The sequence below is a fragment of the Liolophura sinensis genome, chromosome 4, assembly GCF_032854445.1.
Source record: "Liolophura sinensis isolate JHLJ2023 chromosome 4, CUHK_Ljap_v2, whole genome shotgun sequence".
Taxonomy (NCBI): Eukaryota; Metazoa; Mollusca; class Polyplacophora; order Chitonida; family Chitonidae; genus Liolophura; species Liolophura sinensis.
The window spans coordinates 19,777,541-19,849,629 of NC_088298.1; the positions used below are offsets into that span (position 1 = coordinate 19,777,541).

At 37.4% G+C, this 72,089-nt stretch overlaps 1 protein-coding gene across 1 annotated transcript; it reads right to left on the reverse strand.

Annotated features, from left to right (window-relative positions):
* Positions 1 to 3,109: 3,109 nt before the first annotated feature.
* On the reverse strand, positions 3,110 to 44,839 carry LOC135464503 (advillin-like). Its single transcript, XM_064741928.1, has 27 exons — positions 44,800 to 44,839; positions 43,541 to 43,738; positions 42,187 to 42,275; positions 40,711 to 40,785; positions 36,646 to 36,711; positions 36,217 to 36,353; positions 34,572 to 34,674; positions 30,102 to 30,212; positions 29,356 to 29,457; positions 28,485 to 28,594; positions 27,804 to 27,882; positions 27,184 to 27,282; positions 26,075 to 26,219; positions 22,509 to 22,609; positions 21,570 to 21,707; positions 21,109 to 21,195; positions 20,406 to 20,477; positions 18,711 to 18,815; positions 17,489 to 17,572; positions 14,751 to 14,806; positions 13,733 to 13,826; positions 13,126 to 13,215; positions 11,363 to 11,476; positions 10,119 to 10,241; positions 9,596 to 9,667; positions 8,238 to 8,354; positions 3,110 to 7,381 (listed from the first exon to the last, which is right to left on the reverse strand). Exons 1-27 carry the CDS (start codon positions 44,837 to 44,839, stop codon positions 7,268 to 7,270), a joined length of 2,721 nt encoding a protein of 906 aa, XP_064597998.1. The 3' UTR covers positions 3,110 to 7,267.
* Positions 44,840 to 72,089: the final 27,250 nt, after the last annotated feature.

A 72,089-nucleotide genomic window follows, 5' to 3' on the forward strand; every position in this document is an offset into this window, starting at 1 on the left:
CTTACAGACAAAGGCCTGTAGTAATGTGTACAGTTTATGGGATTCCCCTTACAGACAAAGGCCTGTAGTAATATGTACAGTTTATGGGGTTTCCCTTACAGACAAAGGCCTGTAGTAATGTGTACAGTTTATTGGATTCCCCTTACAGACAAAGGCCTGTAGTAATATGTACAGTTTATGGGGTTTCCCTTACAGACAAAGGCCTGTAGTAATGTGTACAGTTTATGGGGTTTCCCTTACAGACAAAGGCCTGTAGTAATGTGTACAGTTTATGGGATTTCCCTTAAAGTGAACATAAAGTCAGTCACTAAAGCTAAATTAATTAAACAAGTAGTATTCCAGTGGTAAAAAGTTCTACAATGCTTATCAACAAAATAAATAGCAAACAATTGTTAGTACCTTGCCACTCATTTTATTGGTGCCCTTTTACCGAAGACAGAACCTTCCCATTGATAACAGGCTACGAAAGATATTTTTGTAATAAATCTGACCTTGATAAGGAAAAATAGTCACAATACTTTTCTTCAAGCAACGACTCTCCCGAGGCAGTTTTCTTGCCAGCTCACCCTCCATGTCCTGTCATGTTACTGCTGCCTCCTGCCTCCTGCCCAGCATGTAGGCGTTGTGACATGGGTAACTGTTCTGAGTTCCCTCCTCATAAATGTGTGGTCCCAAATGCATCAGTTTAACACTTAAACTAACCACAAAATCTAACTGATTTCATCAATATCTGTATATCCACTTTGAACAAACACACTGACAATCGAGAGCAAATAGGTTTTTTGACGTGACAGCTAATTATCATGTGACCTTTTCAGTGCTAGTGATTGGTCAAGTTCACAAGGGCTTCTACAACATGGCTACTCAGAGTGAATTGTCCAACAGTGCCATACCCCCAATGTCGAACTTCGTCTTCTCCGCTTTAAAAACTTAATAGAATTTTTTTTACATATTTTTCTGTGATAACTGTGTTCTGTAACTGTTTTCTATGTATATATAGTCGCAGACTTGATGTTCACTTTAAAAGTAATATAAGGGCCTGTATTAAAAATAACATAAGGGTCTGTATATAATAATGTGCCAAGTTCACATGGCTCCCTTTTATAAAGATAAGGCGTTGTGTATAGTTTCCACTGTGCAAAAACAAGTAACATGTTGTTGTTGCACCATCAAGTACAGCACAAATATGTCTAAAATGGCTGCAAGGGTGAAAATACCTGTATGTACATGTGACATGGAAATTTACATATTTAAACAAATGTGGCGCCAAACAATGTTTTGCAAACTACTGAGAAAAAAACAAAAAAAAACCCACCAGAAATGGAACAATTCAGATAAATATTTCACAACCTAGAACCACTTTCACAAAATATCATAAATCAAATTTCTCACATCATTTTTTCTTCTTTTTTTGTCGTTGTCGTAAATGATGTCTATATTATTGTCCTAATTAAAGGGACGTGCATTACAAGTGGAGATACGACAAATATTTACACCAAACTGTCCACAACGTAGAGCATATCTTATTCATAATGTAAATTCATAACATGTATGTATACTGAGCTATATAATACTTTTCTTTGATTAGGTCACATTGTTGTTAATCACCACTGTATCTTGTTCATTTTCCAACACAAAAAAACGGGCCCTCACAATTTGTGTCTACCATATCGGCATATTTTGTGAAAAAGTCCTGAACAGTTTTAAAACAAAGAATGAATTCTACAGACTCACTACAAGCCCGCCACTGGCAGGCTATAGGCATGCTACTTGATAGCCAATCTAAAGTAGGCTTTTTAACCTACCCTAAATAATCAACAAATTTTACCACATACATGCTGCATGTTTTGGCATATTACAAGAATGTTTCAATTGCATTTGAACTATACATTTTTAGTTTTTAAAATCGAAAGTTATACTTTACTGGTCGAATTTGCAGAGAATTTAGGGTAGTTTGTATACTTATCTTGTCTGCCATGAAAACTGAACACTACTCATATACACAATTTGTGGCTGAAGTGCAGTTCTTTTCAGAAAAAGCACAAGAAAACAAATTCTCAGAACAGCTCATTCTCAACAAATATTATAATGACGAATGATTATTAACAAAACCAGGCCAGATATGCCAGATATGAATGATTGATATGTAATATACATAGAAAGAGATAAATACAGGTCTCTGTAAACCTTTATAAAACATAAACACTTGATATACATGTATATTTTACATATACCAATATATGTATAAAGCATATATCTATCTACCTATATATATATATATATATGACGTTCACTTTAAATGATTTTCACACACACTTTAAATGATGTTCACACACACACACTGCATGTATAGTGACTTGAAGCAGAATGAATACCAAGGTCGCTGTGGAATGCAAGACTGCATACAGAATGGTTATGACATGCAGTCAGAATAAAGATAAAATATGCCAAGCTGTTTGAAAGGACAACTGGAGAAAAAAAACTACATGTATACTTGATCTATAACACAGAACTTGGACGAAAATGGTTTTGAAATATTTTTTTTCTCTTATTTATAATCCTATCGTAATACACAGAACAGACTTGGAATGTCAGAGGAACGTCAAGTTCATTCACAAGAATAAATTGTTGATCTTAAAACAAGAAATGAAATCTTAAAACACGAAATGAAGTCTTAAAAAAGAAACACCATGAAGAAAAGAAACACTTTTGTCTTCAACCTGCAGACGAAAGTTGTAAAATACATACCTTATTACCTAACAAAAATTGAAAAAAAAAAACAACAACTTTGTGAATGTCAACCTCTACATGTACCTTATAAAAGGTTTAACAGATTATTCTCATGATTAGACACTTTAGCATGCTCGTGAAGAGTTGGCTGGCATTGGAAATTTATAATATTTAATTTCTAAAATACTGTATTTCACCCAAAACTTAGCATTAGCAGAAATACTGTATTTCACCTAAAGCTTATCATTAGCTGAAATAGGGCTACTGTATTTCACCTACAGCTCGGCGTTAGCAGAAATACTGTATTTCACCTAAAGCTTATCATTAGCTGAAATAGGGCTACTGTATTTCACCTACAGCTTAGCGTTAGCAGAAATACTGTATTTCACTTAAAGCTTAGCATTAGCAGAAATAGGCGTACTGTACTTCACCTAATGCTAAGTATTAGCAGAAATACTGTATTTCCCCTAAAGCTTAGCGTTAGCACATTTTGCTTGATTATGATTGAATAATCCCCTTTGTGGGTCTACATGTGAGCTTTTTTTCTCGTGAAGCTTGATAAATTTTTTATCAAAGACACTCAAGTGTTCACATCAAAACTGTCATTTTAAGGCCCTTGTGTGCTTACGAAAATGCATTTTACATGCACACCTTTAGGTGAAATGTTAAATACATAAAGAAAGCAGGTTGACCAAAATTCTGAACACACTTGACATACCCAGCAACAGTTAACATACTCACACAAAATTGAATGGTTTTCCACACCTTAAGTTAGAAAGTCAAAAAATTGATATGTAACAGTGAAAACTGTCTTCTTAATCAACTCTATGAAAGAAAGGGGTTGGTGGCCAGTTTGTAAGTAGAATCATCTTTTCATATGAGAGTTCTTCCCCCTGAATGGATGACTTACTGATCAATCAATTACAACTAAACATATACATATGTTTCTTTTTACATATCTTTCTTTTCAAATTTAAATGACTCATCAATCCAACCTCAAGAGAAAGGAAACTGCTTCAGATGCATCAGAGAGTTTGAAAATAAAAACTTGTTCCCAAGAAAAATGTTCCATACAAAACTTTATTTCTGTAATACAACATTAATATCTACATCCAAATAAAATAACACAGAAAACCTTTATGCTATCTTTGAAATTAAGTAGAAGATATAATTATTTAACATCAATGACAGCAGATGCAAGTGGAAACGTGAGTACAGTACAGGAAGTATCTGAAAAGTACACCTAAAAGAAAACACAGTACACTTAAAAAACAAACAAAAAAGTACATTCAAAATTGTGACAAGGTAATTCAGACCACACGGTTGACTGGTAACAAGAAAGTGAAAGTACATTTACAACCCCTTGCAGGAAACGGACACTTGTAACAGTGTACAATTAAATTAAATTGATTACACTTCAAATTTTGACATACATGTACAGTGATGAAGTGTAACAAAGCATACAAGTACACTTACAATTTGAAAACACAGGAATGAAGTGTAGGTAACAAACATGACAAAGAAGTACAAGTACACTTAACAACTGGAAAACACATGGATGAAGTGTAACAAAGTACAAGTACACTTACAACTTGAAAACACATGGGTGAAGTGTAACAACATACAAGTACATTTACAACTTGAAAACACATGGGTGAAGTGTAACAAAGTACAAGTACACTTACACCCTGAAAACACATGGATGAAGTGTAACAAAGTACAAGTATACTTACAACCTGAATACACATGGATGAAGTGTAACAAAGTACAAGTACACTTACAACCTGAAAACACATGGATGAAGTGTAACAAAGTACAAGTACACTTACAACTTGAAAACGCATGGTTGACATCAAACAAAGAAGTACATATACACTTAAAATTTGGAAACAAATGACTTAATGTAACAAGTAAGTACAAGTACAGTTGCTAATTAAAAAAACAAAGCACGTACGTCACAAAGAACGAACATTGCAAACAAGCCACATTTACAAATCCAACTAGAAGTTGACAAAGACCAGTATGGAAGCCACGCATCCGCTGGAAGGGGAGTACACTGTTACATGTATGTATTAAATGCATGCTCTGGTGAAGGAAGGTTTCTGAATTGCACTATAATATTTTAATACATTGTAACAATCATAATAATTCAACAATACAATTAAAACGCCCATCTCCTACCGGTGATAAATGAACAGTGACAGACAGATCATCAATTTACAAAAACTTCGGTTTGTAATAAGCTTGGAATATGTTCAGCTCGGAAATAATGAGCAGTGCAAAATATATACATGTGTACAATCAGCTTATTATCATTTATCCTATTTCATGTTACATTACTTTTTTTTTTTTTTTTTTTTTGTTTGACAGGATTTACTGAGGATACTTCTACTGTGTTATGGCCCGATTAGGAACAAGATCAGCAAAATGCAACTGAATGTTGTCTACGGGAAGATAACTAACTTCCTTTGTTATTTTTTCTTTTAAATAAGTATCTTTTGGCTGTTTTCTTGACTGAATACAAAAAAGAAAAACTATATAAAAGTTTTTTTGTGACAGAAAGCCTTTTTGACAACTGTGAAAATGGCTTTAAAACCAAAGAGAAGAAACCCTGCTGTACTCAGCAACAGGATACGATGCACACAAATGAACATGCCAACTGCTTAAATATTGCCTCAATTATGCAAAATGAACTAACACAAGTGTAAACCAATCAAATTCTAATCATGTATTTACAGATAGTGCCAAAATATAGGAATAGACTCCTCATTTGACTCATGTTTTTGTCTTTGGAAATTCTTTGACTTGCATTAGTTCTGTCCATAACAGCCAACAGAATCTGGATGTAGAAATCAATTTGTATTAGACGTAAAAAGTCACTTGCTTTTAAACCGAAAGTCATAAAATATTACTTTTGGCATTGAAACTTCCATCCATATTTCCAATAAAGATTTCATCCTACTTTCCAAAGAAACATCAAAACATCTTTGTAAGATCATTAGAATTTTAAAAATAATGAGTAAAGCTTAGTCATGGATGGCATTTTATTGATTTATTTATTGATTTGATTGGTGTTTTGTGCCGTATTCAAGAATATTTCACTTATACCTGGGCGGCCACGACCATCCGCAGACAGTTGGCAGAGAGATGACACTTTAGTTTAGGTCAAATACAGTATTAAAACCTTACAACTGAATGTAACCCTTAAAGGAAAAGACCTCTAAAACTGACGTAGACATCACTAAATAGACCACTTAAAACTATGCATAAGTACACTTTCATTTACTTCTTCAGATTTTTGTGAAGAGAGTTAAAGGTGTTCAAACATTTGAATTCTAAGGTAGGCTTTATGGAGCATACTACCAGAGTTTAGGAACTCTGATGTCAGAGGAAGTTTTCCCAACTCTAATGATGACAATGAATGTTGGAATAACTCTTTTTACCCATGAGTAAAAGATTACTGAAATAATGTTCCCAAAAATTCCTTCCTCTGGTCAGCATTAGAAGAAAAAGGTGACATGACGTCAGAGTACCTAGATAGTATCAGTATGGCCCATAAAGCCCATTGGTGAATTCAAATATTTGAATGCCTTTCAACACTCTTAATCAAATCTGAAAAAAAAAAATCAAAATATTTTTACGCATAGTTTTCAGTTGTCTGTATGAAGCGTCTTACTTCACATTTTAGCTTGTTTTTACTTTATCTCTGATTTCCACTTTTGACATTTTCATAAACAAAGCAAAAACCAAAAAAAAGAACACACACAACCACAAATGCTGATATGCAGTCAGACCTGTCGTATGTGGCCAGTGAAAGGAAACACAAAATAACTGGCTGCTTAAAACAGGTGGTCACTTAAAACACGTTGGGTAGAAGCTCAACCCAACACCTTACTTATTCCCAACGGTTATTAAGCCTATGCAGTATTCTCGTATTGATTATTAACCCAAAGAACAAACAATAGTTAAATAAACAACCATTTGGGTGACTTTTTTTAAAGGAAAAAAAATTTGCTGACAATGATTATCACTTTTGGCCTATACTTTTGACCAAAAACATTATTTCAAAGACTAAAACAAGACCTTTCTGGTATGCAAATTTTTGGTGTCAGGTCTTGTGTAAATATAAGATAAATATTTCACTAAAATAACTTTTTTTTTCTTTCCTTTTTTTCAGGTTTTTTGTGGAATGTTTTATAATATCATAACAAAACAGACATGACATGGCTACAATGAACAAGTCAGACTAGTACATTGTTCACGTTTGATGCAGTCAGATCTTATTAACATGTAACACTGTTACTATGGTTACACAACACAAGGTTCATGTGGGGATTTTGCATCAAAATGATAATGATAAAACAGTTTGGACAGATTTTTGCCACTTTCAAACAAAAAGTTGTTGGTTTCCTGACAATTTTCATAGTCTTTGGCCTTCTCACTCCTCATTACCACAGTTCTGACTGACTGGACGTCAGGTAACCACATCTGTCTGAAGAGCTTTCCCATTCTCTAAACCTCACGCAGAAGTTCATCTTTAAAAGAGTCCAGTGTTTTTCTTCATCTGTACTTGTTTCCAAACAGGCTTTCCAAGGAACTCGGAATGCTTCATTTTGAAAACTTTCTCAAAGTCTTCTTCTGTCAAGTGAATCTAAAACATAACAGAAGCAAAAGTTGGAAATGATATACATGTGGGCGAGGCCAATACCTTAAATTTTAAATAAATACTTAACATTATGTAAGCCATAATGTAGAAAGCTGAAACTGAAACAAGTATGGCAGGGAAAATGGATATCTTCAATTTTGAACAATCAAATGAATACAGTATCTATGGTTGCAAAACTATGTTTACAGTTTCCTGGGCATATTTCTTTCATTATTTTTTTATTTATTTATTCTACTTATTTTACTTATATAATCAGCATTTAATACCACACTGAACATAAAAATATTTCACTGATATACGGCAGTAGTCAATTTTACAGGTGAATGAAGGTCAGCAGAGCCTCAACAGAAAGTCAGCAGAACCTCAACAGAAAGTCAGCACAACTTCAATAGAAAGTGAGCAGACCCTCAATAGAAAGTCAGCACAGCCTCAATAGAAAGTCAGCAGAGTCTCAATAGAAAGTCAGCACAGCCTCAATAGAAAGTCAGCAGAGTCTCATTAGAAAGTCAGCAGAGCCTCAACAGAAAGTCAGCACAGCCTCAATAGAAAGTCAGCACAGCCTCAATAGAAAGTCAGCACAGCCTCAATAGAAAGTCAGCAGAGTCTCACAGCCCATCACTATATACCTAACAAAAAGCTCCTGACTTAAAGATACAGCCAAACCATCCACAACTCTATTGAAAACTGTTCAAGATGTCTTGTTAATAATGACAAGTGTGACAGGCAGACGAACAGACTGAAGGCCGGACGCACACAGAACATTCCCACAACTTTTATAACACGAACACGACATATTAAATCCTGGGGCTGTTTAAGAAAAGATGCCTTGTGAATTTCTCACCTCTTTACAAGAAGGGTTGACCCCTGCAGGAAGTTCCTCCGTGGGTTTGTGGGCCAGTTCTTCATATGGGTATTTTGCGACTTCGCTAAATCCCAGGGTTCCGGCAGCCTCTACTGTCTGTACAACAGCAGGAACAAAACAGTGCAAAGTTAAATACGCTAATAAAAATGGTCACAAGATGTACACAAAATCACAGGTCAAGATACAGGCATATTTTTTTTTTAAACGAAATAGGCAAAAAAAAAATGGTTAAAAGATGTGCAGAAAATGAGAGCATGACACTGTCGGTGCACAGTCCAACTCTGGACTCTATTCATGACGGTGCAACGTTAATCAAATCAGTGCACCAATTCAGCAATGCACCAGTGCACTCTTTGCTGTTTTTATCAACCTATCCACACAGTATAACTCAAGACACTATCCCCGGGTTCTGCTCGCGTCTTCCTTCCACAATATTGTAGCCTGATAAGTGAAATATTCTTGAGTATAGCGTAAAACATCAATCACATAAATAAACAAGAAAAAAAAAAAACGATGCACTGCACTCACATATGTGAGAGTAACAAAAATGGATACCAGAATGAACATAATGTCACACTTTCATTTCACTGGCTTTGAGTGATACAGAATGTGGTTTGAAGAACAAAGCTATTAACCAACAGAAACCTGTACCACAGTTACTGCTTTTTGAGGGCCTGACACAAAGCAACCAACCATTGGTAAGTTACTGACAAACTTTTGCACGTGTAACATTCTGACAAGCACATCATATTGTATGGAAGACATGTGGTTTTCAGTGAACGTAAGGTTGGACAAGCAGCACATGGCAATGAGTGAGTGAGTGAGTGAGTACTTGGGGTTTAACGTCATACTTAACAATTTTTCAGTCATATGACAACGAAGGAACCTTTAGAGTGGAATGTAATGTGCCTCCTTGTTGCAGGACAGATTTCCAGTGCTCTTCCATCTAGTGCTGCTTCACTGTCATGCCTTACCAAAGGTAAGTAAACTGCCCTGCCCGAGCCATTATATTGATATGGGTCAACCAGTTGTTGCACTATCCCCTTCATGCTGAACGCCAAGCGAGGAAGTTACAACTTCCTCTTTTAAGGTCTTAGGTGTGACTAAGCCCTGGATTGACCCTGGATCTACCGCTCCTGAAGTGGACACTCTACCAACTGTGCTATCGGGGCCAGTCACATGGCAATGGGACCTTGAAAATGGTGAGAGAGGTTCACTGAACACACACCTCCAAGGAAAGCTGAAATGTACTTTACACAATTCAGCATTCACCAGACAAGGTGCTTGACAGGAGAAAAGATACAGGCTGCACCACAAATAAAAATTAAAAAACCCACCTCTTTAACAATCTGAATTCCCTGGTTGCCTTCTGCTAAGTCCTTCTCCATCTCTTCAATGGACATTCCTTTCTGGAAGTAAATAAAAATATAAATAAAGATAAAGTACATGTGTCGATTTCAAATGATATTTCAGTAAAGTACAAATTTAAACAAAAACAAAATCAAAATTAGGTTCTCAATGTCAGAACTGAGCAAACTGATTTTCGCATCACATTTGAAAAAGTTGGTTTTAGTTGACATATATAACAAACAGCAATCCTTCACATTTTTTTCAATAAACTTGGGTATTTCTTTTTTCTCAAAGTAAGGATTCCAAAAGTATTAAGGACTCAGAAAGCCTTGGTTCAATGGTTCATGAGAAGGTTCTGAAAAAATTTCAACATGGCTGCCAAAGCAATTGTGACCTAGAATAAAGAATTTTGCTACATTTACAACAGTATCTCAAGATCCGTGGTATTATCTAGCCCTTAGCTACAATACTATGGGGTTTAAAATAATCTGTGAATCAGACAAAACTCACGTTCCAAAGCTCTCGGTCCCAAACTCCAAAAAATCCTGTGAAGTTGGGAGGTTCATAGCCCTGTCGTATTTTCATGACGGGCGTGTCAGGATCTCTGTGGGCTGGGTCTGTTTCCAAGTATTCCTGCAATTCATGGAACAACAAATGTCATTGAAAATGGTTGGCAACTGTCTGAAGTCACAAAAAATATATGATCACTTGCTTGTATAAGAAAAAAAGCATTGCCTCAGAAGGGATTTGAACTGAGGATCAATAAATAGCAAATGCAATCAAAAGTGCCAAAATAAAATAAAATAACCAGTAAAAGTAGCGCAGTGATTTTGAAATGAACAATTCTGTGTAAACTGACCAAGGCTTGAAGCATCCTTTGCTAAAATAAGATATTTAGTCATTCTTATAACTGCATGTATGTATGCCTGGGGTTTAACATTGTGCTTAATAAGTTTTCAGTCATATGATGAGGAGGAGTCATTAGGTGTGTGTACACAGACTGTGTCAGGACAAAGTCCACACCGCCAAAGTGCTGTAATAGGGTGAGTCTATGCCACTGAAGTGCTGCTGCACTGATGTATCATGCCAAAGACACCAGACATGACATCACACCCAGTCACGTTATACTGAGACCGGGACAACCAGTCCTGTCTCTGATTTCGAGGCAGACGGCCTAACCATTAGGCAACCGAAGTGGTTTCTCTTACAAATTTCAATTTTGAGAGAATTTCATCATCACACAGGTAGGAATGAACAATAGACCAAAGAGACTAGGTGCAAATAACTGAAACAGGCCAAGATCCAGGTGCAAATAACTGAACCTGGCCAAGGTTCAGGTGCAAAGTACTGAACCAGGCCAAGGTTCAGGTGCAAAGTACTGAACCAGGCCAAGGTCCAGGTGCAAAGTACTGAACCGGGCCAAGGTTCAGGTGCAAAGTACTGAACCAGGCCAAGGTCCAGGTGCAAATAACTGAACCAGGCCAAGGTTCAGGTGCAAATTACTGAACCAGGCCAAGGTCCAGGTGCAAATTACTGAACCAGGCCAAGGTCCAGGTGCAAATAACTGAACCAGGCCAAGGTCCAGGTGCAAATAACTGAACCAGGCCAAGGTCCAGGTCCAAAGTACTGAACCAGGCCAAAGTCCAGGTGCAAATTACTGAACCAGGCCAAGGTCCAGGTGCAAATTACTGAACCAGGCCAAGGTTCCCTATTTTATATTTGACATTTCAATGTTTACAGACCACAATACTTACAAATGCCACAGTTTGAGCAAGGCGTTTTTCTTCTTCGTTGGCACCGTCCCCTACCCAGACAAAGATGGCGTGACATGCGTCTAGCAACATCACATCGTCAGATACCAAGTCAGACTGAAGAGCAGAAGAAAGCAGCAGAAAATCAGCCACACTCTGAGTGTTACAAAGTTGGCAATTTCATTGAAGATAAACAATTTGTGGTATTAATCAGCTACAGTTTTCGTCAATAAATAGCAACCAGGCTAGTAGCATGCCGAGAGCAAATCATCAGAATATCACCTATGGCAAGATCCTGATAAACTTTCCTCCGTGACTTCACAAACTGTGTAACTGACTGCTTATTTTCACCAAGGTTCACCACAAACAGTGAGAGCAGGCACATAATCATTGGATTGGTGTTTTACTCAAGAATATTTCAATTACAGGATGGTGGCCAGCATTATGGTGGGAAGAAATCGGGCAGGGCCCGGGGGAAACCCACGACGATCTAATTCCTGATGGACATTTCCACTTACGGCCGGACTGGAAGCCAGCATGAGCTTGACTTGAACTCATAGTTACCGCACTGGTGAAAGGCTCCTGGTTCTTTGCGCCATGCTGGTGTGCTAACCCTCTCAACCACAGAGGCCCCTGAGTAGGGAATTGTACCAATCCACTACAGCCGAAACTAAATTGGTTTGTGACTAGCCAAATGTAACCTTCCACAACACAACCATTCTATAAGTGTAATACAAGCAAAGCTCTGGCAAACTTCAGGCATTCTAGTAGCTTGTTCTGTAGACATGTAGTAAGTTTTGTTCAAGAAATGTAGTCATTAAACGTTTACTGAAAAGCAAATATTCAAAAAACTCTGAGAGGTTAAACTGAAATGGCTACATTTGTTAAAGCCTGCAGAAACTCCTCACTTGGTGACAGCACCGATATTACATTTATGAGGGAAGATTGATAAGATCTTGGCCTGGGGTACTGTAATTCTTCTCATTTTTGGGACAGATATTAGTAGTGTTGAAAGTAGAATATTACATTTCTTTACAAGCCTTTTGGAAAAGTATAGAGACATGAGTATGTTGTTCATTAGATGGTCTAACCATGTGAGAAGAAAGAAACTCAATATTCCTGCCAGAATTACATGTATATTGGCTCAACAGAGCAGACCAGGTGTCCCAAAATTTAGAAGAAATAGGGCATAAAACAGAGAATTATTGGACATTGTCATTTTTACGTTTAATTACTCAGAGCAGACTGATTTTAATAACTCCCTTTACAAATTGATAAGGAATGAATGAATGAATGCTTGGGGTTTTACGTGGTACTTAACAATTTTTCAGTCATATGATGTCGAAGGTTCATTAGGTATGTGTACATACATGTATATTGTGTCTTCGTGTGGCAGTGTGAGTTCTTGATGCCAAAGGGCACCTGCCACTGAAGTTTCATGCCAAAGACACCAGGCATAACATCCCATCCAGCCACATTATACCGACACTGGGCCAACCAGTCCTGTTCCCTTCCTCTAACCTCTCAGTGCTAAGCAACAATCAAGGCAGCAACAAGTACTATTTTTAAAGTATTTAAAGTATGACCCAACCCCGGTCTGATCCCGGGTCTCCCAACTTCAAGGCAGACGCTCTAACCATCAGGCCACCAAAGCCGTCCCAAACAAACTGATAAGAAGGTGCTCATAAAAATAACCCACATAGGGAGCAAACTGAACGAACTTCTCACTCCTCTTCTACATGTATACTGGTGTAACAGTGTCATACCTGTGTGAAATCTGGTATTTCATCCACGGTGAACACACCACTGGCATTTGAACATTGAAACAGTCGAGCCGGCTGGGCGGTTTCTTCTTCCTGTGAAGAAACAAAAAACATGATTCATGTAAGACACAAAATCAAGGAGAATTACAATTAAAGTCAATTGCTCTTAAATTAAAGGCAACGCTTTTTTTTTCTTGTACAAGCAATTGATCACATAGTTTTTCTGGCTTCAGAGATTCATCACTAAGCAAGAAACACAAGCCTTGAATAAGCTAAGTCATTATGATTCTGTACATAAATTCAAAACACAGCCAGGGCAGTTCTGACCAAAACAGCTTTCACCTTGTCATCTTTGATCTATTTATCTTTGGCCAACTCTGTCCAAGACATCAGCTTTATTCTGAAACATCACCTTCTCTCTTAGAACCCAATCAGCCTCTTCGGCTTTCACTATGGGTAACATAAATGCCACAAGTGGACCAAAGAGCAAAAAAGACAGCATTTAAAAATTCAAATCTCCTTTTCCCCAATGTGGTCTAATCAGTGATGATATTACATGACAACATCAAAGATGGATACATGAAAGGTAAAACCAAGTGCTCTCCCTTACCTGAAGTCTCTTGTCACTGGCATAATCTTCTTTTCCACCGAGTACATTCCAGAAATCTTTCTTTTCCTGACCCTCAAATACCATTGTTTGTTCCCTGATTGAAAACGTGGGTAGAAAAATCAATTCTGTCATTATTAAATGGGACAACTATACGTAACCATTTATTTTCTTTTTAGATTTCTGTTAAAACTTAGAAATACTTAAACACTATTCTATTTATTTATTTATTTATTTATTTGACTGGTGTTTTACGCCATACTCAAGAATATTCAAACACTTATGATTTTATTTATTTATTTGATTGGTGTTTTACGTCATACTCAAGAATATTCAAACACTATGATTTTATTTATTTGTGGGTGTTTTATGCTGTATTCACGAATATTCAAACACTATTTTATTTATTTATTTATTTGATTGGTGTTTTACGCCGTACTAAAGACTATCCAAACACTATGATTTTATTTATCTGTGGGTGTTTTATGCTGTATTCAAGAATATTCAAGCACTATGATTTTATTTATTTATTTGAATGGTGTTTTACGCCGTACTCAAGAATACTCAAACACTATAAATTTAAGTAATCAGCACCCTGAATCTTCAGGTACATGTATGTTTCTGATAATAATACATGCCAAACGAGTCCTTCAAACGCCATTAAAGTCCTTCAATGTCACAAATAAATGTCGCAATCTTTTCGCATGTTTGCAAGGTGTTTATTTAACCAAATTCTGAGGGTTTTGGTTTATGTAGGCTTACAAACTTACACTTTCTGTGAAGCCCAGAAACTGACCAACCCAACCAATGTAGTTTTGTCTCTAACATCAAATGACAAAGGTGCATAAATTGCACTGAAAGTTGCTCTGCCATATGCGAAAAGGTTGAAAAATTAGGGTACGCATAAATTCTTCTTTGATTCTTTAAGACTATGGGCACGAAGTCCATATGCAATAACTTCAGTTGAATTGGGGATGGTCAGACCTATACTGCCAAGATAAGAAAAATCCAGATAACCTACCTGTTGGATAGGTGAGCCACTCTCTTCGCCATTTCACGTTCATCTCCTGTGCTACCCTGACGTACACAGGAAAAACAACTATCAGTATAATCATTGTTATTGTTCAAACCAAACAGTGGGTTGTGAATGAGGTCTCCCACTCACTTGGTTTGTGCTTCACATGTACATGTGTGTAGGGGGTTCCAGCCAGTAGGCAGGGCAGGAAGGGGTTGGTACTAGGCTGTCTCCCACTACCCTCTCCCACTTCCTGGTTGGTACAGCCACAGGGTCAGAAGTCAGATTTGTCCTTAGTCACTGTTTCTGTGTATCATTTTTATTGTACAAAATGACTGAGATGCAGTACATAACCTAAAATTTTGCACGAGAGTTAATGTTGTTTATTTTTTTTGCACGATCTGTCTTAGCGGCAAGATGTCAGAAGAGAGTGATTAGCCCCGTGCCCGTTTCATTACCCAGCATGGCACTTGGCAGTTCTGCCTGCTAATCCTTGCCCATGTGGGGTCACATCACTGACAGAAAGGTGTGCAGGTCTCCTGACTAGTAGGTCTACGTGTACATCTCTAAATACACCCATGAAAGAAATCGAAGAAAGTATCAAGACAGGCGATATGTACTGCAAACCTCTGAATTCCAAACACTGTCTCAAAACATGACCACACCAAAAAAGGAATGTACACTGTAGACGAACTGATTACTCGGGTTAGGCCTACATGGAAGTCACCTCACACTGTTATCTGGTGAACGGTTGTCTGCTGAGAGCCCTTATTATGCAACGAACTGTGTTCAAATGTATTTCAGCTAAAAGCGAATTTCTTTTTTCTTTGTAATCCGAACTATCCTCCTATTGCAAAAGAATTCCTTTTCCCGCATTTTTATATCGGGAACCTCTGATTAAACACAGAAAACATACTCCAAGAGAGGTTTCCAAAAACTGCCATGGTTTACTTTCAACCCTTCTCAGTAGCACTGTGTGCAAGTCCAGCATATTGGGAGACGAGATTTGTTTATGTTGTCATCACATTAGGCATGTTAGAAGTTTGCACAACACCTTCACTGGCTTTATATCAAAATAAAATGCATGCTTTATGAGTTTCTGAATACAGTTTTGAACAGACATGATCTACGTGTCACCAGCGACTGGTACCATTATTATTTTGCATGTTGCCAGCAAAAATCATGTGATCGATGGGTAGACAGGTGGAGTCCTGTGATTGTAAGTGACTTGTGTCTACATGTAGATAAAACCAATCTGTATGACTAAAATTTCATCTGAGGGGACTTGATTAAATATTAAGTAAATTAAGTATCCATGTTTACGAAATATGGATGGAAGTGGACAGTTTTTCAAATTATGCCAGAATGAACAAGAAATGTTCAGCTGCAACGGCGCAAACAAATGTGTGTAGGTGTCGTTTTAATCGCAGTTTGACATGACACTCCAAATGCGTAAACGTACTCGGTTGTCACGCTTAATCTCCATAGAATTTTTTGCCCAAATTCCCATTTATCACAAAATAACAATAATAAAACAATCAACCTGTTGCAAAGTGCATGTATTAATATCACTATGATTAAAACTGAGGAAAACATGAACTGTTAGTGGTGGGAGAAGAAATGACTGCTCAGTGAAGTGTGTGAGCTTGTATATTACATTCTTGTACTGTCAGTATAATCCCCTGACCGCCCTTGATGCTCTCCTGCGGCACTCAGTCAGTAACAACCACAACCAACGCAATGAATCCTGGGATACACTTTCAGAGTCCCAGGGCGAAACTTCAGGTCATTTACCATACCTCCCTGTGGCTTTGAACATTACTGCTACAAGGTCACCTTGAACTTTTTCCATCTATCTATCAGTAGTTAACAACTTAAGCCATAAATGATGAGTTATAGTCTATGCAATTTGTAAATAATATACAGTACTCACTACATATAGTGACAAAAAAAAAAGATGATCAAAAAGATGAAAAGTTTCCAATCTTAATCCACGGGATCAAGATGCATTTCAGTCATAGTAACTGTGTCACCAATTAAACAACTGCTACACGAAAATGTAAAACCAGAACTCAAAAGCTGCATATTCTCTAAACAAAGGTTGTTGCCATGGAAACCATGAATCCAATGACATTCTGAATCTGAAAGACAGTTAACAAGGCAATTAACTTAAAGGTGGAGAAAACATAAAAATGACAAACAGTTCAGATGAAAGTGTGTAAAAAGTTAATCCTAAATGTTGTCTTCAATATTTTTTCCGATTTTGCCTTAAGAAGAAAAAGACACTTGAAAATAATTTTTGTATGGTAGGTATTTGTGACTTTGGTATTTATAGTCTTTCTTTAATAAATATTTTTGCACTTGAATTTGTTCTTTTCAACTAACAAATGTATTAAACCTCAATTTGGACCACATTTATATTTTAATATGTTCATAAATATTATCATAATTTAGGTTCAATGCATATGTTTCGATATAAACAACAAATTTACATTCAAATAAATTTTTAGACAAGCATCACATCCTTATTTAGAACATTATTATGCAACAACGAGAAATACCAACAGTTGGTCCCAAATACCCACCATACAAAAATATTTTCAAACACCCTTATCTTCTTAAAAAAAAAAAAATCCAATAAAATATCGAAGACCATATTTGCAAATAAGTTTTGATGCTCTTTCATCTGATTTTGGCATCATTTTTATGTTTTCTTCTCTTTTAAATAAGAGAATGTTACTTACCTTTCCACACCATATATACAGAAATCTTGCTCCAAATATCACAAATACATCATTAGAGTTAAGAGATGAAGCTCTCATGGGAACCTACAAATAATGGTCACAACTGTCATGATTACAAATTACAAATAATGGTCACAAATGTCATGATTACAAATTACAAATAATGGTCACAAATGCCATGATTGCAAATTACAAATAATGGTCACAAATGTCATGATTACAAATTACAAATAATGGTCACAAATGTTGTGATTACAAATTATAAATAATGGTCACAAATGCCATGATTACAAATTACAAATAACGGTCATGAATGTCATGATTACAAATTACAAATAATGGTCACAAATGTCATGATTACAAATTACAAATAATGGTCACAAATGCCATGATTGCAAATTACAAATAATGGTCACAAATGTCATGATTACAAACTACAAATAATGGTCACAAATGTCATGATTACAAATTACAAATAATGGTCACAAATGTCATGATTGCAAATTACAAATAATGGTCACAAATGTCATGATTACAAATTACAAATAATGGTCACAAATGTCATGATTACAAATTAAAAATAATGGTCATGAAAGTCAAGATTACAAATTACAAATAATGGTCACAACTGTCATGATTACAAATTACAAATAATGGTCACAAATGTCATGATTACAAATTACAAATAATGGTAATGAATGTCATGATTGCAAATTACAAATAATGGTCACAAATGCCATGATTACAAATTACAAATAATGGTCACAAATGCCATGATTACAAATTACAAATAAAAATGGTCACGAATGTCATGATCATCCGCAGGTTGCTGGAAGGCCTTCTCACGTATGTACAATAATGGTCACAAATGTCATGATTATCTGCAAGTTGCTGCCAGACCTTTCCACATATGTACAATACTGGTCACAAATGTCATGGTTACAATTATTTCTACATGTACATGTGCTTTATTTTAGGGACAAGCATTTATCAAGGATTTCTTTAGCTGGAGGATTAAAAATCTTATGAGAACATTTAAAGTTTTAATACTGAGTTTCACAAGAAAAATTAGTTGTATTACATTCTCAACCCTGCTAATCAAAAGTACTATAAAGAGGAAATACGCAGAATTATGCTTCTTAGTTTATAGTTCTTTCACTTGTATCACTCAATGTTAGCAAATTTATTTTCACACCTGTAATTAAACATGTTAATGACTCACCTGTACAGCTTTGGTGTTGAGCATGGAGGTTCCGCGTACCTGTAACATGTACCTGTCCCCTGGGCCATCATCTCTCTCCTCCTTATTCCAGCCAGCCTTACCCCCCTGAGCACAAGAGGCAACAGGTTAACCTTTCTCACAAAACAGTATGTATGTATGCATGTTTTTATTTTTTTATTTATTTGATTGGTCCGTACTCAAGAATATTTCACTTATTTGATGGTGGCTAGCATTATGGTGGCATGAAACTGGGGAAACCCACAACCATCGGCAGGCTGCTGGCAGACCTCCCCACAAACATATGGAGAGAAAGCCAGTATGAGCTAGACTTAAACTCACAGCGATTGCCCTGGCTTACTAACCCCCCTCAGCCACGGAGGACCCCCACTTGTTTGTTTAAGTGGTACTCAACAATATTTCAGTCATATGACTAAGAAGAGTCATTAGGTGTGTATACAAAAACCATGCCTTCTTCTGACAGGGTGAATCCATGCTGCCACAAAAGTGCTGCCATCACTGAAGTATCACATCAAAGACACCAGACATAACACCCCACACAGCCAGATTATACTGACACCCAGCCAACCAGTCATGTTTCCTTGCTGTAACTTATCAATACTGAGCTCCAAGCAAGGCAGTCGTAAGTCCCATTTGCATATGACCTGACCCATGTTTGAACCAAAGTCTCACTACTCTGAAGCCCACACTCTAACCAATAGACCACTGAAGTAGTTCAAGAAGTGGAAATATTACTATAACTTTGTACATACATGCAGATGTGCAATACATCTTTCTTGAGGCATAAAACAATGCATACAAATTTGGACAGGTACACAATGCATACAAATTTGGACAGACTCACAATGCATACAAATTTGGACAGACTCACAATGCATACAAATCTGGACAGATTCACAATGCATACAAATTTGGACAGATACACAACGCATACAAATCTGGACAGATTCACAATGCATACAAATTTGGACAGACACACAACGCATACAAATCTGGACAGATTCACAACGCATACAAATCTGGACAGATTCACAATGCATACAAATCTGGACAGATACACAATGCATACAAATCTGGACAAATTCACAATGCATACAAATTTGGACAGATACACAACGCATACAAATCTGGACAGATTCACAATGCATACAAATTTGGACAGACACAACGCATACAAATCTGGACAGATTCACAATGCATACAAATTTGGACAGATACACAACGCATACAAATTTGGACAGATACACAATGCATACAAATTTGGACAATGCATACAATTTTGGACAGATTCACAATGCATACAAATTTGGACAGATACACAATGCATACAAATTTGGACAGGTAAACAATGTGTATACAACTTTGTACAAAGATACACAATACACAAAATACAGATATCCAATGCATCCAATTTTCTTTTACAGAGACATGCTGGGTTTATTATTACACATAGCAAACTAGTCATCTCATGCTGGCTTCCTCTCCAGTCGTACGTGGGAAGGTCTGTCAGCAACCTGTGGATGGTTGTGAGTTTCCTCCCGGGATCTGCCTGGTTTATTTCCACCATAATGCTGGCCGCCATCGTACTAGTTAAATATTCTTGGGTACTGCGTATAACACCAATCAAATAAATAAAGAAAGTAGTCTACCAACTGTATCTATACAAGAAATACAAACCTCAAAGATAATCATCCTGCCCCTGAAGATGGCCATGAAATGTGGAGGTTCTTTGTACTGTACCACACGCACCTACACAAACAAGGACACATTTGCTTAGACAGTTTTCTTAAAGGAGAAGAAAAGATAAAAATGATGCCAAAATCACATGTAAAAGTTTTTTTGGATTTTTTTTTCTTTTTTTAAGAGATAAAGGGTATTTAAAGATATTTTTGTATTTGGGACCACCTTTTGGTATTGGTCATCATAGCATAATCACTTTGCTTTTGTTCATGCCACGTGTTTTTCTTTCTCTCTATTGAGCAGCAAACGTTTGAGAAATGGCTGACACATGATGGATTTCAAACACGGTTGTGTTGAAATTGACTTAAAAAAAATTACGACAACTGAAAGTTTGGTAAAAAGACAACAATGTCTTTCACAGTAATTGTTTTATAGTTGCTTGGAAATATAAAAATAGTCAATGGGTTTTTAACTGCATAGCAACAATAATCAGTGAAATCATAGTTTTTAAATACAGAGTTTCGGTGTCAACGTGAGGCCAGTTCTCGTAGCAGCCGTTCACAAATAGATTTCTCATGATCCAGTTCACAATTTCCGCCCACAAAGCTGTGAAGACTACCTAAAGGCAAATTGCATGCTTCTAGGTAATGGACTTCTGATAGAACTCACGGCTAGATGTCCATTAAGGGAGGTAACTCACCTGGACTGCACGTCCTCCCATTTTATCATCTAATTCCACAGCTTTTAAAGCCGAGGTTCCACGTTCGTCAGCTGTTGATTTTAAACCCTGGTAATGTAAACATTTAATGCATGGGTCAACAAGACTTAAAACAATCAAAATACTCGCAAACGCAGATGAAAATATATCAAAAATGGAACTAATGGTAATCTGCAGTTAAAGATAGCACAATCATGAAAGAGCTAATTCTTTTGCCTGAATCAGGTCAAGCTCTCTTGTGACCTGACAAAATTAACAATTACTTAAAATAATTTAAAACTGCAAATAAAGCCCATGGCAAAATGCATCCATACATTCTGCGTGCAAAGAAGAGTCTTGTCCCTCCCATTATGAACAGGCAAAGATCTAGCTATACAGATGAAAAGTTTGGGATAGATCCACTTCATTTCCAAGGGAAGACAGGTAGGTCAGACTTAACTCACCTGCCAGTAGTAGATAATGGAATGTTCCTGTCCACCAGTTTTGTAGTTATACAGAACAATGTAACAATCTCCCCCGAAAAACTGGCCATAATAAATCCCTTTGAGGGGGACCATCTCAAAGTCCTCAATACGCCAGATCTGAAAGGAAAAAGATTTGAAATTAACACAGCGCACAGTGATGCCATTACCAATACCACCCCTGCTCTGTATTGCTACAAGTGCATGAGTCTGTGTCAGATTTACTGACCGGTATTTATTTATTCATTTATTTGTTCATTTATTAATTTATCAGGTTGGTGTTTTACAACATACTTCAGAATATTTCACTTACATGACAATGTCAAGCATTATGGTGAGAGAATACTGGGCAGAGCCCAGGGGAAACCCACGACCATCCACAGGTTGCTGGAAGCTCTTCACATGTACAATCATACTGAAAGCCAGCATGAGCTGGACTTGAACTCAGACCAATCGCATCAGTGAGTATACAACTACAGTACTGCCCAATCCTCGTATATTCTCTGCCTATTATCCGCCCATCCTACGTGCATCTCGATTGGTCATGTTGAGCGTCCCATGCGCGGATGTTGGCACCATCCTGATCGCATCTTACGTGAATCTTGATCTTGCAGTCTCGTTTTAGACCGTTTTACGGCACTTTAGCCTTTGCCTACATGCTATGGCTATAAACATGACGTGGTTTGTTTACCTGGTAAGGCAAGCGTCGTGAGCGTTAGTGAACTGTCCATCATTCACCTACCTCTCACACATTCATATGGTTTCGCATTTACAAAATAAATGCCAAAACAGCCAAAATTTCATCTGCGCATAATCATGATTATATGCAAATTAGTAGCCACGTCAGAAGAAAAAGTTCTTTGTTTCATCATTATTATCTACCATTATTATTATTATTATTATTATTATTATTACACTAACCTCCACATCTCCTGACCCATCATCCACCATCTGTGTTTCAGCGGCTAGTAACCTGTTACTATGCAACGTTGAGGCGTCAAACTTTGTCTGGACAGTTTTGGCTGCGGAAAAATTGTAAAACTTCATCAAATTCCTAACACTTGGTGAAAAACTATCATTGACAGACAGGCAAATATCAAAGTAACAATACATTTGCTTATACATGTGTCAATTCAGAGATTATTATTATTATATTTGTTTTTTCCACCTAAGTTGAGATCAATTCAACTTTGTGTTTTATGGGCCAGCCATGTACTAAGAGGTTCAACTAAGGAATAAAAGTAAAACTGAAAGTCCATCGTCGATATAATTATGAATTTTTTCTTTTTATTAACGCTTTCTGATCATGTAAATATGTCTTCAACAGGAAAATATTGCTGAGATTGTCGGCCCTTCCTGCACCATTTTTTTTTTTTACTTTTTTTACACCCTCCTAAGACACTGGAAAAAGATTTATTCTGCCTGTAAAGACAACAATTTAAATTGGCGTCGCTTTATGAATATTGACCATGCTAGTGGAATTGAGTGTTTATATGAATGCTGCTACTGTCACGACATATATGTAAATAGCAATTTTAGCTCTAACCGCTATGTATTTTCTTAAAACATCAATGAAATGTTGGACTACAAAAATTTTCATTTAGGACAACATATATTTGAATAGACTGAACTCTAAAATCAAAATCACAACATTCACCCAGGTAAGGTTACCCACTGATGAACACCTGTGCATTGACTTTAGTAAACATTAGCAAAAGAGCTAAGCTACTTTGTATCCAAATTTTGTATGCAAATAACATAAATGAAATACTGTTGTTAAAAAGGTTACTTTATGTTAAATGACGGGGGATAAAAAGCTACATTTCATTAAGACAAGACTAAAGATAAATATTTCTTGTGAAGGTTGAGTTGCGGGTGAGTCTACTTATAAATCATTCAAATAAATACAAGATATGTGACAAAATATGTCCATAACAGAAACTGAAAACAACTTACACTTCGCTAGATGAAAAATGATCAGTCATGGTTGTAGGTTGTGCAAGATGGACGCAAACAAAGATGGCCGGCATAGACAGAAGAACCATTACCATAGCAACACACCAAGGCACATGCAGAGACACACCAAACAATAATGTTAGCAACAATAATGACAATGGCCATAGATAATGATAGTGATCATAAATAAGGATATGCTTTCATATACATGTGACTACAGGAATGAGACAGCTTCAATAAACATGCTACAAAAAAAAAAACAGTGATGGCCAAGATATGAAATGTATACATTAACTGACAGATTTCAGTGAGTGATTGAGTGAGTGAGTGAGTGAGTGCTTGGGGCTTAATGTTGTACTTAACAATTTTTCAGGAATCCTTAGAGTGCATGTAATGTACCTCCTTGTTGTAGGATGGATTTCCACCCCTCTTTTATCTAGTGCTGCTTCACTGAGACGACTTATGGAAGGCAAGTAAGCCGCCCCCCCCCCCCCCACCTCCCCTCAAGCCATTCTACTGAGTTGCAATTTCCCCTTCATGCTGAACACCAAGCAAGCAAGTTAGAACTTCCTCTTTTTAAGGTGTTAGGTGTGACTGGACCCAGGATTAACCCTGGATGTACCGCTCCCGAAACGGACGCTCTGCCAACTGTGCTATCGCGACCAGTCTTTGCATTTAAAAATATACCTACTGTATTTGACCTAAAGGTTAGCAATATTTCAAGTGACACATTTTACTTGATTCTGATGGATTTCTCCATCTTAATGCCACTTGAGTTTTTAAGTCTGATTAATTTTTTCATCTGAAATCTCATAGTGTTAATTGGCAACAAAAAGTATCATTTTAAGGTCTACATCTTCCCCTGAAAGTGCATTTTTAAATACCAAATTTTAGGTGAAATACAGTAATAGTCACCATAGATATAGCTCAGTATATATACACGTGATAATAAACATTACCCTAAATTACCTAAAATTATGTCCATGACTAAGTTGCTCATTTTTCCAGCTTCAGGGAGTTCTACTGATTTTAGACAGGTGCACTGAGATGTGTATGGAAGGTAGGATGATATCCTACTGGGAAAATGTAGTTCTTTGGCACCAGAAGTAATATTTCATGACATTTATCCGCCTCCAAAAATGCTCTTTTGTGGTCAAATTTTTAGGTCATTTAGGGTAACTGATATGCATATAGCTATGAGCATCTATCAGTACATTCATACCAGTACTTTAGTGCATTATGTATTAAGTGTACCAGTACGTGTGCTCTTCAAGTAAAGTGTTAGACATTAATGGCCCTGTTAATTCTCACATTTCTCAATACAAACACAAAACAATTAATACAACAACGCTTTAGTGATAACTTTCAAATCACTAAATCTTCCAATTTGCAACCAATTTTTATATTTATAAATCTTACTACCAGTATAAAATATTTTTCTACCTTTGCCACCTCAATGGTATACACATAGATGCGATTCTCTACTCATACCTTGGCTAGAGAAGACGGTATTTTTCTTAAACTGTTTGCAAATCATTTTTGCTGTTAAAAGAATAGAGTTTTGTCCTAGTTTCTACATAAAGACAGCTTATTTCTTTTCTTTAAATCACAAATGAATATCATAAACTTGAATTCTAAACTGACAAGCTTAGTAAAGTTTTCAATTCTTTCAAATTTTTTACAAATGTATTTATTGGTCTTTCCAAAAACGTATTTAAAATGCAACTATATTACTAATAACAATAGTAATAAATACATATTTAACCTGAAGTTAGGAAACATATATTTATTTATTTATTTGCTTGATTTGTGCTTTATGCCATACTTAAGAATATTTCACTTACATGACAGCCGCCAGCATTACGGTGGAAATGCAAGAACATTAATAATAAAAACCAAATAAAGCCGATAATTATCCAAATTTCAGTATGACTCATCATGCCATTGACCAATTAAGCACGCATCCATATTACCATCCATGCAAACAAATGCACAAAAATATGTACTAACATGCATATTCAGGCAATTAATAAAAGTAAAGTAATTTAAAGTAAATTAATAAAAATGAAATGTTTAACTTCTAAAATTAATACATTTAGTAAAAATAGTACAAGTGCAGAAGTTTTTTTAGGAAATTATGGCTTTTTTTTTTTGTTTAAATGAATATCATAAAATTGCTTCAATCTACATGTAGAACATAATGTGATATGGGCAGACTTAAACTGCTTTCACTTCAAATAACAGTTCTCGTCAGTTCAGATAAATCTGTCACGTGGAATCCATGTTAGTCATTATATTCTTAGAAACAGAGTGAAGACATTATCTTGTGCAATACATCCATACATTGGGGTTAAAACAATGTGCCAAAACAATAAAACCAAAAAACCCAAACCCCCCAACCCCCCTCCACAATTCCTTAATACAACATTAAAGCAAACATGCTCTCATCTTACAAACAGCATTGAAATACTTTAAAAACACAAAACAAAACAAAAAAAAAAACAACAGAATCTCCAAGAAACTCAACTCACCGATTCTGTTTTTGATATAAACCTTTCCCGAGGCCTGAGGTTGGGGCCAGCTCTTAAACAAACACTTGAATTCAATTGGTTCACCCCCCTGGACAACACGAGTGATGGGTGTGCTGCTGGGATACTCTTTCTTGTTGATAAATCCCTGCAAACAATAATTTTAATCACAGACATTTTGAATTTGATGTAAAAAATAACTGATGTAGCAGTAATCAAGTAATTGGTAACCAGGAAATTCTCTGCTGTAAAGGACCCCAAATTTCACCCAAAAGAATATTTCACTTATACAGCCGTGGCCAGCATTACGGTGGGAGGAAACTGGATAACGACTAAGGGAAAACCACGACCATCCGGAGGTGGCTGGCAGACCTTCCCACGTACTACAGATAGAGAGGAAGCCAGCATGAGCTGGACTTGAACTCACAGCAAATGCATTGGTGTCAGGCTCCTGTGTCATTACACCTACAGTACATTTTTTGAGGCAATATATTTTGAATCTGATCAACCAAATAACTGATACAACAATTCAGAGAACTTACATGCACTGAAAGTGATCCATAATTTCACCCAAAAGTGTTCTTTTTTTAGAGGCAAAAAAATATCACAAAATAATACCTTTAACAATGAAACCTGTGAATCCTCCCACTTCCCAAACGAAGCTCAAAACATCCAAATTTTCTATCTCATCTTAAATATGCAAACCTAATGCATGCATCAAGCTGCTTTTCAATTTTGACCTCATGGGCAAAAGGATGAATCTGTTTACTGTACATAAAACGACCAATCAGAGTCAAGGGAATAAAAAAAATATGTAAAACTGAAGCGCAGATACCTGAGCTGAGGATACACAGAAGTAACCCACTGAACACAAAAGTTTTACCCAATTCAGACCCAAAACATATGAAGTGGTCACCAAGCAACAACCAATCCAAATTACACAATTCATTAAATATGCAAAACTTATTCATAAAGTCCGCTGATTTTCACAACTGATCTGAAGATGGTCAAAGTTAACATGCTTAGAGAATATTTGGAGCAGTCATTGTCTGAAAACGAAATCGTGCCACACAGACTGACAGATCGACAGACAAAAATGCATACAGACTTACCAAAGCATTTCTCATGGACTCTTTTCTCTCTGTTCTTGAGGATTCCTTTCCGGCCCAAACCCAAATCCCTGCCACGCCATTATCAATGATGTAACAATCCTAAGGGGAGATAACCCAAAAATGCTTCACGAACTGAGGGACTCGTAAAATCATGGTGGAAAGCTAAATCAATAACCTCTGGTCAGTACATGACTAAAAGAAAATCCAAATCTGATTATTAATATACTGATAAATATAAATTATAGGCAGTTAGAGGAAAACTATTCAGTGTTTACTGTCAGCATACATTCTTGATGTTGGAGATAGTACATAATGAAATGCTGATTCGAAGGTTTTCACAAAAATTTGTATATCACATTACTAGATTACACGTTTCCATTCCAATTAAATTCTCACAACGTACATCACACCATCATTAATTCCACATGTACATGTTTTTCATTCACATTATGTTCACAAAAAAGCATTTAACAACTTTTAAATGTTCAACTACTGCTTAAAAGTCATGATGTGATGGATGAAAAGGGAGGTTACTCTGTCATGATATCACAGAGTGCACACAAACAATACAGGAAACCCTCTTCCATTTTCGAAGGAGTTGCTACGGCAACCCATCTCACCTGTGTGTTAAGATCTGATTTATACAAAGGCCCCGTCTTCTTCTCTGTCACTTTGAGTGTACCACCTTCATCCGTGCACCTGGATTGATATTGCAAATGTAGAGTCACTGCCTCTGTCATTTATTTTATTGGTTTTTAATGCTGTATCAGTAATCAAGACTTTTTTCACTTACATGACTGCCCTCAGGTTTATGGGTAGAGTAAACTGTCTATCTCTGCCCGATACCTGACAACTCTATTGACTTAAAGGTGTTGCCGAAACTACCAGAACCACCTTGGTCAACAGCCTGAATTTTGCAGTGAGACAGCGTTTTGTCCTGAGTGAGTGGGTGAGTGCTTGGGGTTTAACGTCATACTTAACAATTTTTCAATCATATGACTACGAAGGAATCCTTAGGGTGCATGTAATGTGCCTCCTTGATGCTGGACGGACTTTAGGTTTTGTCTTGATGTTGGCTGACTAAATTACTGGTCAAATTTATCCTGCCTATACAGGTATTTCTAATAGGTGTGAAATTAGATTAAACTCAAAACAGATTTGCTTTGTATAAACTGAAGTCTCATATGACAGTGTGGCAATATGCATGTAAGCACTGATACTGAGAATAAAGTCATTTTATATGCATGAATGTAGGTATGACCCTTAAGAATGACTTGACTCGACTACACTGAAGTACATACAAGTATAATTTGATGCTAGCTGCCGCAGCCCGTTCAACAACGTCGTCTGCACCCGCTTCGTCAATATCCTTCACTTGTTTTTGGTTCAACGGCAAAAACTTGTCAAATAACTGTGAAAAGAGAAAACCCAAAGAACTTCAAGCAAGGAAGCATGGCAATTTCATGTTGGCCTAAATAATTTGTTACGGCTGAAATACTATAATTACCATAGTATGCAAGATTTGAATTTTGCACAAAAAAAACAATGTGTATGGTGTTTGTACATCAAATGCCTTTCCACAGTTTTTTAGTTTCTTACAGTCATTAATACGAGACAGGATGGACAAAGATTAAAAAATTCAGTCATGCAAGACTTTAGAAAATATTCAGCAGTCTTGATTTTCAACTGCACACATTACATATCAAATACTTAAACTTATCTTTCTACTTCATTTGAATTAACCATATGTTAAGTGACAGATTTTAAGATTTGGACAATTTCTTAAAATCTTTTTCAGCTTTCAAACCTTGAATACTGACTGAAGAATTTTTCATTTATATGTGACTATCCTTGTTTACACTGTTTACTTCCACAATAACAAATGAAGTCAATTTGATTAAAGAGAACTCAGCTAATGATAGATTTGAACTTTAGTTTTTCAATACACCATTTCTAACCAAAGCTTGTTCTACATTTCCAGTGAGGTCTCCACAGAGCAGTCTTCTCCTTTTTGCATCAAACAAAGGACTATCAGCAAACCTGTTTAATCTTGGCACTAATAAACCAGTGACATTCGTTTGACCAGTGAAGAGACAAAATTTTGTGTCTAAATCAAAAGCTGATTGAAACGATAATATTTCTTTTCGAGTAAACTAAACCAGTTTTCCATACCTTCAGTTCTTCGTCTTCCAGTTCAGACTCTTTGCCGTCAGTCACAAAAATAATGTCACAACCTCCTCGTTCCCCTCGGAATGTGTTTGCTGCTTTTGCTGCCTGTCATAAAAACAAAGTTTGAACTCAAATTTTAATACCTACTTCAATTTTGACATATTCTTTTAAGTTCGTAGTCATGTAAAGAGAGTCCAATGATAGTAAGGAAGTATAGGCATTTCCAGATAAATTCTAAGTGTTCACACTAGTTTTTGATCCTCAGGCAAGGATTTTTATCTTATGTAAAATAAAGTATAAATGAAACACAATGTTCTTCAAAAATCAATCAGATCCTGACAATAGTAGTAAGAAGTTGTTTCTCAAATTTCATTTGATTATTTTTTTGTTTTGCTCATAAGATATCACACGAACAAACACATTGACGCACCCATGGACATACAGGCGCAAATCAAGATGCCACCATTTTAAGAGTGCAAAAAATAGGTCCTGTCTGAAGGGGAGACGAAGACCCTGAGGGCTGAAAAGGGACTCCAAGATAAGTATCTAAATTAGGCAACCATAGCCCCTCCCATTACACCTTACAGGAGAGAAATTTGGCAGGAATTTCGAAACTGCCACATTAAGTCTCCTCTTTGGACACAACTACCATACAGGAGAGAAATTTGGCAAGGAAATCTCAACATTACATCTCCTAAACGTTCCAGTGCAGAAAACAAATCAAAAACAAACGCAATTTGTCCACTCACCTGCATTTTCTCTGTGTTGCTGGCCTTTTGACCTCGCCAGATGTAGATGACCTTGCCAAGGTCAAGGATAAAAACGTCACCATGGTTCATGGAGTCCCACGTAATCGGAACCTAAACGGAATAGCAAAGTTACAATCAACACTTTGTAAATTTTAAATATGCAAATCCATAAAAGTCCTTGTTTAATCTGTGAAAAGAATTAGACAGCCACAGAAGCAGCCTAACAACACACAAAGATTCTTTAGACAATCAACTTGCAATACAGCAGGATCATAACCATCAATCCTAAACCCACTGTGGCTGGAGGATATGCTGACCATCGACCCGTGGTCAATCAACTTTAGACAATCAACTTGCAATACAGCAGGATCATAACCATCAATCCTAAACAAACTGTGGCTGGAGGATATGCTGACCGTCAGCCCGTGGTCAATCAACTTTAGACAATCAACTTACAGTACAGCCACATCGTAACCATCAATCCTAAACCCATTGTGGCTGGAGGATATGCTGACCGTCGGCCCGTGGTCAATCAACTTTAGACAATCAACTTACAGTACAGCCACATCGTAACCATCAATCCTAAACCCATTGTGGCTGGAGGATATGCTGACCATCGGCCCGTGGTCAATCAACTTTAGACAATCAACTTACAGTACAGCCACATCGTAACCATCAATCCTAAACCCATTGTGGCTGGAGGATATGCTGACCGTCGGACCGTGGTCAATCAACTTTAGACAATCAACTTACAGTACATCCACATCATAACCATCAATCCTAAACCCATTGTGGCTGGAGGATATGCTGACCGTCGGCCCATGGTCAATCAACTTTAGACAATCAACTTACAGTACAGCCACATCGTAACCATCAATCCTAAACCCAATGTGACTGGAGGATATGCTGACCGTCCACCCGTGGTAAATCAACTTTAGACAATCAACTTACAATACAGCCACATCGTAACCATCAATCCTAAACCCAATGTGACTGGAGGATATGCTGACCGTCGGACCGTGGTCAATCAACTTTAGACAATCAACCTACAATACAGCCACATCGTAACCACCAATCCTAAACCCAATGTGACTGGAGTATATGCTGACCGTCGGACCGTGGTCAATCAACTTTAGACAATCAACTTACAGTACAGCCACATCGTAACCAATGTGACTGGAGGATATGCTGACCGTCGGCCCGTGGTCAATCAACTTTAGACAATCAACTTACAGTACAGCCACATCGTAACCATCAATCCTAAACCTATTGTGGCGGGAGGAAACCCTAACCGTCCGCCCGTGGTCAGCATACGCTATGCCGACCATGCATCTCCATACAGGTACCATGATGCGATCCTCCAGCAGACCCTTGGCGCATCCTCGGCGGACCCTCGACAGACCCTCGGCCTATGATCACCAAATGTTTTACTGCCAAATACCGATCGATTTCTTGTAACGTCTGCATATGCAACACACTGCTTTCTTTAAAGTCTGTGCCCTACATGACGGCACTATACAACCATGGTGGCGTTTCAGAATTTGGAAACGGACTAGAGTTATTTGGCGTATCACGGTTTCATGTTGGATATGAAATTACGCAGGAATATTTAACTTTGGTGTGTATGGGTGAATACTACAAGGTCTACACCAAACTACATCAAACTCTGAAGTGGTCAAATGTCGTATAATGATATGCTGACCATGGTGCCACCATGGGCAGCCGGTAAGTGGAGGATGATGGCGTGTTTGATCAGTGATCGTTTGTCTGTGGACTGTGGGCCAACCCTACGCGGATGGTAAGTGGATGATGATGGCGTGTTTGATCAGTTTGTTTGTTTGTCTGTGGACCATGGGCCAACCCTACGCGGATGGTAAGTGGAGGATAATGGCGTGTTTGATTAGTGTTCGTTTGTCTGTGGACCGTGGGCCTACCCTACGCATATGGTAAGTGGAGGATGATGGCGCGTTTAATCAGTTTGTTTGTTTGTCTGTGGACCGTGGGCCAACCCTTCGCGGATGGTAAGTGGAGGATGATGGCGTGCTTGATCAGTGATTGTTTGTCTGTGAACCCTGGGCCAAGCCTACGCAGATGGTAAGTGGAGGATGATAGCGTGTTTGATCAGTGATCATCTGTCTGTGGATCGTGGACCAAGCCTACGCGGATGGTAAGTGGAGGATTATGGCGTGTTTAATCAGTGTTCGTTTGTCTGTGGACCGTGGGCCAACCCTCCGCATATGGTAAGTGGAGGATGATGGCGTGATTTGATCAGTGATCGTTTGTCTGTGGACCGTGGGCCAACCCTCCGCAGATGGTAAGTGGGGGATGATGGCGTGTTTGATTAGTGTTCGTTTGTACGTGGACTGTGAGCCAAGCCTATGCCGATGGTAAGTGGAGGATGATGTCTTAGACCCTGGGCCAACCCTACGCGGATGGTAAGTGAAGGATGATGGTGTGTTTGATCAGTGATTGTTTGTCTGTGGACCGTGGGCCAACCCTACGCGGATGGTAAGTGGAGGATAATGGCGTGTTCGATCAGTGATTGTTTGACTGTGGACCGTGGGCCAACCCTACGCAAATGGTAAGTGGAGGATGATGGCGTGTTTGATCAGTGTTTGTTTGTCTGTGGACCGCAGGCCAACCCTCCGCAGATGGTTAGTGGAGGATGATGGCGTGCTTGATCAGTGTTTGTTTGATTGTGGACCATGGGCCAACCCGACACGGATGGTAAGTGGAGGATGATGGCGTGTTTGATCAGTGATCGTTTGTCTGTGGACCGTGGGCCAACCCTACGCAGATGGTAAGTGGAGGATGATGGCGTGTTTGATCAGTGTTTGTTTGTCTGTGGACCGTGGGCCAACCCTACGCGGATGGTAAGTGGAGGATGATGGCGTGTTTGATCAGTGTTGGTTTGTCTGTGGACCCTGGGCCAACCCTTCACGGTTGGCAAGTGAAGGATGATGGTGTGCTTGATCAGTGATTGTTTGACTGTGGACCCTGGGCCAACCCTACGCGGATGGTAAGTGGAGGATGATGGCGTGTTTGATTAGTGTTCGTTTGTCTGTGGACCCTGGGCCTACCCTACGCAGATAGTAAGTGGAGGATGATGGCGTGCTTGATCAGTGATTGTTTGTCTGTGGACCGTGGGCCTACCCTACGCGGATGGTAAGTGGAGGATAATGGTGTGTTTGATTAGTGTTCGACCAGGGTCAGCCTACAGTGGCCATGTGATACACGAACCATGCGACCACAATGGGCATAGGATTGATTGACAGGACCTGGCTGTACTGGATATCTGAATCAACTGGTGTACTATCCTATCTACTCTAAATGATCTAAAATTTCGTCCACAAAAGTCCATCATTACAGGCAAAAAAATATTATTTTCAGTGCTAAAACTTACAATTTTCCAGTATAACATCATCTCATGTTTCAAGCAAACCTCAAAACATCTTTCCAACATCAACAAAACTCTCAGAATCTCGAAAAATGGGCAAGTCAGCCATGGACAAAATTTACACATTTTTCAAATGTCTAACTTAAGTTTGGCTAGTGTGGACATATCTCAGATATCCTGATATCACACCTGGCATTTTTCAAATGTCTAACTAAAGTTTGGCTAATGTGGACATATCTCATATATCCTGATATCACACCTGGCATTTTTCAAATGTCTAACATAAGTTTGGCTAATGTGGACGTATCTCATATATCCTGATATCACACCTGGCATTTTTCAAATGTCTAACGTAAGTTTGGCTAATGTGGACATATCTCATATATCCTGATATCACATCTGGCATTTTTCAAATGTCTAACGTAAGTTTGGCTAATGTGGACATATCTCATATATCCTCATATCACACCTGGCATTTTTCAAATGTCTAACTTAAGTTTGGCTAATGTGGACGTATCTCATATAGCCTCATATCACATCTGGCATTTTTCAAATGTCTAACATAAGTTTGGCTAATGTGGACATATCTCATATATCCTGATATCACACCTGGCATTCTTCAACTGTTTAACGTAAGTTTGGCTAGTGTGGATGTATCTCATATAGCCTCATATCACACCTGGCATTTTCAAATGTTTACCTTCAGTTTGGCTAATGTGGACGTATCTCATATATCCTGATATCACACCTGGCATTTTTCAAATGTCTAACTTAAGTTTGGCTAATGTGGACATATCTCATATATCCTGATATCACACCTGGCATTCTTCAACTGTTTAACGTAAGTTTGGCCAGTGTGGATGTATCTCATATCGCCTCATATCACACCTGGCATTTTCAAATGTCTACCTTCAGTTTGGCTAATGTGGACATATCTCATATATCCTGATATCACACCTGGCATTTTTCAAATGTCTAACTTAAGTCTGGCTAATGTGGATATCTCATATAGCCTCATATCACATCTGGCATTTTTCAAATGTCTAGCTTCAGTTTCACTACAGCTGCCCTACCTCGTATATTCTGACATGATGCTTGCCCTTGACTTGCATCAGCCTCTCTCTCAGCGTGTGCTCCACATGGTTAAACCCACTGGCAACTCCTCCTTCCAAATATCTGAAACAATACAACAAACTCGATACAGACCCATAAAGTAGATCTCATCTACCAAAACACGTCTTGTTACACGTTAACGTGGTACCGACAAAAATCTGAAGCATGTGGTATTTCGTCATTTCAGTGACGATAAATCTGGCAGATGAAACTGGAGCAAGAAAGATGTTTTACGTGGAAGTCCTAATTCAATCCTCCTCCGCACGTCTGTGAGAGGAAAATCTCTCTCAGAGGTCACAGGATGATAGGAGAGGCCAAAAAGTAGAAATTGGTTGCAAAAACCAAATAAGGTACAGTAAATGACCGTGAAGTACATTGTTAAAATGTAAACACATACATGTAATGTATTACTTCTGGTGTTGAAACTTACACATTTCCAGTAAGATATTATTCTATCTTCAAGAAAAAAAAAACAACTAAAAAACATCTTTCTAAGACTCCTTCCAAATATCACAATATATTTGCAACACAGTTTACCTGCCATATTTATTCCATGAGAAGAATACTACCCTCGATGATTAAAACAGTGTCATTGGTCAATGAAACAATAAATCTTGCAACCATTGGTTAGTAAAGAAGCTAATTAATTGGTCAAGAAAAAGTAGCAGTTTACCAAACTGCAAATTTTCAATCCCTGTAAAAGCTGGCGAAGTTTGAGACAGCCATTTTGAAGTTTTCAAAGCATCCGATTATCAGCTAACTGCCGATGGATCAAGTCTTCTGGACGCATGAAAGAGGTTGATATTGGACTTTTGTTACGAAATATAGTGGCCGCTAGATGCGTGCCCGCATATTAAAGGCTGTTTAACATGCAAAATTGCTCGGTTGCGGAAAAGAGCGACCGTTTAGTGCAGATGGATGCTGCTTACAGGTGGCCGTAGGTATAGGTTTGACTGTAAATGAATGATTGAATGATTACGGTTTTATTTAAAGCTACAACAACAACAACCAGCCATATTTTGGGGTGACAACAAAAGAGAAAATGAAAGTGATAAAGGTTAATAATAGAGCATGACAGAGCATAACAGAGACTCATCAAACTCAATGAAAGAATAAAATGAATGATTGAAATATTTCATCAACTTCTATATTGTTTTCTGTTTGCAGATTGTGGGGTTTATAGATGACGATGAAGGAGTCCTTAGTGTAATGTGCCTCCTTGTTGCAGCATGGATTTCCACGGCTCTTTTATCAGGTGCTGCTTCACTGAGACGCCTTACCGAAGGCAAGTAAGCCACCCTGCCTGAGCCATTATACTGATATGGGTAAACCAGTTGTCGCACTATCCCCTTCATGCTGAACGCCAAGCAAGGAGAGTTACAACTTCCTCTTTTAAGGTCTTAGGTGTGACTTGTCCCAGGATTGACCCTGGATCTACCGCTCCTAAAGCCGATGCTCTACCAACTGTGCTACTTTAGAGTGTTCAGAAGCAATGTATATCAATATATAAACATTTATCTTTTTACATGTCTGACTGTGGCATGGCACATTTTCCTAGACGTAACGAACATCCACACACAAAAGCACCATAGCTAGGGGACTCACTTTATGCCATTCCGAGATTTAAAATAGCTCATGAAAACTTTGGACTCTTGACCCTCAACCTCACGATGCTGGACAGCAGCTCCCCCTAGATGATCGTCCAGCTCAACTGTTTTGTATGCAGCCACACCAGCTTCATCCTGGCAAGAAAAAGAGATGAAACACAAAATGATAAATCCTGAATTTAATATCAACTTTATAATACTTAATGCATGTAACTGTAGGATTTAAATGAGTTCTCTACAAGCTGGAGGAACAACTATAGAAAATAACACCCAAATTTTATTTGAAAAATGTATAAATTTAATTTATCACCAAGTTTAAGTTTCACCACCAATTTGTTTGCCTCAAAACCCATAATTTTCAAGGCAAATTTTTAGGTACAATGAAGTTATTGCAGATTAGTCAAGGGAGACAACTGTGACATCTTACCTGTGATGTCTGCGATCCCAGCCAAAAGTGGACATGTATATCTATTGAACCTTTGACATCTCGAACCTAAAACACATCAAGTAACTCAATATAACATCTCTTTTTAACTGTTGTACGCTGAGCTTCTGGATGTTATATGGTGTGTAACAGTGATCATGTGAACACCATCATAATGAAAGAGTGAGTGAGTGAGTGAGTGAGTGAGTGAGTGAGTGAGTGCTTGGGGTTTAACGTCAAAGGCAAGTAAGCCGCCCCACCCAAACCATTATAATGATATGGATCCACCAGTTGTTACGCTTCCTCGTAATGCTGAACCCCAAGCGAGGAAGCTACAGCTTCTGCTTTTAAGGTCTTGGGTGTTACCCGGCCCAGTATTGAACCTGGATCTATCACCCACGAAGCCCACACTCTACCAACTGAGCCATCGAGGTCAGTTATCATAATGAAGGAACAAGCAGAAAACAATACACGTATTATAGTGCAAGATCATGTCTTAATGCTTAAAATAACGAAGCAATGTCCACACAACAACAAATTGTCTTTAATCAGTGAATCAGTGGTTTACCCTGGGCACTTTAGTTTCTTCCAGTCACAGAATTGACCAATATAGAATTAGTTCAATTCTTGAGCATCGTGTTAAACAAGAACCAAATAACTAAAGACAATATTTTTGATTACAAGCTAGCTACTGTTCATCTGAAAAATGAGTTAAGTCCTGGGAAAAAGATGAAATAATTAAAAACGTAAAAAAAAAAAAAGAAAAAGAGATATTATAAATATGTATACAGTGTACATACTAAAGATGCATAAGAATTAAGATCACAAAAAAGTAACGTGCGACTGGAATACAACACACATGCACTATGTTACCCAAAGACTTTTCTGCAAAGCATACACAATGTTACAAAACGTATCTTGAGTTGAAACCTTACTGCTTTTCCCTTTGCAATATTTTAAGAAATATATGAACTTGGTAAAATATCCATGCTTGAAATATTTATGAGATTAGGAAGTATTAAGGAAGTATTTACACTGGGATTAAGGTGATTAGCAGATTATTGCATGCTTACATATCCTTAAAAATTACAGTAAAGTATTAAAATGACTGGAGGCTGGCCATGCTGTAATGTAAGCACACAGAGACAGGAACTTCTAACAGTGCTTCATATTTATTTTTAATTAAAAAATAAAAAGAAAATTATCCAGTTTCAATTAAGTATAAAGATTCCTTTGATGAAGGACTTAACACATGTAAGCAGGAAATTCTACAATATTAAATCCCAAGGTAGCTTGAAATCCTTTTTGCTAGCAGTTCTCACTACATACATGTGATCTCCATCTACCAAATGGATTAGTACCACTGAACAGTTTTGGATTTCATGCAAGTATTATTTTGGAAACAAAAAAAAAAAGGACCGCAGAAAGAAAGTAAACTGGCTAATTATAAAATAGGAAGTGAAAAATTGTAGCAATTTGGAGGCTGGAAACCTTACACCCAAATCATAATGTGTAATTTGAAGACACTGAGGTGGGAAGATTCTCACAAAATGGTGTGTAAATGGTATGCAAAAGTTGATCAGATAAAGATTTCTTAATCTGGGGGCTACACATACATGTATAGTTCGAATATTTGACAACGCTAATCTGATGAAGTCATCACAGGGAAAATTTTGCTGTAGAAGTGCACATAAAAAATTCTCAACTTGGGGACTATATTAAAAGTACCAGTATCAGTAAAATAATGAGGCCACTGATAAGGGTTCAACTACCATACAGTCACTACAGCCACAATGGTAAATGCTGAGACAGATTGAGGTATTATGGTAATAAAAGAAATTCTTGAAAAAAGATTGTTTGGATAAAAAGTTGTAATTTTGGGAATAGATGCAGTAATTAGTCCAACAGAAGTGATAACTGTTGGAACTGAAGTGGTAATTATTGAGACAGAAGCAATAATTGCTGGGATATACGTGCTAACTGTTGGGATATAAGTGGTAACCGCTGGGATATAAGTGGTAACCATTAGGAAGAAGTGGTAATTGCTGGGACAGAAATGGTAATTCTTAGGACACAGTGTACTACAACTAGATTAATGGATGGGGTAATTAGTCCAACAGAAGTGATAACTATTGGAACTGAAGTGGTAATTATTGAGACAGAAGCAATAATTGCTGGGATATAAGTGGTAACTGTTGGGATATAAGTGGTAACCATTAGGAAGAAGTGGTAATTGCTGGGAGCGAAATGGTAATTCTTAGGACAACTAGATTAATGGATAATTTGGGATAATCATACACTGAACGTATTTTTTTTTTCAAGGCAAAATAAAAAGGGGATATTATTCATTATTAACTAAAACACGAAACTTTCTAATATTAAAATAAAAATAAAAACTGTTCATATTAAAAGAAAAGTTGAAAATTATTAAATATTAAAATAAAATTGAAAACTGTTAATTATTATGAAAAAATGGTTGACCATAAATAGCAGTAATATAATGGAGTATACAAAGACAGTGAAGATGTAAAAGCAAAAACTCGGGCCTGATTGGTATAACAAGTACCTTGATGTCACAACTTCTTGGTTCCCCTTCTCCCGACATCTAAATACAAATACAACACAAATACAACACAATCATGGGGTTATGATCACAACAACACAATCATGGGATTAAAAATACAATAACACAATCATGGGATTATAAAAAAAAGACTTCAACTCAGGTGACAAATTAGACACAAAGATGTAAACAAATTAAAGAGTAAGCTAGATGACAAGCGTTTCAATGCTAGAGGCAACAAAGAGATTAAACCCTTTCACATGAGATGCAATGATGTACGTTCAACACTTTAAAGGGGTACAGAATAGACACTGATAGGCCTGCCCTGAATTACCTCCCTTGTTACACAACAACAACCATCACGTTTCCCGAGACTAGTTTTTGTGACGTGAAAAGAGGGATCTCATCTATTAAAGCATGCAAAGTGTAAGTTATGCCACAACCATGACAAACATTTTTTAAGAAACAGAATGTAAAAAAAACATCATCACAGTCACTCAAATGTCACAAGCTCTATGATGAACTAAATGTTTTTCAGCTTACGAATTTACCGAAGTTGTTTGTGTTATTTAACTAGGGCCAGAATTTTAAAATCACCTAAGAATCCTAGACTTTTCAAATAAGTTTACAAAATCTGTCTCAAAGCGGAACTTGCCATTAGCCATTCTCTGAGGTTCAACTAAAGCAGAGCTTACTCCTGAAAAACGCACGTTTTTAAAGGGAGATTTACCTTAAGGGAGGTAATTCAGTGCAGCCCTACTGGCTGACAGTGAAGAAAGGGTTAGTTCAGGTCCTTGCTTAAATTAATTTGCCAAACCTACATCTCTCACACCAGCCAATCAGAATCAATTCTGTATCCCTCTGTATTCAATGGGGTAATTAAACACTTTCAAGAATACGTTAAAATACAATTAAAGACACTTAAACACTTAGGGCAACGCAAGATTAAACACCTAAACATGAGACACAACAGGGTTAATCACTGTAGAATACATTAAAATACAAATAAAGACAACTGATTCCAGCTGCTTTAACAATTAAGACAACTTGAGATTAAAAGCCTAAACACGAGATGCAATGGGTTAAAGACTTCAGCATATATTAAAATACAATTAAAGACAACTGATTCAAAACACTTTAACACTTAAGGCAACATGAGATTAAACACCTGAACATGAGATGCAATGGGGTAAACACTTTTTAGAATACATTAATATACAAGTAAAGAGGACTGATTCAAATTCAAATGAAAAAGGTGCATAAGGTTGCTCTTTCATATTCCAAAAAAAGGTTGAGGTATTATTAAAGCATGCTATCCCTAACTTTTGGAATAACAAACAATACACACATACATGTATATGTATGGAGGCTGGTGGAGTATACAAGTTGTTTGTTTGCTATATAGTGAACCAATGTATATGCACATCATACACTACTGACTATTAAACCTTGGTATTAAAGTATGTGGTTAAAATTATGAATATTCATGAGATACACAAACTTACAGAGAGGACAATGTATGAGTCACCCTTGTAAAAATTCCCATAATGTTCTCTTGGGACTGGTACAACTTGCAAATTCTGCAACAAATAAAAAACATGTAAAATACTGTAATAATGGGACATAAATAGACCGGCCAAAAATAAAATCAATTGAATGAAAAACAAAAAATGTCCAAGTATAGAAAAATGTCCAAATAGAAACAAGATGTACATGTATTTCGTAGCATAAATTCCATTTAATGTTGTTATTTAACGTGAAAATGTGGAAAAGTAGAGTTAAAGGGGAAGAAAACTTAAAAACATGACACTATGGGCTGAAAAGAGCACATTTTTTTCTATCTGGTGGCGCCTGCTGCATAATTTTGCGATTTTTTCTCACCATACACATAAAGCCTGAATACGGCAAAGCTGGCATAAATCGCTGAGTCCATCGCATCCTCCATCTTTAACACCCAGTAATTTATGCTGGGGGTGTGTTGCCTCTCAACCAGTGAGAGTCGTTAAAATCGCCGGCTTGTTCGTGTAAAGTCGGAACCTACTTCCAACATTCCAGTTTCCCGATCGTCAAGCGGAAAACGAACTGTCCTGTTCGCTACCTTCTGGGGAGAACAGTTCTACCGAAAATGTACGAACTGCACTTACGCTGTTTCTGACGGCAATTCTCCTCCTAACCGCGAAGACTTCAGGACTAGTTCTTAGGCAAAATGGAGTCGCCCACAGCGGATTTTGGCGCTGACTTTATTGATGATTTATCAACTTGAGGTACATATTAGAATTTTTATATGGCGTGCACCTGCGAGCAAATGCATACTCTTTTCAATGTTATTTGATTGATATTTAAATTTTCTTCTCCTTTAATGTTCAGGCACATTTCAGCGAATAGTGCATCGCAGTTACATGTACATTTCCATGAACAATGTATCTCACGTGTATATTTCCATGAACAATGTATCACAAATGTACATTTCGATGAACAGTGTATCACACATGTACATTTCCATGAACAATGTATCATACAATTACAATGTGTCACACATATACAATGTATCACACATGTATAATGTACATGTATCACTTATAGTTACACTTCCATGTACAATGTATCACACATGTACATTTCCATATACAATGTATCACACATGTACATTTCCATGAACAATGTATCACACATGTATATTTCCATGAAAAATGGTTTCTTAATTTAAATACCACAATTCGTCTAAAATTTGGGACAGATATTAGCAGTGATATAAAAAGTACAATATTACATTTCTTTACCAGCCTATTGGAAAAGTAATGAGTATGTTGTTCATTAGATCGTCTAACCATGTGAGAAAAAGAAACTAAATATTCCTGCCAGAATTACAGGTATACTTGCTAAACTGAGCAGACCAAGTGTCCCAAAATTTAGAAGAAATAGGGTACGTTCTTGTAACGATGTCGCTGAACTAATTCCATGAACACCGTATCACAACTCACCTCTATCCTCCATACCAAGAAACAGGTCTGCCGTTTGGGGATGACCCTAAACGCCGGGTCCACCTCAGATTGACTCATCCTTTCCACACCTGTAATCACATCAAAACAGGTAAATTAATTACAGCTGTATACATGTATCTTAGTTTGCTTCTTACCCATTAAGGACTGCAACAGATAAACGGACAATCACTAAAATCTTATCAATGCTTAACTTTCTCATATTAAAAAAGACAGCTTGAATCCAAATGTGATTAAATTCCGTCCAGTAGTTTTGAGATATCTTGTCGACAAGCTGACGTTGAGAGACAACGGTCGACAGACACCCGCTAACAGACAGCACAATCTTGGTATAAATGGTACGTCGCCTCGTAACATGAAAACAATAAATTATTTACCTGTGCAGATATCACAGGCACTTTATGAGCCTTCCTAGGTCACTGGCTATCTATATGTCAGATGTTAGTTAATCCAGGTTCCAATACAAGAATATTTCTCACCTGTCTCTCAAAACAGTGAGTGATCATTAAGGAGAAGGAACCCAGGAAATCACTGGAGCAGCTGTAGCACAGGTTCATAGATCTAAACTGCATAAAGAGCCCCATCTGGTTCAATTACACATGAAAATCATAAAGTACCAGGTAATACTGAACGTCTGGGAACTCATTTCAGCACACATTACTCGCATTAACTTCACACAAACTATTCCCAAACTAATCAATTATTTGAGCTTCAAAACGGGCTAAATTTGTGATAACTTCATAGGAATGGATCTCATAACCAGTCTCACAAATACATTTCTCCCATTTGTGTCTGGAATGAAGGAAGATTTTTGATCATATCTTCCATCACGATCAATGCTCATGTAGCGGTGTTCCCTTCAAAAGAGAATTAGTGTCCCCCCTGAGCAGGCATGGCAGACAGGTAACTTCTGCTAATGAAACGAATATGCGTAAAACACCTGAGCCACAGATAATGAAGCTGGGGGTACCACAATGAGTTTTGAAAGTATTTGACAAATGACAGATATAACGAAATAAAATTAACAATAGCCAGTGTAATTAATGGTTCAAACAAAGTCATATTACAGTATGTTGTGTATACAGTATATACCATCATATATTCACGTACAACACGAGTAGTGTTATTGCAAAAAAAAAAAATATGCAAGTTTTCAAAGAATACTATGATATAATATTCTTGATGATGGCATAGTAAAATGCCGAAATACAGTATAATGCAGAGCATTCAAAAAGGGCAAGTAGCAGGCTACAGACAGCTCTCTACTGCCGTCCCCGTAGCAGGCTGAAGACAGCTGTCTACTGCTGTCCCCACAGCAAGCTACACAGCTGTCTACTGCCATCCCTGTAGCAGGCTGCAGACAGCTGTCTACTGCCATCCCCGTAGCAACCTACAGACAGCTGTCTACTGCCATCCCTGTAGCAGGCTGCAGACAGCTGTCTACTGCCATCCCCGTAGCAGCCTACAGACAGCTGTCTACTGCCATCCCTGTAGCAGGCTGCAGACAGCTGTCTACTGCCATCCCCGTAGCCAGCTACAGACAGCGGAATATTCTGCTTTCAGAGCAACTAATACCTGTCCCAATACTTATAAGAATTACGGTATGTTTAAGTATTAGAACATCAAATCTAGCATGTCTTCATTAAGATGTAAGAACTTAAATATTTTAAGATACTAATTCTTACACCCCTACATAAAATTTGAAGGTATATGTAAGTGTTTAGTAGCCTGATGTAACAGCCCTCACCAATATACCCTAATTCCTAAACCTTTTCACGAGTGAAAAATGAGCTTTCAGTACAATTTAAGCTTGTCTATAATTTGATTTTGGAGACAAAACAGCACTGGATGGATTGGCAAGTGTCAGGGCTTCACAAAAAGTATAATTTTATCAGTCTACACAGAATAATTCCTTCAGAAGATGACTGAATAAACACCTTGTAAACATGTGAAAACGTTGAAGAACTACAGTATAAATTTGTCTGCCTGTAATGCATGTTTAGACACCTTGGACTCAATCCATGAAGCCAAATCTGTCTTCATGATTTTTGATCCATGATTTTAGAGCTCATTTTTGGGCATTTGAAACCAAAATTTTCAATGTTGTCAAAAGATAAACGTGTCAAAATTTCAACTTCCAATACAAAAAACTAAGCACTGTGAAGGTTTTAAATGTTGACATACAAGTGAGTCAGAAGTTTAATCAGTCTCAGTGAACATAAAGTCAGCCACTAAAGCTGATTTAATTAATAAAGTAGTATTTCAGAAATCTTCTAAAAATATTTTTAAAAATTCTACACATCATCAACACATCTTTATCAACAAAATAAATAGCAAACAATCGTCAGTGCCTGACCACTCATTTGGTGATGCCATTTTGCCATGTTATAGCTATCTAGAGTGACGTCACAGAAACTAGGAGCTCTCCCGCACCATCAGTATTAAACAATGTAATAATGAGTAAATACAAACAAAAACACCCGATACCAATCCAAGGAGTATCAGCTCTGTTCCGTGTTCATAGAACTGATGCTTCTTTTAGTTTGGCACTTGGTCAGGGCGATGTTCGTGGGCAGAGAAGCCCCCCTAACAAACCTGACCAGTTACTGCAGTCTCCTGCCCACCATGTACGCATTGTGACACGGGCAGCCGTTCTCAGTTCCCTGCTCATAAATGTGTGGTTCAAAATGCATCGGTTAAACTAACAGCAAAATCAAATTTAGTTCATCAATATCTATCTTTCAACTAAACCACACTGACAATAGAGAGCTGACAGGTTTTTTGACATGACAGCCAAGTATCACGTGACGCTTTCAGAACCAGTAATGGGTGAAGTTCATAAGGGTTCTTCAACATGGCAACTCAGAGTAAATTTTCCCCTCAGTGCCATATCCCCAATGGTGAATTTCATCTTCTCGGCTTTCAAAACTTCATAGAATTCTTTACATATTTTTCTATGTGATATATCGTTTTTCGATGTAGATATAATGGCAGACTTTATGCTCACTTCCAGACACCTATTTTTAGATCCTTTCATGAACTTGAAACAAGTGATTAGATAGCTGATCTGATTACAGCATTTACTTTATTGGCCTGTAATAAATGTTTTACAGACACCAATTATTACAGTCTTTCAAAAACGTGAAAAAGAGACACCCGATCTAACAGCCTTTTATTTACTGATTTTCATTAACCTGATATGTAAGTGTTAAGATAAAAGAGAGATACCAGAGCTAAATCTGAATGAATGAATGAATGAATGCTTGAGTTTAATGTCATACTTAACAATTTTTCAGTCATATGATGATGAGGAGTCATTAGGTGTGTGTACACAGACTGTGTCTTCTTGTGGCTGTCCATGTTGCCCAAGTGCTGCCGCCACTGAAGCATCATGTCCAAGACACCAGACATGACACCACACCCAGTCACATTATACTGACACCGGGTCAACAGATGCTGTTTCCTTGCTCTAACCTCTTAGCGCTGAGCGTTGAGTGAGGCAGCAGTACATACCAGTTTTAAAGTCTTTGGTATGACCCAACCCGGCAGAACTATATCAGCCTTACATCGATACACATTCAAGAACTACATGTATGTAGACATTAATTACAATGTCCCTTTTTTTTTTTTTTTTTTTTGATTGGTGTTTTACGCCGTACTCAAGAATATTTCACTTATACGACGGCGGCCAGCATTATGGTGGGTGGAAACCGGGCAGAGCCCGGAGGAAACCCACGACCATCCGCAGGTTGCTGACAGACCTTCTCACGTACGGCCGGAGAGGAAGCCAGCATGAGCTGGACTTGAACTCACAGCGACCGCATTGGTGAGAGACTCCTGGGTCATTACGCTTTAAGCGACTGAGCCACGGAGGCCCCACAATGTCCCTTCAATTCATCTGTAATATTAAAGAGTTTAATTACACACCGATTCTTACATCATCTCTAATTAATACACATTAAATGTTTATACGCTGTAACTTCTACCTTTTCCCACGTCTACAGCATGTTGAATCAAGCCTATCTGTAGGGAATTATTCTGTGTAGATTGATAAACTTTTTGTGAATCACTGAAATTGGTCAACAAACGTAGTTTTATCCCCAAAATAAAATTAAAAATGTCCAGAAATCTGACTGAAAATTGCTCTTTTATATGCAAAAATGTTGAAAAATTGTATATTCTTAACACTGTATGTATATATACTTCCCTACATTACAACTTGATGATCAACCAATAATTAGCAAAAATACCCACGACATTTCAATCAACTCTTTAAGTGTACAAAACAAAATATAAAGTGCATGAATGTACATGTACATGTACACACAGAAGTAGAAGTAAACAGGAATGTAATCCTTGACAGACAGACCTAACTTACCTGTGAAGCTACAGAGCAGGTGAGAATGAACTGCCTCGTTAGAAGGAGATGACAATTTACATGTCCACTGAACCTCTACCTTACCATCAATTGTTACAATATCACCATGGAAACAAGCAATAAATAACTCAACTAGAAGTATAGATGTTTGTTGACGGGTTTACCTGACAATTCCCAGATCTACCTTGATAAATCGCCCTCTGTTTACACCTGACGTAAGAGTTCTAGTGGTGGATCAGTAATCTCAGCACCAAATACATCTGCCAGAACAAACTCGTTAGAGCTTTAACAATAAAGCAGGGCTTAACATTAACAATGATCTGATGGTTTAAGGTCAGCAGAATTTTAGTAGGGCCAGCAGAGCTCAGCAAGAACTGGTCCAACTGGCCTGTGGTTTAATTAAGTTACATACACCTAATAATTATGATCATCTAAAACATGGCTTCAAAGAGACTGTTAACAGTTTAATTCTTTGGGAATTTGACTTTGCATATCATTATTCTGGTCAACTGACAGTCTGAACTGTGATTTGGGTACTTCGGGCACTTTGCTTACTAATGGCCCACAACTGAAGTGCCAGCTAATATCAAAGAAGACTACTGGATTTCTATTGGCCAGTGACTTGGTGAAAAAATTGACCCATGTAAAGCAAACTGACTTGCATGATAATCCATGCAGCTACCACATTTTTCTGAATAATGCAGATCCTAGTATGAATAATCCAGATCCTAGAATGAATAATCCAGATCCTAGTATGATTAATCCAGATCCTAGTATGAATAACCCAGATCCTACTATGAATAATCCAGATCCTAGTATGAATAATCCAGATCCTAGTATGATTAATCCAGATCCTAGTATGAATAATCCAGATCCTACTATGATTAATCCAGAGCCTACTATGATTAATCCAGATCCTACTATGAATAATCCAGATCCTACTATGATTAATCCAGATCCTAGTATGATTAATCCAGATCCTACTATGAATAATCCAGATCCTAGAATGAATAATCCAGATCCTACTATGATTAATCCAGATCCTAGTATGAATAATCCAGATCCTACTATGATTAATCCAGATCCCAGTATGATTAATCCAGATCCTACTATGAATAATCCAGATCCTACTATGATTAATCCAGATCCTAGTATGATTAATCCAGATCCTACTATGAATAATCCAGATCCTAGTATGAATAATCCAGATCCTAGTATGATTAATCCAGATCCTACTATGAATAATCCAGATCCTACTATGATTAATCCAGATCCTACTATGAATAATCCAGATCCTACTATGATTAATCCAGATCCTACTATGATTAATCCAGATCCTACTATGAATAATCCAGATCCTACTATGAATAATCCTAGTATGAATAATCCATAATCCAATAATAAGATTGTTTACCAATCCAGAATCTATCACAGCAGACAACACTGCCCCCCGGTAATCTACAATATCACAAGAATCCATCGAGTTCATTGTCTGTGCATGTAATACATCAACCAAGAGTGCAGAATTACTGACAAAACTGCCAATAGCAATCTACAACAACTGCCAAATATGCACAACCTAATACTTCACAAAAACCAACAGTGCTCAGCTCATCACAATGTAATATAGCTACCTGTATAAGTTACCCACTATATGCAGATTTCAAACCCAGGGTTTATATCACCATATGCCCTTCTCAACGTGCGGATAATGATTTTGTCCCTACATTGAATATTTATCAAATACAAAGCCAGTCTGGTGTAAATGTAACGCTGAGCTAAGGAATATTATGCTAGCTATGTTGATTACAGACAGCGCTGGAATAGTGGTGTGACGTCACAATGACGTACCATGGAACGCAGCGTCCCAAAGAAAAATGACCGTCAGCCTGCGTAATAATTTAGTGGACTGCAGAGTATGAATTTAGTGTCACAAAAAAAAAAATGATGTCAGTCTGTGCAGTAATTCAGCTGCTCAGGGGTTAAATGTCATATACTTTTCAATAACCAGTGGGAGCAATGTTTGAAATATAAATCAAACATGTACATTTAAATAAATTTTATTTGCTCACCTGGCATGGATGTAATTTATTTATTTATTTGACTGGTGTTTTAAACTGTACTCAAAAATATTTGACTTATATGATGGCGGCCAGCATTATGATGGGAGGAAACCAGGCAGAGCCCAGCTGAAACCCACAACCATCCGCAGGTTGCTGCCATACCTTCTCAAGTGCGGCCGGAAAGGAAGCCAACGTGAGCTGGACTTGAACTCACAGCGATCGCATTAGTTAGAGGCTCCTGAGTCCTTACGCTGCGCTAACGCGCTGACCAACTGAGCCACGGTGGCCACCCATGGATGTAATGCTGCATAACGAAAAAAATATGTCAGTAGTTCAGTTTACAAAAGTGAATGATCAAGGTCAGTGAAAATTTTAGACACATAATTTCAATCTGACATTTTTGGGATGGCAAACTTCTATTTTAAGACAGGCCCAATAATCTACATGTATCTTCAAACTTATTTTCACCTGTTAAATTAACCATACACAACCCCAGAAATAGGCCATAATTACCCATAATTAATGACCTGATATTAGCCTGACTGCAATCAGACACACCAATCCTACAATAAGTCCAGGATATGTAATTACTAACTAATGGGGACACCTAGTTCTTGTTCTGTGTGTTAAGTTGATGTTGTCTGGCAAATCCTGTTATGCTGTCCTGAGGTAGATTGATAAGCAGTGTCCAAAACTTCTAACCAGACACCTACACAGACACCAAACACTTTTTCGTCTTTCTCTTTCGCAACATTTCTTCTATAGCTATAAAGCTGTGCTTTCGCGAATGTGTGATTGTGTTGCATGTTAGGTCATACGATTGCTTGAGGAATTTGTTCCAGTTTTCCCACAGCCCATGCATTGACAACTGCCTTCATATATATATATATATATATATATATATATATATATATATATATATATATATATATATATATATATATGCTGAGCTGAAATATAATCCACTACTGTTCACCAGGTAAGAGCTGAAATCTTCCAAAGGCTGAACTGTTCACCAAATAAGAGCTGAAATCTTCCAAAGGCTGAACTGTTCACCAAATAAGAGATGTAATCTACCAAAGGCTGAATTGTTCAAGACCTGATTTGTCTAACAGACAACAGCTGATCTGTTAAACAGACAACAGCTGATCTGTTTAACAGACAACAGCTGATCTGTTTAACAGACAACAGCTCAAATGTTCTTCAGATAAATGCTGAATTTTACCAAAGGTTGATCAAGTTATGCCACACTTAAATTCTGAAATTGTTAACCAGAAAAATTCTCAACTGTTTAATGAAAAAAAAATCCTGATTCAGTGGTTGATATTACATTCACAACAAAGCATGAATGATACATGGCCGAAAATTCAAATATGTCACATGCGTGTAGATTTAGATGTTTCAATAATAAGTCATGTTAGCTTTATGGGCGAGTAAGCGGGGTGGGTGTGGGTGGTGGGTGTCTGACTTCTCAGACTCTCAGTTGTTCATGCACGCACATGTACCTGTCAATGGTAAAAGCCTTACATACGCACGGTGAGATCATGTTTTTATCCAGACACAAATGTGGAAGAAAAGGTAGTGTTTTGCCACACCTATGTTTGCATGTATGGATAGGTTACCCTAAATGATCTAACATTTCGCCCACAATAGTACATTTTTAAAAGCAAATAAAAGTCACAAAATGCTATTTTTGGCGCGGAAATTTACAAATTTTCAAGTAAAATATCATTACATTACAGCAAATCTTAAAATCAACACAACTCAGGAAAATGGGCCTGTTAGTCAGGGACAAAATGCATGATCATTTTAGCGTAATTGCATCCATTGGGCTGAAAATATATTTATATGGAATACATGGAAGTTGATAAAATATATTACAATCTGAAGGCAATCACATGTATGTACTTTAATGATAATACCCTAAAAATCCCAGACAAATATTAGGACAAAATGAAGTTGATATGCTAGAGGAACCTTCTCTGATCTGGAACTCGCCACGATATGGCTGCAAAACTGCCGATGTGGCGTTAAGCCATAAACATTCATTCTGATCTGGAAAGCTTATTTTATGAATTCTGGTATGGAGAAAGGCCGAGTAATTGTACATTCTCAGATCAGAAAGTACAAAGGGTTAAGGGACTTTGTTACCCAGAAATGTACAGTTTTTTCCCGGACTTAAACGTTAGCATTCGTGCTACATAATAAACAATTTCTATATTTACCTGTGGGAAGGAGTAGGGATAAGAACTGCGCAGATAGCACGGGGCTATGTTTTCGTTCAGATACTTTATGTATGGTGACATGGCCAAAATATGCTTGGTTAGACAAATGAGACCTGTCAGACGAATTTAGGAAACTACGGCTGCTGTACTTTCCTGACCGAGAAAGTACGGTGTTCTGAAAAGAGTGACAACAAGCGTTTAAGGTAGATTTATGTGTCTCTGATACATGTTAGTGTTCAAAATCTCAACAATTTTGATTTTCAAAAGTAATTTATATTTCACAGATCAAATTTTTAGAGGATTTAGGATATCCTTAATGGCACCAGATTTGGACGATCAATCACAGAGATATGCCAGCAACACACAATCATAATTTCCCTAGAGACCATCAGTTACCTCTACATCTATATCTGACATGTATCATTCTGAAAACTAACAAATATGTTTCCCTCCAGTATACATATGTATAAGACCTACCCTAATCCCTCAAGCTTCACCAAAACTACATTGTTTGGACTAGCCAATTCCAGGGCTTCACAAAAAGTATAATTTTCATCGGACTACACAGAATAATGCCCTCAGAAGTTGCCTGAATAAACACCTTGACAACATAAATAATAATGTGCGCAAATTCACTGAAAAAAGTTCTTTACAGTTCGACAAGATTAAAGATTTACCAGTACGTACAAGTGTAAAGTGTAAATACAAAGTATTTGGATATAAAGAAGAGACAATTAGAGTAATTACCACTTAATGCATTTTAACATGCTTGTGCAGCAGCACATGAGAATATGCAGCAGAGCGCAAACCTTAGGAAAGGGACAAACAAAGATGTCAACCATGAAGACAAGAAGAAAACATTTACGACAAGAATTAAACATTTACGTACAGAACGAGACAATTAAGAGTACAAACCAAATTCACTTCAAATCTAAACCAGCACAAAATTACATGAAAAAGCTTTTTCCCTGAAGGTCTCCAAGATAAGATCTATAAAAATCTCGGCTACATTCCGTTACCTGCTGGATTAATGGGTGGACCAATAACAAAAGGTAGAAGACATTTAACCTTTGATCTCAATGATGTACCGTTGTTACACAGGTAAGAATGTTTTCATTCAACGTACATACAGATAACAAACAGCCCAGCATAGTCTTTGAAGAAAATGGTTCAGACATTTCTCAAACACACAGGTGTCAAAACTGCAAATGATGACAACAATCTTTTATATCAACTATCAGCCATTAACAAGGTACTGCGTACAAAAAGTATAATTTAATCAGTCAACACAGAATAATGCTTTCAGAATATGCTTGAACAAATACCTTGCAAACATGTAAAAAGGCTGATAAATTACTGTAATGGTTGGACTAAAGACAAAATGCGCGAGATATTTAACCTTTGATCTGAACGATGTATGGTTGCACAGGAAAGAATGTTCTCAATAAAGACACACACAGAAACATTCCAGCACAGTCTTAATGAACGCAATGCTTCAAATCTAAAATGGGGGCCTCCATGGCTCAGTTGGTTAGCGTGCTAGCGTATGACCCAGGAGTGTCTCACCAATACGGTTCAAGTCCAGTTCAAGAACACTGTCAATGTGAGTTCAAGTCCAGCTCATGTTGGCTTCCTCTCCAGCCATACATAGGAAGGTGTGCCAGCAACCTGTGGATAGTCGTGGGTTTCCCCCAGGCTCTGCCCGGTTTCCTCTCAACCTGATGCTGGCTGCCATCGTATAAGTGAAATATTCTTGAGTACGGTGTAAAACACCAATCAAATAAAATAAATAAATAAATCAAATCTAAAATGTATATGCACATGGAACACTCTTATAATTACTGGGTATAATCTCAAAGTGGCTGGAATAAGTTATCACCCCTTGACAAAGTACAATATGGCTACAGTGGAACTGACAAACTTTCAGACTGAAAATCACAGCCAAACTAACATGAGCTGGAACTGATCTGGCAAATGGATTGATCAAAATGTCCATGTAGTGTGCAAAATGACAATGCAAATTAATCCAACCCAAAATTCACTATCAAGACAATATACATTTACTTATACCAGGAAAACACAGGAAACTACTACACAATAACATTGCATTTGGATAAAATTGGATGTACCTGCCACAAAAATTTCAAAATACCAAATGCAACATAATACTTGTACCCGTGTGTTCCTACAGAGCTAGAGACCACTTCTCAAGGGTTTCCTTGATGTCAACATCACATTTACTCTCAACTATGTCTTCTGTGGAACTTTGCTTCCTTTAACAGAGAACTGCATGTAAATGTACATAGCTGACAGTCCACACTGTCAACTTGCACAGTCAAATGAGAGCCTTACATCTGCATCTGACAGATCACCCTGTCAACTGGCACAGTCAAATGAGAACCTTACATCTGCATCTGACAGGCCGCACTGTCAACTTGCACAGTCAAATGAGAACCTTACATTTGCATCTGACAGGCCGCAATGTCAACTTGCACGGTCAAATGAGAACCTTACATTTGCATCTGACAGATCACCCTGTCAACTTGTGCAGTCATGTGAGAACCTTACATTTGCATCTGACAGGCCACACTGTCAACTTGCACAGTCAAATGAGAACCTTACATTTGCATATGATAGGCCACACTGTCACCTTGCACAGTCAAATGAGAACCTTACATTTGCATCTGACAGTCCACACTGTCAACTTGTGCAGTTATGTGAGAACCTTACATTTGCATCTGATAGGCCACACTGTCAACTTACAGTCAAACGAGAACCTTACATTTGCACCTGACAGGCCACATTGTCAACTTGCACAGTCAAATGAGAACCTTACATTTGCATCTGACAGGCCATACTGTCAACTTGCACAGTCAAATGAGAAACTTACACTTGCATCTGACAGGCCACACTGTCAACTTGTGCAGTTATGTGAGAACCTTACATTTGCATCTGACAGTCCACACTGTCAACTTGTGCAGTCATGTGAGAACCTTACATTTGCATCTGACAGGCCACACTGTCAACTTGCACAGTCAAATGAGAACCTTACATTTGCATCTGACAGGCCACACTGTCACCTTGCACAGTCAAATGAGAACATTACATTTGCATCTGACAGGCCACACTGTCAACTTGCAGTTTCAAATGAGAACTTTACATTTGCATCTGACGAATACAAGAACAAGTGCAGGAAAGCATGGTAAAACCAAGTGGTTTTGACAGTGCTCTGATCTGTCGAATCCAACTATTTATTTGCATATATTTTCTGAAACTCGCTTGTGGGCTCCCTTGCCAACAGGCTCTCAGTAAACTGATCAATCGAGTTGAGTTTACTGCTGAAGCACTCTCCACATAACAGTGTTGGGGATAGTACAGTCGAAAGCTAGCTAATCTTATTGATAATACCTTCACCATCACCATGTTCAGGTGTGGAAGGTGAAGCATGAATTCTCTGTTAATTCAATCACGTAAGATGTGCTGACATATACACGTATGTATTCATTTGATTGGCGTTTTACGCAATACTCAACAATATTTCACTTATAAGACGGCGACCAGCATAATGGTTGGAGGAAACTGGTCAGAGCCCTGGTGAAACCCACGGCCATCCGCAGGTTGCTGACAGACCTTAAATTACAATGTACAACAGCAGAAGAAGCCAGCATGAGCTGGACTTGAACTCACAGCAATCACAATCTGACAAACAGATCATTTGATTGTTCACATAAATGTATAAAAGTACACATAAATATTTGATTGAATTTAGGGAGTTTAAGAAAAATTGCTTTTACTGATAACAGGGCTAACAGATTCCCTAAACTTTGAATAATTACCAGGGTATCGTCTCACTCACCACCAATGTTGCCATTCACATCCAGTTTTCGCACCACATTTTGCTGGGTGGCTGGCTTCTTGGAAATCAGTGTTTCACAACACAATAAATGAGGCGAGATGAACATGATGATTCTGTAGTACAGCAATTTTTTTCCAGGTGGTAAAATCCGAGAGAAATTGCAAAATTTCACAAAAAATTTAAAACTGCTTTGGGATGTTCTGCTTAGCCCAGGTGTGCACGTTTACCTGTAGAGTTCGTTAGTGAGAACTGCCTCAGGTGAGCAATAAGTAATAACGTGTCTGATTGAGTCCACTATGCTGCGGACGGGTCACAGGTTGTCGTGGTCCTTCCCTAAAAATACTGCATAATGTGCTGGCTGCATTTAGTTACACTTAGATACGATACTTGAGGTGATCTAAATATCCTAAAAATAGCCCTAATAGACACCAAAAAATTGGAAAGCTTTGAATCAAGATTGTAAGAGGAAAAAAATCCCAGAAGTGCCCAAAGGGAATCACCCTGGAGTGGATTAGTATTTTTTCACAAATTCCTAATAAATTTTTTTAATACATTATAATGATATTTATGGGTCACTACCTGTTGGGATAATTGCTTTTTTGACACAGGTAAACTAGTCAAATTTCCTGTGATCACTGATATGCATGCACGCACACATCGCGCGGCGTGCATCCTCATGTCAGAAAATGCACACATATGTTAATATGCTGTTTATCAGCGCAACAAATTATTCAAGTGCTTACAAGGGAAGCAAAAAACCTGTGACGAGAAAGTCACGACTGTGGTTACCTGAAGACGTAAGGGATTTATCTGAGTGTTTTATCATGTCTCAATCAAAGCCAATCACAGGTATGTTAACCTTGGTGACCCAGGGTTTATACCTGGCAAACCTCTGTTACATCATGACCCAAGACAACACAACAGGACGAGTCGGGCTACAGGCTTAAATTATAGGAGCTGAAAACCACAAAGTTTTTCTTGGGGTTTTCTCTAGTCTTAAAGCCCTGTCCAGACTATCCAACATGGTTCAACTTTTGTTGACTCAACAGCAAGTTGGATGCTGTTGAGGTAAGTTGAGTGTCCCGTCCACACTACAATCAGAGAGGTCAGCATTGTCCAACACTGTGGTCGTGTGTAAAACCATGTTGAGATGTGTTATTTGACCAAACTTGTGATAAATTGGAGGGAATTTTCCATCTTTCTCTCCAATGCATTAGACACAATGACTTTCTTTTGTCCCTGTGTTTGTAATCTTTAGAGGGAGTGTTGTACAGAAAAGGGTATGTTTCACACTCCTGTATCAGCGAAACTTTCTCATCGTGAGACCAGTTTCTCTCTTTCGTCTTTAGTGTCACCATTTTGCCCAGGACACATGCCTTAAGACGGTCACGTTATTTCTACACGCCCGCTGATTGGCTACATTCACTCAACTTGACTCAACTTGTTGACAAAAAATAAACACATGTACATTTCCAATTCAACAATGTTGGATGGTATTAGGTGTTGTTGAATGAAGTTGAAGCCCCAGACTACTCAACATGGCTCAACTTCTTGACTCAACTTCAAGTTGACTCTTGTTGAGTCTTGACTCAACTTCAAGTTGACTCTTGTTGAGTCTTGACCCAACTTCAAGTTGACTCTTGTTGAGTCAACAAAAGTTGAGTGATGTTGGATAGTAAGGGGCTTTAAGACTTCAATTTTTTATCCACCCTTGAACATAAATAAAAATGCCTAGATACACACCTGTATGATTTGAATAACTGATTACACTGGCTATATTATTCATACCTATACAATCATAACTCTTCAACTGTCTTTCAGCTGAACAAATTTCTCAAGCCGGCATGGAAATGAGCAAACGGGACAAGGATGATGTCCTCGGCACCCGGTAGTATTTTGACGGGGGATCAACCATCACACCAGAACAAAATGGCCACCTAAATAACTTCGTAACTTTGTCTTCATCGTTCTCACCAACTCATTATTCCCAGGCTTGTAAACGATTACAGATTCACACCACCTCTGAATTACATTTTCTTCAATGATTTTGGATCCCAAGTATTATTTCAATCAATAAATGGCAACATAGATCTACATGTATTTACTAAGCACTATACTGGCTGCTGTTGTACAACCTATTAAAATGATCTAAAATTTCGTTCATGACTAAGCTGATCACTTTTCCATATTCTACGAGTTCACCCGATTTTAGAAAAGGGCTTTGAGAGGTGTTTGGACGCTATGGAGATATCCAACTGGAAAAAGTAAATTTTAAAACCAAAAGTAATATCCCATGACATTTATTTGTCTCGAAAAATGCTCTTTTGTGGTTGAATTTTTAAGCCATATAGGGAAGTGAAATATTTTTAAGTATGGCGTAAAGCACCAATGAAATAAATAAATATTTGTTAACGATTTCAGCTGATTTGTACATCTAATATTGACTGTTTTCACGTTTGAGAAAAAAAAAAGAAAAAAGGAATTGTATATACTCTTTGAACCTGTTTATGTACTCTTGTGTAGGGCTTCTGCGAAAAAAAATTTTGTACCCTCTTTATATAAAAGTATCAATTCTTCATTCATTCAAGATGTCGGAGCCAGTGTAGTTTTCAACTTGAGAATGACTATATTGAGAACTATTCGAAAATTAGAAACTAATTGTTAGGACAGCATTTGCCGGAATGGTGTCAGCTAAACCTTGAATAAATATCTGCATGACTACGTCCAGGACAATTTCCCATTTTGTACAAGAAACAAACAATTACAGACAACAAACATCTAAAAAAATTCAGGTTCATTTGTTATAAAATACTATTTTATGTATCGAAAGCTAAGGGGACTTTTACCTGTCTTGCTTACCTATCCCATTTCATTATTTCTTGGAAGTATAATTATGTTTATTTCAATACAAACATCCTCTCCAGCCATACATGCGAAGGTCTGCCAGCAACCCGCGGATGGTCATGGATTTCCCCCCGGGCTCTGCCCGGTTTCCTCCCATCATGATGCTGGTCACTGTCATATAGTGAAATATTCTTGAGTGCATGGCATAAAACACAAATGAAATAAATCAATACAAACAAGATCTAAAATACCGAGTCCTTGAAATGAAGACAATAGTCATAAATGTTCACATACTAACCTTTCACATTTGGCACTGTTTTCATTGTAAATATAAAAGTATCAAACCAAATGGTAGATAGATTCCGAGGAACACAATACTGTTCTTCCCTCTCAACACAGCTTGGGAGTAGAGTATTACTGTTTAGATGTACGGTATGTCACTGGTGTGAGAGGACAGATACGGATATAGGTACTTAAAATAGTACCATCCACCAGAATCTTTATCACAAAAATATGTCAAGGCATTTTTGTAATATAAAAACTATAACTGCAACCTTTACGCCTTCTTCTGGTGCGCTGATTGGTCGACTTGACTAGTCCAGGCAGGTAAAACTACATCAGAAAACAATGTCTATACCTACACAGCCCATGCAGCCTTAGGGCAAACATGGGGCATAAAAATAAATCTAATCAACCGAAACGATTTGAAAAGATAAAGCCAAAATAAAAAAATAAATTATATTAGACCATTTTATGATATCCATTAGGGAGACTCACTTTGAATGAGGGGATATAAATACATGTGCAGAGAACATACCCTAGTTCTTCTAATTTTTGGGGCAGATATTGCTAGTGTTAAAAGAATAATATTACACTTCTTTACCAGCCTTTTGGAAAAGTGAAGATATGAGTATGTTGTTCATTGGACAGTCTAAAACATGCGAGAAAAAAGAAACTCAATATTCCTGCTACAATGACTTATATATTGGCTAAAATAAGCAGATCAGTCCCCGAAGCCACAAAGCAATCTCAGACTCAAGGCAGGCTTTCAAATCACTTTAAAATTGTTATTTCTTACATAACAAGGTCAAAGAATTGATTCACAACATAAATTTTTTGGTAAGTTATTGTAAGACAAATTTCAGTTGACATACTGAAAAGAAATTTACCAAGTTTAATAAATGAAATTTTGACTTAAGTCTAAAACTGCTTTGTGATCCACAGGCCAGGTGTCCCAAAAATTAGAAGAAATAGGGTAAGTAAATAAACTAAAATTCCGACCACAACTTGGCTGCACATTTTGAGAATATTTTGATCATAAGACGACATTTTGAGGTTTGTTTGGAAGACAAGATAATATAATAGTGGAAAAATGTAACTTTCAGCACCAAAATAATGATTTATGATTTTATTTGCTTCTTAAAAACATGTATTTTTAGACAAAATTTTAGCTCATTTACCATAAGTGCATGGCGAATGCCAACTGGTAAGTTATAAAATGACACCCTTCTGAGTGCTGACTTTATTTTTCTTTGTACAGAAATAGGCGCGTTCACATATGTACGATTTCTGTAAATCAAATATTGTTATTTTTCTGTGAAAGTAGAAAAAATACCCATTTTGATATGCAGGTGAAAATGAAAATTAGCAGGTGAAAAAAATAAAGAAAATTATGGTAACTGTACATACAAGCAGCATCAATGTTAAAACCATTGATCTGGTGTTTATATAATTATTATTTAATGGTTTAATAATAAATAAAAAATGTAGATCAAATACTTCATTTTTACATGCAGAATGAAAACATGTGGGAGAGGAAAAGAAATTAACAAAACCTTCCTAAATGTACATAGCACATAAATACACACTTAACATCAATGTTGAAACAATTGATGAATGTTCGTTAACAATGTTGCAAAAGACACATTGTTGTAAACAATGTTTTGAGTTCTGCATGTTATTCTAACCCTGTGGATATAATTTGCTACAGGTGTAAATATTTTGTTTGTTTTTTCTTCTTGTTTCATTTTCTTTCATATGTATTAGTTTATTTTTTGAAGATGCCCTCATTTCATTTCATGCTATTCAAGAAAAAATTTAGTCCATAAATTTAAATTTGAAACTTAAAATTTTAAAATTTTACAGGCTTTTTATTCTTAATTAAGCATACATTTCAAACACTTGTACACAGATAGAATATTTTATACTCTAAATACATGTACATGCAAATACTATCAGCATTTTTTGTTCATATTTTAAATATTACAAGTTTTATTTTTTTTCCAGAAATTTTATGCTTACATTTTAAAGACAAATGTTATGCTTTTGTGCTGCAGTACAAGAAACACACACATCCCTGTACTGCTGATGCGACAATAATGTAAAACAATAACCACCCTGATCTGTTCTATAAATGGACATACATGTACTCCCACTTCTGTCACCAGAATCCATCTATGCCACATACTTAGTGATTTCCAGCCAGAGGGTCTTGAATATGCAAATTTATTTGCATGTGCTCAGGGAAGCATAGAACCCGCCAGAGTTGATTATGCATTAATAGAGACAAGTTAGTATACAGGGTTCTGTATTCTCTCAACGTGTCAAGTCATTATGCTACACAATCAGTAACTCTATAGTTTACATGTGATTTGCATATTCATGAAGTCTGGAGTCTTCAGTCACTAGCTACACACATGCCTTATAGTGCACCAACGCACTTGTGTTGAAGAGCTTGAGCTGGGAAAAGTAGTCCACAGTTACAAAATATAATAAAAGATTCCAACTACAGAGAGTAAAACCAGAGGCGATGACAACAGAATTGATGAATATGATAGTTGACAAATGGTCAATACAAGTTCTTGTGGTCTTAAACAAATACGCAGCATGCAGAACTGTGAATCAATCTGTAAACTTACCATCATATCTACATGTACCACAGTAAAACTTCAACCGTTTCAACCACTAAGGCTCTTTTCTGAGTGGAATCTATGCATACAATTAGTATGAAAATGGTGCTAAAAATGATTTGCTGGTGTCATTAAAGATGCAAGCTTCATAAAACTGCATAAATTAGCTCTCTGCACCACATAGTTCTCTTGGACTGTTTCAAAATATTGATCGCAGTGGAGGTCGAACAGTTTGAAGAATTAGGGTACTAAAGATCTGTAGTGACCCAATTCCTCGACCTTTTCGAACATCAAAGAGCAACTTTCAGTGCAATTTACGCACATTTCTAATCTGATTTTGGAGGCAAAGACTACATTGGATGGATTGGCCAATTTCAGGGCCTCACAAAAAGTATATAATTTCATCAGTCAACACAGAATACTGCCCTCAGAACATGCCTGAGTAAACTTCTTGAAAACACGTGAAAAAGTTGAAGAATAACAGTATACAGGTGAATGGCCAATTTAAACAACTACCATATTATAATTTATTTATTTATTTATTTTCTTGGTTCTATAGTTGGAGGTGGAAACAGAGCCTGATAAAAACACATCAACATGTGGCTGAAAACAATTTCTATTAACCTAAATCCTCAAAAAATTCAACCACAGACATCTTGCATACCAACATTTTAGCACATTAAATTAAAGTTATCAGACATGGGCAAATTATTTCATCATTTCTGTGCATTCAGATGCCCATATCTGGGCAATATGTTTTAACCTTCAGTATCACACAAATTACGTTTTCAAACTGTATCTAAGGTTATAATTAACTGGTTGAATTTGTAGAGGTTTTAGGGTACATGTATTCAGCACAAATTATTATATATTATTATAATGTAAGATATATATCAGTCGTTATCATGTGATAATAGAAGACACTTATCTCAGAGCATGTCAAACTGTGCTTGACGACAACATTCTCGTCATTTACAATGAGGTAGGTAAAAAGGGTCAAGTAGGCAAATTAGGGTAACGTAAAAGTTTATAAATCAATTCTACATCACTGTTAATCGCCATAAATCAGCTGTTTTAATACGGTAAAATTTATATGGGGTTTAAATTTAGATTTAAATCACAACAATGTACAATTCCAAAAAAATTTACACAGTTTTGTAGAAGTGGTACCTGTCTGTTTAAGTACCAGGTAACTTCGTGAATGAATTCTCCATGGCTGTTCTTGTAAATCATGAGAGTTCAAAAGTTTAAAGTCGAAGTCATTTGTGCCCTTACCTGACCAATACATTCATACTCATCAAAATCCACTGAACTTTGTTTTCAAATTGCATCAAAATTTATACTTTATTGGTCGAATTTGTTGAAGATTTATGGTGCATGTATATAATATTGGACATGCTCAATGAAGCATCACTGGATAATGTGATTCGCACCATAAAGTCCTGTGTACAGCGTATATGTGTGTGTGTGTGTAGACATACCCTGTACACAGGAAAGGGACTTATCATGCAAATCACATCATCCAATGATGCTTCACTGAGCGTGTCGAAATAAAGGTAGACCGGCCACCTTCACATATATATATATATATATATATATATATATATATATATATATATATACATATATATATATATATATATATACATACAGTATGGGCCTCAACATCTAGTCTACAGGTCAAAGGTCAGTTTTACTCACTCTACAATTCTCAACATTCCAAACAATGGAGATTGTCATATTTTAAACACTGTGGGAATCCCATGTGTAAGCTATATTAATTATACATGTAACTTGCATGTAACCACATGTACGTTAACTGTAACTTGCATGTAACCACATGTATGTTAACTGTAACTTGCATGTAACCACATGTATGTCAACTATTGCTTCCATGTAACCACATGTATGTCAACTGTTGCTTGCATGTAACCACATGTATGTTAACTGTAACTTGTATGTTAACTATAATTTGTATGTTAAATGTAACACGTATGTTAACTATAATTTGTATGTAACCACATGTATGTTAACCATAACTTGAATGTAACCACATGTACATTAACTGTAACTTGCATGTAACCACATGTATGTTAACTATAACATGTATGTTAACCATAACTTCCATTAACATGTATGTTAACCATAACTTGCATGTAACTACATGTATGTTAACTATAACATGTATGTTAACTGTAACTTGCATGTAACCACATGTATGTCAACTGTTGCTTGCAAGTAACCACATGTATGTTAACTGTAACTTGTATGTTAACTATAACATGTATGTTAACTATAACTTGTATGTAACTTACAACATGTATGTAATTATAACTATTGTATCTTGATTCATTGTAACCTACATGTGACTTGTATATCTCAACTGTAAATTTAAATCAAAGATTTTAAACTCAACATCAGACAAATACATGTAGATGTATGTTCCTAATGAATGAATCCTCAACCTTTTCAATCACTAAAGCACTTTTCAATGGGAATTACATGCATACAATTATTATGAAAGTGATCCAAAAAATGTTTAATTGTATGTGTCACTAAAGAAAGAAAGAATGAATGAATGAATGAATGGGATTTAACACTGTACTTAAAAATTTTCCCATCATCTGACGACAAGGAATCATTAGGTCTGTGTACATATACTGTGCCTCCTTGTGGCAGGGCGAGTCCATGCCACCAAAGTGCTGCCACAACTGAAGTATCATGCCGAAGAAACCAGACATGACACCTTTACCAGTCATACAGTGTATTATACTGACATCAGGTCAACCAGTCCTGTTTTCTTGCTCTAACCTCTCAGTGTTGAGTGCCAAGCAAGGCAGCAACAAGTAACATTGTTAAAGTCTTTGGTATGAGCTGACCTGGGTTTGATCCCGGGTCTCCCGACTTCGAGGCGGACACTGTAACCATTAGGCCAACAAAGTGGTAACTGACATGAAAGATGTAAGCTTCATAAGTACAAATTACTTCTGTACACCCCATAGTTCTGTCAGAATGTTTCAAAATATTTGTTGTACTTGAAAAGATTGGAGAATTAGGGGATACAAATTCTTCTATTTTTTGCCCTGGACACATGTGTATTTAGTCTTTTTTTTTCTAATGTTGTTTAACTTCAGTGGAACTAAAAGTTAAATAGTTATATAGCTGTAAAATTTTGAGGTCATGGAGCTGTGCCAGTCAAAGCAAAATTCTTACATCTGACATATGCACCAATATGACTGCAGTACAACTGTACTTGATTTTCACAGCTGATGAACTAGAAGTACATATTCATGTTGGTGTCCCACTATCATTTGTGATACAGTGACACACCCTGCTCCTCTTCGCCCCCCACCCCCTCCACAAAAAGGCAAACCAAAAAAATTGCTTCCAACAATGCCACCACTGTCATCTATTATGTGCATGAACGTATAAGTTATGTAAGGAAAAAATTTCAGCTTATATTTGTTACCGTTAAGTGGATTTAAACCATCATCCCTCACCCTTCTACTTAGCAATGTTACTCTCCCCAGGTGTCTAGTCTTTGTACAAGTCACGTCTTCATGCACCCAGTAGGCGGGGTGGGTCACTTTATGTACCTGTTAGCATGGCCTGTTAAGGTCAAAGGATCACCCACCTGGAAAGACAGGTATGTGAGATGGGCCTGAAAACAAGTCTGCCCTCTTCATATGTACCTGTACCTAATGTACACCAGTGGGGGTGGGGGTGAGGGGGGGGGGCAATGGTACTCAGGTACTGACCAGACACGGACTACTTTTTGTCGTGAGGTTCTAGAGGGTTAAACAGTCCTGGATAAGTTAATACACAATGAACACTGCATGTAGCATGTCAAGCCCTGGACAAGTACTCAAAAATGCTAAAAACAAATATGCATGTAAATATATGCAGAGATATAAAAATCACAAAATTATGGAAAAGAAAAGAATTCACATTCAACTACTTGGAAATTTGTGCTCACAAAACACCTTCACCTCTCAATGCCTAGCCATGCATGCAGCAAAGGTGCAAGAGTGAATGGGATCTAGTTTTAGTACCTGTACTTGTAAGTGCAAAAGACCTGCTTCTCGAATAGCTTACTTTTCTAACTCTACATAATCACCTGACAATAAGACACCTGTATCCCAATAGGAATGTGACATAACTAGAGCATAAAGCATCAAATTACATATACACCTGATACAAATCAATGCATGTAACAGCCGATGGTCTGATTCACCTTCTGGTATGTTTACATGTAAACTTAAACTGTACTATTATGCATTAACTGACACTCCTCTGGACAGGCCATTAAAATGTAATTCTTCATTCCTATGTATTTGTTCAAATACTGACAACGTGTGTTTAATAAAAACATGAAAGCCATATGAGATTTATCATGTATCCAGATATTACTGAAATTCAACACAGCCATTTCATACAGGCTTCTTCAATACAGACGTCGCCATGATATGGCTGAAATATTGCCGATGTGGCGTTCAGCCATAATCATTCAATACAGACGTTATTTAAATATTAATTGAACATGATTCACATGACAATTTTTGCACATTAAAAAATGTATTTGATCTCCTAGCAATATTAATTTGACCTAATTAAAGTTACTCATTTTGACCGTTTCTGAGAGTTCTATTGATCCCAGAAAGCTGTTTTATTTATTTATTTATTTATTTGCAGATTGGTATTTATTATGCCATACTCACAAATATTTTACTTATACAAGTCACCGTCCAACATTAAGGCGGGAGGAAGCCAGGGGAAACTGACAGCTACAGGTTGATAACAGACCTTCCCATGTACTACTAGAGAGGAAGCCAACATAAGCTGGACTTGAACTCATAGTGATCCCATAGGTGAGAGGCTCATGGGTCACTGTGCTATACTATAATCACAAGGCCACACCAGGCCCAAAAAAGATGTTTTAAGCTTTGATTGGAAAAAAAGTTTCAGAAGCAAAAGTGATTTCTTATGACTTCTTTTTGACTGTTAGTTTTTCATGCAAGTATGGAGTCCTAAACATAGTTGAGCTTTTCTAACATTAATAAAATGGTCTACAGTCCTCAATTTCCACATGCAACATATTGTACACTTGTACATACATAATAGCATCTCTGTCTGATCAACACGCCCCCTTGTACTCTGACACCCCTCCATACAGAGCCTTACTCAGGACTATGCAAATGAGAGAGAATCCGCTGATGTCCACATACTGACACTGGCATCTCCAGGTCAGTGCACACGTAATGAAGGCCAGGCACAGGTATGGGGTATTAAGTGAAGCGTGGCAGATTGTAATTTGGTACAACGGCCTGGAATGTGAAACTGCTAAGCCTGAGGGCAACCAGCCCCCATACCCGCGTATTATACATGTTTCTAAATGACCTAAAATTTGCCTATCATTAGGTTCCTACCTTGTCCTGATTCTGAGTTCTGACATTCTCAGAAACTCAGGTGTAAATCTTCAGGTTTGTTTAAGAAGGTGTGAAATGATATCCTCGTGGGGAAAATGTTACATTTTTGGACATTTACTTGCCCCCAAAACTGCGCTTGTTGGAAGGGTGAAACTTTAAGTGATTTACAGTCATCATGGATGGCGCTGTAGCTGAATGCATACCATATATGTAGCTCTGGATATTCAAGGCCAGGATGTAGGATAGTGTTACACCTGTCCTGAGATGTGATACAGTCAGGATGGTGTTCAGTTTCACAACGGAAATGCAGACAAGAAAACATTCATTATTCTATTTCCTAAGAACACAATGCCTTTGTTTTTTTTTTTTTAGATCTGCAGACAAATATCTGTACGTCATTTCCTCAACATTTCCATCTAGAGCCAAGGTTTAACTGATTGACTGATTGATTAATTCATTGGTGTTAATACCGTAGTGACGCTTAAAAATATGTTAAGTGTAATGATGGTGTTATCTCAGTGATGATATTTAATTCTAGACAAATTAATCTCCAAACTTAAATTTTTGTTATTTAAAGGATCGATTAAATAATTTAATCTTTTGCTTCTGCAGAAAGAAAAATCTGTGTGTTTTTAGAATAAAGAAATATTAAGAAAATGTCTTCGAAACTTTTTAAACTGTGACATGCATTAAACTAAACTGTGAACCTTATATGGACACACAGCACAGTTCTCTTGGGCAAGATCAGTTCATTTATTTCTTACACATTTTATGTCAGGTGCAAAATATGTATTTTATCCACAGACAAAAAAAATGGTCATAGTGAACCCCAAGGGATTGATCATGGCACGTTCTTCTAACAAAACTTTACTAATGAAAATAGTAAACATGCAGTTCACCCAGCGGAAACTAGACTTGAACTCCTGACCTTTGAAATACGAGGAGACAAACAAAATACATGTAAATATATGTACTCTATTGTTTGTTATTCAAGTGAAAGAGAAAGACGGTGTTCTGACTGCGCATCTATTATGAACATTAGGTGTTGGTCTAATCATTTATGTTCATGTGCTGGTTCAGGTCCTTAAACAGTCAGGGTTCTGTACCCACAGGACGCTAACAGATCACATTTTCTCCCCTGGTACCTATATATTCACACCCTGGTGTGTGCCAACAGATCAGCCTACCTTGAGGGTTAATCTCTGACAAGAACACTTTCACACACTCACAAATCTCACCTACGACTTCACCTTTGACCTTTGATCTTTCACCTTTGTATACAATATATACATGTACAACCTGACCTTCCAGTACATCATACACAATGAACGTAAGAAAAAGCTTCAATACTTGTGGAAGCATTTGCTTTACAACAATATTTGCAAGCAGTAAGTCTCCAAATGTTCTGATTCACCATGTGCTTTTTTTATATTTTTTTTAATAGTTTAATAGTTTTTAATAGTTCATCACATCTGCTACAACTTTCTGTCTATATGTAAATAACAAAGGTCAACCTCGAAAACTTCATCCCAAACCCATGTTTTGACCTTTAACCCTTGACCTTTAATAAATGTACATTTACCTTTGCGTGAAGTATTATATGTGGATGAAAATTTATCTGACGTTTCACATACAAGTATTCATCTAAAGAACAGTATCATTTTGTCACCATCTCTGACCTCTGACATATTATCATGATCTTTGAACTATTTTTATAGGTCACATGAGTACATCTGATTATGTGCATACAGTTTGTTTGGAGACATCAAATATTTGTACATTTGTATATGAACACCCACAAAGAACAAAACACTGTACACGTGTAAATATACACTTTGCATACACATTTATAGCGATAATGGGTCAGCCAGCAACCTGCTGATGGTTGTGGGTTTCCCCAAGACTCTGTCCCGTTTCCACCCACCATTATGTTAGCCGCCGTGGTATAAGTGAAATATTCTTGAGTGTGGTGTTATACACCAATCAAATAAATAAATAAATAAATAAATAAATACATTTATGTGTACAACCATACATATAAAATTATGTAAAATTCATGCAAAGAATATCGTATGTCCAAAATAATTTACATCATGCATCCAAAGATGTTAACTCCGCCAGGTTTCTTCCATCATCCCTGTCATCATAGAGGTGAAACGATCTTGAGTACCACAGAAACAAAAATTTTCATGATCTTGTATGCTGTATAATGATTACTGATGAAATGATTAACAAATGCTCAAAAAAAATGATATTTTGTTATTGATGGACAGGTGGATGTGCATATTTTGAGATCACAGGGCAGATATTAATTCTATCAAAGCTGACATGCCTTTTAACATCCATGTATCATTCTTTTTTTTTTCTTATTTATTTTATTTATATGATTGGTGACTTATATGAATCAGAGCCCGGGGGAAACCCACAGCCATCTGCAGGTTGCTGGAAGACCTTCTTTTTTTTTTCTTAATCCTGTCAAGCAGCGAATCATCACTAAGTCTGTACCAATCAACAGCATATCTACTGTCGATCTACTTGTAAATGTGTATATACACAGGTACACAGATTATCACATTTGATTGATTGATTGATTGATCGATCGATCGCTGTAAACAATAATGGACAGATATTCAAGTAATCAAGGAAACAAGGTAATTCTGCCAAAAAAAAAAAAAAATGGAAAAAAAAAAACTATCCCCAAAATATAAATTTGAAAATCTCTCATTCACCTGATACTCTACATTGAATATATGCCATGTAGAGGCCATATGTCATGCATAATGGTGTTCACACAATGTACATGTATGTACTGGCTTACAGGACAACTGACCATGTCCCCTAACTTACCAGCAAACACCTGGGTAAATGACCAGTGGAAAAGATATATACACAGGTAAAGACACTGATCTAAGATCAATAGAACTCTTACACAAAATGGGTTGTAATTCATGGACGAAATCTTACTGTACATGTATGTACCCTATTTCTTCTCATTTTTGGGACACCTGGTCTGCTCATCTTAGCCAATATATATGTAATTGTGGCAGAAATATCTGTCCTAAAAATCAGAAAAATTAGGGTGTACTGGCAATACTGAACATCTGGTCCTATCCACAAACTCACCATCAAGTACCTAAAACAGTGGTCACAGAAAAAGATATATCCAATATCATTAGAGCCTCGAGAATCTGGTAAAATGGGCAAAGATCTGAGTCATGGGCCAAATTTTGGGTCATTTACCATATGTCAATGGCAATACTGAAGAACTGGACACATCCACTATAAATTAAAGTGACCATCAAACACACCTGAACAAATGACCAGTAGCCAGGTAGGAACAGATATAATACTGCACTTTACCATCTGACAGGTATGTAAACTGCATTCATAAGTACACCTGTGTATTTATAGTATTGTCACAGCAGCTCTGATTGACAGCACATACCTGGCATACCTGTGCCTTTGTACACTAGAATACAATAATCTGTTTGATGTCAAAGAAAAGTTTACCTGATTGTACACAAAAAGATTACCACAAAAAGATGACAGACAGCCTCACCAAGGATCAGCGTATATGCATTACAACCAAAATAGAGTTTAGGAGAGTTTATGTAAATTTTTACTTGGATTTCTGAGACAAAACTATATTGGTTGGATTGACTCATTTTCTAGGTTCGCAAAAAGGGTAAATTTTATCAGTCTACACAAAATAATGCCTTCAGAATATGCTTGAATGAGCACCTTGCCGACATGCAAAAAGGTTGAAGAGTTACAGTGGTGTACTTCTCCACCAATAAACTATCCTTTCACTGTTTTAATGCCAAATTCAAGGTTTTTTCACTGGTTGGCATTTTATGGGTAAAGGAAACAGGTGTGCCAGAAGACTGGCTTACATGTAGCTGCCCTAATTGCTCCAACTTTCCGCATGTGAAAGCAACTTTCAGTGCTCTTCATGTATCTTTTTATATCATGCAAAACATGCAAAAAGCCTTAACAACAACAGCAGGACAACACCCGTGTAAATGGGGACTTCATATTTATTTAATTGGTGTTTTACGCCGTACTCAAGAATATTTCTCTTGTATGGCAGCAGCCAGCAATATGGTGGGAGGAAAACAGGCAGAGCCCGGCAGAAACCCATGACTATCTGGAGGTTGCTAGAAGACCTTCCCACGTACGATAGGCGAGGAAGCCAGCACGAGCTGGACTTGAACTCACAGTGATCACATAGGTGAGAGGCTCCTGGGTCATTGCGCCATACTGGCCTGCTAAATTCCCCTCAGTCACAGAGACCCCGAGGAAACTTCTTAAGCACAAGTACATAGCACTGAACAACCATCACGTTAGTGAATAAATGCAGTCAGGTTTGGGTTCAGGCGTACTCAACATTTTACTCATACAAGAACAGTTAGCATTATGGTGGGAGGACACTACAAACAGAACACTGATTCCCCTTTATGTAGTGTAGATTTATGTTTGCTGTATATAAATGAAGACATACCAAGGTCATCTCACCTACATGTACACACTATATGTAGGCTATGTTTAGATACCAAGACCTAGAATATGAAGTCTTCAGAGATGTGGGCCATCATTCAGAAGACGAGTGTATGTGAGGGATGTGGGCCATCACTCAGAAGACGAGTATGTGAGAGATGTGGGCCATCACTCAGAAGACGAATATGTGAGAGATGTGGGCCATCATTCAGAAGACGAGTGTATGTGAAAGATGTGGGCCATCACTCAGAAGACGAGTGTATGTGAAAGATGTGGGCCATCACTCAGAAGACGAGTGTATGTGAGAGATGTGGGCCATCATTCAGAAGACGAATATGTGAGAGATGTGGGCCATCATTCAGAAGACGAGTGTATGTGAAAGATGTGGGCCATCATTCAGAAGACGAATATGTGAGAGATGTGGGCCATCATTCAGAAGACGAGTGTATGTGAAAGATGTGGGCCATCATTCAGAAGACGAGTGTATGTGAAAGATGTGGGCCATCACTCAGAAGACGAGTGTATGTGAGAGATGTGGGCCATCACTCTGAAGACGAATATGTCAGAGATGTGGGCCATCATTCAGAAGATGAGTGTATGATGAGAGATGTGGGCCATCATTCAGAAGACGAGTATGTGAGAGATGTGGGCCATCATTCAGAAGACGAGTATGTGAGAAATGTGGGCCATCATTCAGAAGACGAGTGTATGTGAGAGATGTGGGCCATCATTCAGAAGACGAGGATGATGAGAGATGTGGGCCATCATTCAGAAGACGAGTATGTGAGAGATGTGGGCCATCATTCAAAAGACAAGTTTGTGAGAGATGTGGGCCATCATTCAGAAGATGAGTGTATGTGAGAGATGTGGGCCATCATTCAGAAGACGAGTGTATGTGAGAGATGTGGTCCATCATTCAGAAGACGAATATGTCAGAGATGTGGGCCATCATTCAGAAGATGAGTATGGGAAAGATGTGGGCCATCACTCAGAAGACGAGTGTATGTGAGATATGTGGGCCATCACTCAGAAGATGAATATGTCAGAGATGTGGGCCATCACTCAGAAGACGAGTGTATGTGAGAGATGTGGGCCATCATTCAGAAGATGAGCGTATGTGAGAGATGTGGGCCATCACTCAGAAGACGAATATGTCAGAGATGTGGGCCATCATTCAGAAGATGAGTATGGGAAAGATGTGGGCCATCACTCAGAAGACGAGTGTATGTGAGAGATGTGGGCCATCATTCAGAAGACGAGTATGGGAAAGATGTGGGCCATCACTCAGAAGACGAGTGTATGTGAGAGATGTGGGCCATCACTCAGAAGACGAATATGTCAGAGATGTGGGCCATCATTCAGAAGATGAGCGTATGTGAGAGATGTGGGCCATCATTCAGAAGATGAGTGTATGTGAGAGATGTGGGCCATCATTCAGAAAACGAGTATGTGAGAGATGTGGGCCATCACTCAGAAGACGAGCGTATGTGAGAGATGTGGGCCATCATTCAGAAGATGAGTATGGGAAAGATGTGGGCCATCACTCAGAAGACGAGTGTATGTGAGAGATGTGGGCCATCATTCAGAAGACGAGTATGGGAAAGATGTGGGCCATCACTCAGAAGACGAGTGTATGTGAGAGATGTGGGCCATCACTCAGAAGACGAATATGTCAGAGATGTGGGCC

Excerpts from the sequence above, each read along its gene's own strand:
- LOC135464503 (XM_064741928.1), bottom strand. The coding sequence starts at position 44,839 with ATGCGTACATGGTGGGCAGGAGACTGCAGTAACTGGTCAG. Across the intron at positions 40,786-42,186 it reads TCTTGGTATGGAGGATAGAG|AATTTGCAAGTTGTACCAGT; the intron begins GTGAGTTGTGAT and ends TATTTGTTGCAG. Across the intron at positions 27,883-28,484 it reads GCTAGCATCAAATTATACTT|GTGCACGGATGAAGGTGGTA; the intron begins GTATGTACTTCA and ends ATATCAATCCAG.